Source organism: Rhipicephalus sanguineus, chromosome 4 (assembly GCF_013339695.2).
Source record: "Rhipicephalus sanguineus isolate Rsan-2018 chromosome 4, BIME_Rsan_1.4, whole genome shotgun sequence".
Lineage (NCBI taxonomy): Eukaryota > Metazoa > Arthropoda > Arachnida > Ixodida > Ixodidae > Rhipicephalus > Rhipicephalus sanguineus.
This window is the reverse complement of record NC_051179.1, coordinates 147,782,062-147,854,150: the sequence shown is the minus strand read 5'-3', so window position 1 is coordinate 147,854,150 and position 72,089 is coordinate 147,782,062. Positions and strand designations below refer to the sequence as shown.

At 47.0% G+C, this 72,089-nt stretch overlaps 1 protein-coding gene across 1 annotated transcript; it reads right to left on the bottom strand.

Annotated features, from left to right (window-relative positions):
* Positions 1–29,572: 29,572 nt before the first annotated feature.
* On the bottom strand, positions 29,573–58,775 carry LOC119391712 (glucose 1-dehydrogenase 2). The gene is made up of 8 exons (XM_037659369.2): positions 58,722–58,775; positions 52,987–53,079; positions 49,193–49,331; positions 45,611–45,651; positions 38,290–38,359; positions 36,439–36,475; positions 35,246–35,309; positions 29,573–30,042 (listed from the first exon to the last, which is right to left on the bottom strand). Exons 1-8 carry the CDS (start codon positions 58,773–58,775, stop codon positions 29,842–29,844), a joined length of 699 nt encoding a protein of 232 aa, XP_037515297.1. The 3' UTR covers positions 29,573–29,841.
* Between the last annotated feature and the right edge of the window lie 13,314 nt (positions 58,776–72,089).

Genomic DNA, 72,089 nt, shown 5'->3' with positions numbered 1-72,089 from the left:
TTGGATGGTCAGGAGAGGCAATGGACAGCTTCCTTCACTGGACTCTACCAATGTTGGTGACTTCCTTGAGGAACGACGGTCTGCTTGAGTGGATGTACCGTTGCTTGTGTTCTCCTGGACAGTCAGGAGGGGCACTTAACAGTGTCCTTCGCTGCACCTATTCTGCCTTTCGGATGTGTGGCATGTCATCATTGAAGCACCGCTGCTCTGTCTTTCTGTGAAAAATAAAATGTCACAAAAAGCAATGTAGAGCACAGTATCCATTAATTTCATCCTGTATAAACACATGACATGAAGCTGATCACACAATTAAGAAAAGTGTAATTCCTTGTGTTTCTTCATCATAATTATATATCATCGTGCTGAATAACATGAGAAGAGAACACAATGACGCTAACAGTGCAGCTTTGAAGTGTGGCATGACAGATAAAATGAATAAATCTAAAACGTGAAATAGGCACTGGTCGTTTTCAAGCTTGACTTACCGGCGCAAGCCTTTGAGTTTTTAATGTAAGACGCATTACAACAACTAACTGATTGTAGCGCACTCCATTCACTTTGGTACATGTACATACTGTTTTGGCTGTGGCAAAGTGAGGGTGACGTGTATGGCAGCTGGTACGATGCGATGTCGACTTCTCCGCCCTTGACCACAACCTCGACCTCATGGGGATAATGGCTTATTCCAGCTGTTTGCAGCACAAGGGCTTCGAGAGTGACTTTGTCTCGTTGTTGTTCTTTTACGCTGCATATTCGGACGTGGTCCGCCTCATAGACTGCCTCTCCTTTCGTTAGCAGCCGCCATGTGCTGAACTGCTAGTCAACGAACTCGTTGATGCCAGAGACCGGCAGAGTCACTGAAGACGAGACAAGGTAATTGTTTTCGTAGTCGAACAAGCGATTGGCGTGCTGGCACGATATCACATCAGTCAATGTACCACTCGCAGAGAAGCACACGAAGCCGAAGCGTGGATAAGGGAGACAAAAGTATATGCGGTCGAACTTCTATCTATTAAAATATATCTGTTATAAATCATCGTCCGGCAGCAGCTCAACGAGCGTTGTGGACATTACTGTAATTGCGGCAAAATAACTCATGGCTACCTTTACGAAAGATCTCGCGAACGTCATAACCAATGTCGAACCATCGCTTGCGCTCGGCCATTTGATTACGCGCTGAAAACTAGGGCGAGGCGTTGCCGTGAATTGTGCGCGGCAGTCCGCGCCGTTCGAAACGGTACCTCTCGGCCTCGCACCATCCGCGCAAAAGCAAGAGATAGGTGCGCGATGTCGCGCTTGCCTCAGTTAAGATAAATGTAGACGAGATGCAAGGATGCTTCGAGTTACATATTATTAGGTAAATTACATAACTCACCTTTTACGAGAGTGGCCTCTTTCGCGTGCGGTGTACATGGCTCCGCGCGCACTCGCTCCGTCGAAAGTGCACGACGCGACGATGACAGCGCGTTACCTCACGAAACACCTTTGCCGGCAAACACACTGATTGCCTCACAGCTAATACATGTGCAATAAACGCTTGCAAAACGAGAAAAACCGCGGCTGAAAACCGGCGACTTCGAACACTCCGCGCATTCAGTACCGCGTGATGCCGTTTTCTACGTGACAGAAAGATTCCGGCCGGTGGCGCCACGGTATGTTCTCGCCGCCAATACTGCATATAATCAACATCCTCATCTGCCGTGAAGGGCACTGAGTGTTCGCGAATTGTGTATCGTATAATCGGTCTGCGTCCTGTCTTTCATACAGCTTCGAACGGCCGATGCTTCTATTTTGTCTTCCAAGTCTAAACACGGTGACTAGTGTAGTAGTAATAACCGCAGCCTTATGCCAGTCAAATGAGTGCCACGTTTGAAGCTGTCCGAATGGTACTGATCAGTGAGAGCGTCGAGATATATTACGCACAGTCTGAAATATATTGCACAAGTGTATATGGAGAACGATCGGTTTGAGCATGTTATGCAGGTTGTTCCGAGGTGATAGAGCATCACAAGGAGAACTGGGCGGGTCCAGTTCTGACGTTGGCGACAGAGCGTGAACTGTCCTTGTTTCCTTACAGCGCCGCGTCACCTTCGGGCTAACGAGCATACGACGGATGTCTTGTTCAAATAGAGCTGCTTGCTTCCCGCAATTAATTCTCGTACTGGTTACACAGCAACTCTTTACAGTGGATAATTTCAGCTTGTTTTGTATGGGAAACGTTTCTCAGCAAATCAAAGGCACTTTGAACGTATCTATCTATTGCGATGACGAAGAGCGGCGTCGGTACTCTGGCGCGCGGGTAGCTAGAGCGAAGTAGAGGAAGAAGGAGTTCAGATAAGAATAGCTTACCCGAGAAACGGATGCTGTCTCTGTTTTGCTCATTACAATAGCGCAGTCTGTGAAAATCGAGCCTTAAGTCTGAAGCCACCTGTCATCACGGTTCGTCGGTAGCACGGGTCTTTCCATCCTAGGAACGTCGTTCACGCTTCCTGGCTGATGAACACCACTACCGTCTAGACGTACGGCGTCCATGCCTCTTCGGTGGGTCCAGGGTACGACCTGACAGGCGCCACGCTACTACCTCTCTATGTGAGGGAGCACACCACCTCCTGTTGCCCGGGAACACCGTTCGTGCTTCCCGATGCGATACCCTCGCGCCCAGACCTTTTCTAACATCGGAGCTCCCAAGGGACGCCGTCGACGCTTCCTTGTCCGTGGATGTCGCCGCCGTGAGTAGTGCTACCAATGCATGCTCCGCGGGCGTGAATCTAGGCTCTTTGGGCCCCTCACGCGACATTGTTGCGGAGCTCATTCGTGACATCACACAAATGATGCGACAGCTCTACCGCTTAGCGTCATTGAGCTCCTGCTTCCGACATGCTGCCCCACCACCCAGGACCTACCGGAAATTCTGGAATTCTGCGGTTTTCTGCAGGACGAAGCTATCCCATGGATTGAAGCTGTCAACAATCTGGGCACACGCTATTCCTGGCCGGACAGTCAAAAATGGCATGTGGCCATCAACCACCTTCGTAGTGGTGCCGAGGCATGGCACAACTACGATGGCATAAAGCAACGGTCCTGGTCGGAATGCAGCACCAGATTCATAGCTGCGTTTGGCCATCATCCGCAGGCCTGCAACATTCTGCCAACCGCAGAAAGGAATTGGGAGCGACACCACCTTGACAATAAAGCCGTGCCCTTGCGGCCCCATACCAGATACCTTCTCGAACAGTCCTACACCAGACGTCGGCCGCAGGCGCTGCACTTCGCCGCAGGGCGCAGATTCTGCGCCGGTAGCTGATGCCACAACATCGCTGAGAGAAGCTGTGACAACTCCGCATCCAGCGCAGTTCGAGCACGTGGCCCAAAGTTCGCCTTCGCTCAGTTTCTGCTGCTTTCTTTTGGTGCTGCTGGCATTTCCTTAAGAACAATGATGTACCAACTTACCCACCCTAATCGCTGGGACACTTGCAGATGCGAGCTGCTGTCCTGCCTGACGCACCTCCTGTGAAGAAGCCGCACGAGCCCATAGGACCCATCACCATCGTCGTCGACCCATCGAAGAAGCTTGTGCTGCTTCAAGAACAGTCGTTTACCGAATGCGCGGCGGATCACATTGCGCCAAGAGAGTTGCGTAAGATAGCAGGGGCCGCATTGACACCTGACAGCCATCGAGAAGATTGCAATACACACCTTTGTCTTCTCGCAAAAGATGGTAAAGCAGCCGGAGAAGGGGAACCTGAAAAGAACGAGAAGGAGCCTCAGATGGCCAGGCCGGACGTGAGGACCCGCATCACAACGTGGGAGACTTGCAAAGGATCGATGAAATGAACCTCAGATGTCCAACACGCTGAAGTTGGGCGAGAAGGTGCTCCGGAACAAGCGCAAGAGTGCTGCCCAGTCGCTAATCCCATCGCGTGTTTACGTACGATCATGTATCATCGAACGTCCAATGCTGTACCCCTCAAAAAAAGTACCCGCTGTGCCACCCAGACCGCCTCCAGAGCCATAGGACGTTGATGGAATAGACTGCACGCGCTCGATTACTAATGTACAGAATGTCGCGAACGGAAGGGACTTATCAGTTTCGCCAAAGCCATGAAGGATTTGTTTTGAGGAGAAATTTCCTGACCTTCCTTCCGGTGTTCGTAATGATGCGGACGTAAGCGAAAAGAAGCCCCGAGAAACCACGCCACCCACGGTGCCATATCGAGTGCTGTTCCGGCAATTTCCTGGTATGCCGAATTCACAGCGCCCTTCGCAACAGAGGCAGAGCCGGCCGCCAGACGCATGTTTTACAGCTCGCATGATGTCTCTGCGCGGCGCAGACCGACCAAAGCAGATCCCCCTACAACGTTGCAGTGTGGCCATCCGGGCCGACCACCACGATTCGGCCAGCCGTGCCCACCAGAAAGATTGTCGGCAGCGCCGCGCGCTCGCAGTCACAGCCCAATGTGATGACAAAGAGCGGCATCGGTGCTGGGGCGCGCGGGCAGCTAGAGCGAAGTGGAGGAATACGGAATTATGATTAAAACAGCTTGCCCAAGAAAGGGCTGTTGACTCTGTCTCGCTCATTACACCATCTATCTATCTATCTATCTATCTATCTATCTATCTATCTATCTATCTATCTATCTATCTATCTATCTATCTATCTATCTATCTATCTATCTATCTATCTATCTATCTATCTATCTATCTATCTACGTCTGGGCGCTCTTATCGTCGTCTCCTGAAAACGTTACGCGCGAAAATTGGTATACGAGGACATGACCATATGAGGAACACGATTCACAAGTCCTCACATGAATATTACTTGTCGCATACGTCGTGAAACCCTTTTCAATAGTCACGCGCGACATATATGCGCATAACACAGCTCGTGGCATACGTGTATGCGTCACAGATGATCCACGAGAAGACAAATTCTATCTCAGCGGCTTCAGCGGGGGACATCCTCCACTACACCAGAACGTCATGTCAGCATAGAAGCTGTCCTCTATATCGTGCGCCGAACATTTGACCGATGGTTGATTTTCACTGACTTTAAGGCAGCGCTACAAACATAGTTCAACCTCTTTAAGAAAACGAGTCCTCTGCCCGTTTCATTCGACATAGCGTATCCACACCACTTGGCTGCTACCATAGGTCACTACATCACGTTATAGTGGATACCGGCTCATTCCGGTATTCTGGCCAACGAAAAAGTATATGAAACGGAACGCAAACAATTTCAATACTGAAATTACAGGGGAATTTATTTTAAGAAATCTGATGCTTCTCAGCTGGCTAAAAGACTTAATTCTGAAGAAAACAAGAGGCTTGGAACCTTCCAACGCCTCATAATGCTTTTCTTTGCTCAATCAACCGACATATCAGATCAAGACACCTATTCGCAACAAATCCTCGACATCTGGAAGCTCTGTACTATTGGTTTCGTCTGAACACCGCCTATGGAAACAGCTTACGGTACCGTTTCGGTCAAGCGGCAAGTCGATCCTGTAATAATTGCGGTCAATCGAAGCTGTAGAACACATTTTATTTTAGTGCCGAGCGTATGACGATGAGCATCAGCTTTATGATCGTAATCATCATCATCATCAGTCCTGGCTACGCCCACTGCAGGGCAAAGGCCTCTCCCGTCTTCCGCCAATCAATCCTGTCCTGTGCTTGCTGCTGCCACGTTATGCCCGCCGACTTCTTAATCTCATCTGCCCACCCAACTTTCCATCTCCCGCTCGCGCGTTTGCCTTCTTTTGGAATCCAGTCAGTTGCTCTTAATCACTAGCGGTCATCTTGCCTATGCGCTAGATGCCCTGCCCAAGTACATTTCATCGTGATTTCGACTAACACGACTAACGATTAGCATCCGTTTGTTCCCCGATCCATTCCGTTCTCTTCTTGTCCCTTAAGGTTACACCTATCATTTTTCTTTCCATTGCTTGGCTCGTCCTCCTCCGTTTCAGTTGAACTCTCTTTGTAAGCCTCTATGTTTCTGCTCCATTTGGTAAGTACGGGTAAGATGCAGCTGTTACGTACCGTCCGCTTGAGTGATACTGGTAAACTACCATTCATGATTTGAGAATGCTTGCCCATTGTGCTCCAACCCATCGCTATTTTCTCTCATGGTCCGGCTCTACGGTTACTACGACTTCGGCGGTTGCTACTCGTTAGAAGTAGACGTATTCCTTTACAAATTTGAGTGCCTCGCTACCTATCGCAAAGCGCTGTTTTCTTCCGAGATTGTTGCGCATTACTTTAGTTATCTGGATATTATTTTCAGACCTACCGTTCTGCTTTCCTTGTCCAATTCAGTAATCAAGAGTTGCACTTCGTCCCCTGAGTTACTCATCTACGCAATGTCATCAGCGAATCGCAGGTTCCTAAGGTAATGTCCATTAACTCGTATCCCTAACTTTTCCCAATTTAGGGCCCTGAAAGCCTCCTGAAGGCATGCGGTGAGTAGCATTGGGGAGATTGTGTCTTCCTTCCTTACACCCTTCTTTATTGGGATTTTGTCATTTCATTAAGGAGGACTATGGTAGCTGTGTAGCCACTGTTGATTTCTTCCAGTGCGTTTGTATATGGTTTGTTGACGCCCTGATTCCGCAGTGCATGCAATACTGCTGATATCTCGACTGACCCAAATGCCTTCTTGTAATCTATGAAGGCTGTATATATGAAGGCCGGTTACACAACTCGTATTTTTCTAACGCCTGAGTGACAGTGTGAATGCGGTATATTGTCTAGTAGCCTGAGCGAAATCCTGCTTAGTCCTTTGGTTGATTGAACTATAATGTTGTGTTACTGATATTAGCTACTATCTTTGTAATTAGCTTGTAGACGAAGGACCGTAAGCTGATGGGCCTGTAATTTTTGAAGTCCTTGGTGTTCCCTTTCTTATGGATCAAGATGATATTAGCATTCTTCCAAAATTGTGGTACCCTCCCCGTTAAGAGACATTTCGTATACAGGGTCAGTTTTGGGTCAATCTGTCCACCGTCTTTCAACAGATCTGATGTTACCTTATGACACCTGATTTAGTTGAACCCTTCTATGGAGACGTGGAATCAGCAATGAACAAGGCAAAAACAGTACACTGTACTAACGGGCGACTTTAATGCCAAAATATGCAAGACGCAGGCTGGAGAGCAGGCAGTGGGGAAATATGGCATCGGTTCTAGAAAGGCGAGACGGGAGTTATTAGTGGAGTTCGTTGAACGCAATAATTTACGAAACTTGAATGCGTTCTACCGAAACCGAGCGAACCGTAATTGGACGTAGAGGCACCGTAATGGCAAAACTGACAATGAAATAGATTTTGCATACAACCTGGCCTCGTGCAGGATCTTAAAGTGGGTGGGAAGATACGATGCAGTGACTATGGAGTGGTAAGGTCTGAAATTCACCTAGACTTGAGGAAGGAATGGCAGAAACTGATACGCAAGAAGCCAGTTAAAGAGCTAGCGTTGAGAGATAAAGTACAGTAATTCGGGGTGTCGCTTCAGAACAGATACTCGATTCTAACCGAGGAAGCCGACCTTAGCGTTGTCGCAATGAATGATAATCTGGGGAGCATCATTAAAGACTGTGCAGTGGAAGTCGGAGGTAAAGTCATTAGAAAGAACGCTGCAAGCGCTCTCAGGACTGAGACAAAAACACGTCATTAAGAAACATCAAGGCATGAAAGGCTCAAGCAAAACACACAAAATAGAACTGGCAGAGCTTTTGAAGTTAATCAGTAGGAGTAAAGTAGCTGACATAAGAAGATATAACATGGAGAGAGAGAGAGATAACGTTTATTTACACCCGTCGAGAATCACGGGGGAGGAAGGAGGCTTTGGTATCTGCCCCCGTTCATCCCCCTAGCCGTCAGCCGGAATCCCTTGGGACTCGGCGGCGGTCAGGGCGAGACCGATGACTTTACGTTGTTCTTTGGCATCTTGGCTGCGTAATAAGGCATCCCAAGATTCTACGTTTCTGCTTGGATCGTTGTAGCAAGGGCTGGTCCAGACCATGCGCACTAGACACGCAGTACTATTACAGTGCGCACATCGGGAATCAAACACTTCTGGGTGCCATTTACTGTACAGGTGAGGGTTTGGAAACACCCTGGTTTGCAATTTTCGCCACATGATTTCCTCATTTTTGTTCAGCTGTTTAGCTGTCTCTGGATAGGTCTTACGGTGGGATTTATAATGTGAGGTGATTTCATGGAACGTTCTTAGTTCGTCTCCTGTGGAGACGGGTTGCTCGAGTGGAGGCGGCATGGAGAAAATTGAACATGCTCTAAAGAACGGGCGCAGCCTCAAAGCGGTGAAGAGAAAACTGGGCACGGGCGACAACAATATGTGTGCACTAAGGGAGAAGGTAGGCGAAGACACTAACCATGTGGAGAGGATAGTTGAAGTAGCTGAGGAGTTTTACAGAGATCTGTACAGTAACCGGGACAATCAGGACGATAATGTAAGTAGTAGTGGTAGCCCAGATTATGTGGACATCCTGCCAGTAACGACATAGGAATCAAAGACGGCCTTAGAGGGAATGTAAAATGGCAAAGCTCTATGAACATTGCATGCCTTCTATCACGCAGAGAACGTTACCATTTGACTGTGTCTTAAACCTCATACATTAGATGCCTGCGGTGAAATTCCTGTTTACATATTCAGCTAGCATCAGTCAGGTAGAGAAACTTTACTTGTACCTCGCATGCACACAATAAAATACTCAACCAGCGCACGCCCGCGCCCAAATACCAGAAAAAACAGCGTGATTTTTATTTAGTTTTTATCCGATTTTAACTTTACCTATTTTATTTTTTACTCTTTCTTCCTGTATGTCCATTCCCCATCCCCTTCCCCACGCTGAGTAGCAAGTCATTGAGTTGTATACGCCGGCTGCATTCTCTTTCTTTCAATAAACAGCCCCCTCCCCCCTCTCTCTCACAGAGAATATATCTCAACACAGGACAAGTGAGAATACTTTTTGTAAATCTCAATGCGAACGTGCTGCGGAGCTGGTGTCGCAGAAAATCTGATGCCGGCGTTGACGGCGTATTTGATGAGCGAAAAATGCCGATGGAAACAACGAATAAATGTCAGAGGTCGAGCCGGAGTCGAACTCAGGCATTCGTCATCGCACTCAGGTAGTCTACCACAGAGCTACACCAGTGCTTCAAACGTCTTCGGAAAACAACCCCACGCAAGCGTCATGTCGGGGCAACGCCAATTGTGGTTGCAGTGTTGGCTATCCGCTTTGTTAGCAGTATAAAAAAACATTGACTACGCCAAGCGTTGCTCGACTACGCTGACCAACGCTACTTATCATATGCACATCACCAGACCGTACTCAATTTACACAAAGACGTCGATCAGGGTTGCCGTTGGATGGATTTGAACAGGAGCCAGAATTGAAGTTAAAAGTAGCCAAAGTAGCCACGCCATTGTATTTTATAGCCAAATTTGTAGCCAAATAGAGTAGAAAGGATACTGCGAGAGCAGTTTTTATTATTGTGCCATAAACACTAAAATTTTGAATAAGCAAGTCCAAATAAATTAGAGCAAGCTCAGTGTTTTCCCTCTCGTTTCGTCTTCAAGCCACAGATAAATTGCTAATTAATAATTTCTAATAAATCCAGTGCCCTTGTATATAGGTTATTTAAAGTATACATAGTTCTTACCAAATACAGAGTGATACTGGAAAAATCAAGTCAACAAGAAGGTAAGAACATTCAACGCTGAATCAGTTTTTCTTTGAAGCCGCAGACAGAATTTGATCAGTAGAGTTTACATATTGCCATTGCAGCTTCATATACTAAAATCTGGCTGAATATGAACAGACCAGCTTCATTTTTTTGTGGAACTGAGAATATGCGATGCGCGTCCAATTGAACTTGCGCTTACCACCAGCATACAAGCGGGCACCCTGAACATGGTGCCGACCATGCGTTTGCAACATGCACGCAAAATGGCCACTCGGTATCTACAGGCAAGCTGCATGTTGCTTTGGGCTGCCTCCATGCGCACCAGCCTGCTAGTGTGGGGTAGGAAGCCGCGTGCATCGGATAACATGACAGAAATGCTTAGAAGCAGTGTATTTTATCTGCAAATAATAAGAAAAATGGCTACTTAATGCGCCAAAACTAATTTGAACTAGCCAAAAAGTAGCCATGACGCCAACCTGAAATGTTCGTCGCAAGACGGGGTCGTGAAGTAGCCAATTTGGCGCAAAGTAGCGACCAACGGCAACCCTGACGACGATACATCTCGTAACGCTTGCCTCAAAGCGGAAATGCGGCATGGGTTGACTGCTTCGCATGAAATCGGTTCCGAGAATGCCTGGGATCTGCCGGATTCTTAAAAAAATAAGCGTTGGCACGTTTCCTCTCAATGTGCGGCTGCCGTTGGATATTTTGCAATTTGTACACTGCCGACCTGTTGCTATCACACAAAATACGCATGACTCATGTAGAACGCTGCAAAAGTTTATTTGTAATCACGCTGATATTTCCATTTGGTAATCAGGAAGACTGCTGTTACTAAACACCGTTGTAGAGTATGCTCACGCGTACAATGTCGATGCCGCTGCTTATGGACTTTTCGTAGACTACCTCAAGCTTCTCGCCATTATTTCTCAGCATGGTTGGCGACTTCTTATCGATGGCGAAGGAAGTAGAACCGTAGAGCACGATAGAATTGTAGTCAATTTCCGTTATCATGTGACTCTGGGGGATGTTCAGCTTATTGAATTGGTTCTCGAATCCTGCAGAAAAGCAGAAATCACAGCGATACTGGTGAAAACACCGGTATCGACAATAGCGACAGTAGCGACAATAAGCGCTCAAGCGTTACTCAGAAAACACTACACGGCTAACATAAAGTGTAGCAGAACAGCGAGAGTTCTTCATGTGGTGTCATACAGCAAACGTGGTGAGGCCGAGCACCTCATCAAAATGGGGATGCCCGATGTAACGCCTAGTTCGATATAAATGTCCTTTAGGTGGACAGCCATTCGAACAAAGTGTGTGCTTGAAGAAGTGGTGGGTTCTGCGTTGCGATCTTGCATACGTGTCTTCCATAAGCTGTGCATACCCATGACGAAAAACATATCATAGCGCACTCCATCAAGCGATGTTGGCAAAAGCGCTGCAGAAAAGCTTTGTCATAAATTCTCACACCGCACTCGGAAGACGACAGTCAGCGTCGTTATCTTCATCCTAAACTTAATCTGGTAGCCAGTATCTTCATTTTCTCGTTTAGAAACGCCGATTTCACTCTCTTCGTGCTCGCGAGAACCTAACAGAAGATAGTTAATTTTGGTATGTGCAGCCTAGGATCAGAACGTCTATTTGAAACGTTTTGGCCACGGTGCACGAAATACTTGCATGCTATGAGCAACGCTATGGGCGACGCTATGAGCGACGAAACGGGCCGTTCGCGCGACGTGTCCGGGGGCCGATATGGCGCGATAACTCGATTTTTCAGATTTGCAAACCGTCGCCACGTGCCGGAGGTGCTTTGCAGAATTTGCCAGCAGCCCGCCACGATGGATGGATGGATGGATGGATGCTATGAGCGTCCCCTTTATAACGCGGCGGTGACAAGCGTGCCACCAGGCTCGACAAAAAAAAAAAACAACCTTTACTCTTCTTTTTCTTAGTGTTGACCTAGTGTCTTTACTTCAATTAAAACTTACTCCAGAAAAAGAAAACAAATTTTCAGCCCCGTTCTCTACCCTTTACCTCTAAATGTCATTATTTTTTCCAATATTTATTTTTGTCTTTTCTCTCTAATTTTCTGCCACCAATACTATAACCGCCTCTTACTTATTTCAATCGCGGGTGTGTTGATTCTTCCATTGTCTCTAAAACACAAGGCTTCATGTAGGCTCGTGTCCAAACGTACACCTGGGTGGATGTCTCCACATTCAATCAGAACATGCTCCGCCGTTTCCTTATCTTCCCCGCAGCACGTGCATTGTTCTTCTTCTTTACTGAATCTCGCTTTAAAACTACCCGTTCTAAGGCAACCCGATCTCGCTTGAAACAGTAAAGCGCATCCCCTTGAATTATCGTAAAATACCTCTCTCCTTATTTAATTTTGGCCGTTCGGTAGTTATCCAAAGTCGTTTTTTCTCCATAGCTGCCGTCCAGTAAATCCCCTCCGCCTCTTACTTTTCGCTTAACGATCTTTGTTGACATATTGCTTACACTACCAGCCGTATATTTACTAGTGAGCCTCCTGGTTCTTTTTCTCCACTGTGCGTCCACGTTCTTCCTATACAAATAACGGAGCATCTTCTCTGCCCATATACCCTCCTTCATATTCCTTAGCCTTTCTTTGAACCTGATTTTGCTCTGAGCCTCCCTCGCCTCAAAACCTGCCCATCCCATATCGCCGTTTACAGCCTCATTTGTCGTCTTCACGTGAGCACCCAACGCGAGGCGTCCCACAGTCCTTTGATTTATATCCATTCCCTCTTGCACCTCTGCCCCCATGACCACCACTGAGTTCCCAAAAGTAAGCCCCGGAATCATTACAAATTCCCACAGACCTCGAAGCGCCTCGTACGTATTGTATCCCTACAACGCTCTGTGCTTCATTATTGCAGCATTCCTCTTTCCTTTTGCTGCCGAGGCATTTTCCTGTATCTCCATGTACCTGTCACCCTCATTTATCCATACTCCGAGCTACTTGTACTCGCTCACCGTCGCTATTTCTTGGCCCTGTATTGACACCGCCTGATCAGAAGGATCATTAAATACCATCAACCCACATTTTGTTACACTAAATCCTAGTCCTAGGCTTTCCCCATCCCTTCCGCATATATCCGCCAGCTGCTGTTTGGCCTCTCGACTGTCAGCAAATAAGACAATATCGTCAGCACAAAATAATCCTGGAAGCTTCTGCTCAATTATCACGTCGCCCTGTTTGTGTGACAGATGAAAACCAAAGTTGCTACCTTCTAGCGCTTTTTCCATATTCACCATGTACAGCATGAATAACAGCGGGGACAAAGGACATCCCTGTCTCAGCCTCCTGCTAATCTCAACGTTCTGTTTGCTACGCATTCCATCCCATTCTATGCAAACTGTACTTTCTCGGCATATCTCCCTCAAAAGCTGTATACAGTCGTCGCCTATGCTTATTCCTTTCAATATATCCCACAAAATTTCTGACTAACGTTGTAGTACGCCCCAGTGATGTATAGAAAAGCCACGTACAAAGGCCTATTTTCTATTTTAGATATTTTTATACACTGGGTCAGAACAAACAGGTTATCGTCTAACCGCCTGTCGCCTCGAAATCCATTCTGGAATTCTTCCAAAATATCGTTGTGTTCTGCCCACTTTTCTATTTTCATTTTTACTGCTTGCATCGCCAACCTGTATAGTACCGATGTAATGGTTAGTGGTCTATACGAGCGAATGTTATCCTTTTCACCCTTGCCTTTATAGATTAGGTTCATTCTACTTTTTCACCAACTATCCGGTATTTGCCTGTCCTTTAAGCATTTTTCTACAGCTTCAGCAGTGCTTCTTTAGTGCTATTTCCTAGTTCGTCAATGAGGCTAAAGGGAATCCCATCTAAACCCGCGGCAGTGCGCTTTGGAATTTTTCCGTCAGCCTTTTTCCAGTTGAAATTCTCCAGTACTAGCTCTTCCTGGGTTGCTCTCTCCGCCACCCTTTTACTCACCGGGGAAATCCCCTGGACGCTCTTTTTAAACCAATCGGATGTTACCATTCGGATGTAACCTTGCGCTTCGTACCCTTCCAATTGATTTCCTCCTTCATCTACAATATGTTGTTTCGTTGTGACAGACTTCTTACCTAGCCCCTTTATGTGGCACCAAAATATCCAAGGTGCGGCCTCCTTTTACAGCGAAAGCTGTTATGAGATCATTTCACCGGCCGTTTTTGGTGCCGTAGTTGTCCGCCGCCGCCGCCGCCGCCGCCGGTGTCCGTAACCAGTATCGCTCGAAATAAAAAAAAAACTAAATAAGAAAAAAAATTCCAGGATGGAACGAGGTTCGAACCTGGGCCCTCTGCGTGGGAGCCCAGTATTCAACCTCTGAGCCATGCCGGTGCTTGAAACTGCTTCACAAAAAGGTCCTATACAGGCTTCATGTCGGGAAGGAATTACATTAGCATATGCAATATAGCGTGGTAGAAGAGTAAAATAAGCACCAAGCGTCGCACAACGCGAATTCTGTAACCAGGCGTCACACAATGCGAATTGCGCAACGAGTAGGTTGTTGAATGCTTCCAACCCATTACAAAGAGCTCTGCCATAATTCTTCATCGTCATCACGCACAGCATCAACAAAGTGCGCATAATGCCTTACATGCGTTTAGCAGGTACCACGGCTGTCTGTAGAATGACGAAAAATGGCACAGTGCCTACTGCCCTACTTCTCAAAAATTACAATGATTTATAGCGTAGTGGGTTCCTCGCAAGTGCACTTCTGTTGGTTGCCAAGGAAGCCCATAAGGCTCCCATGATCCATTTCCTCAGAGTCTCAATAAAGTCAATTCTCTTTCTCTCTCGCTCTACGTTTCTCCGGTTAAAGTGTGTTATAAAGCGTGGTGGGACAGTTAAATAACGACCGGGCGTCACACAATATGCATTATGTAATTAGTGGGTCGTTTAAAGCTTCCAACCCATTACAAATGGCGCAACCATAATTATTCATCGTCATCAACCGCCGCATCAACAAACTGCACATAATCGCTTACGTATGGTACCTCGCTTCTCCGCAGAACAACGAATAATGTCGTGCTGGGTGCTTCCCAACTTCCCAAAAATTACGCTTTGTGGCGTAGTGGGTACGTTGCTAATGTACCTGTATTAGTAGCCACAGGAGAGTTTATAACGGGCTCTAGAAAGCCGCTCTTCCAGCTTTCGCTGTGACTGTGCTGCGCTTTCCGCGCAGGCCTGGCGTTTTTTTTCGTGAATCTCTGTCACCCAGCGTTCACTTTCAACTTTAATTTTCGCCTCGACAAATTTTTCTACAATGGATTTTTCTCTAGATATATTTCCCATATTTTCATTAACTTCGCCTGCGGTAGCTTGTCCTTTTTTGCACTTCTATGATTCCGTGATGCTTCACGCCGCTTCTCGATCGCTTCCCGGATTTCCTTGTTCCATCAACACTTTGGTTTCCTCTTTCCTTTCCAGCAAATAGTTTTCTTCTCTCTCCCTTTCTCTTTCGTCATTACATCTAACAGCCCACTGTACTCCCAATCCTCGCCTGGTATTTTGCCTACTTCTTTCTCGACTCTTGTGGCTGTATTTATTATTTGTTTGTCATTTAAATACGAGGTGCCAGGCTTTGATTCTATGCTCCCATTTCCAGTTTCATATCCCATTTGTAATGTTATTCGTTTATGATCACTACCCATCCCTTCGTCGTCTATTCTCATTTCTCTCACGGTCCTCAGTCCGGCGCGCCATCTCTCGGCACGCGGAAAACGAGAACATTAACCGTCTCTCCCCAACAAGCGCTCCCTTCGCGTCGTTCGCTCACACAGGTATTTCCTGCACCGTGCTTTTGGCGCAAAACATATTAGCGTAGCCGCAGATGTGTTGCGGCAATCGCACGGACTCGCTAAGCGATTAGTCATACCTATTAAGAAAACAACGTGCATCTGAGCTACACACTGAACATTTTGTTTTCGTCACTCGCGTGGACATATTTTCTATCATTCTTGCTTTATGCTCCGCGTACTACACAGCCGCAGTAGTTCACTCTAGCCGAACAACCATTAGGCTGTACTGCGTGCTCTGTGATCGCTGAGAAGATCGTGGATGTTCAATTACGAAGATTCTAATGCCTGTTCAAATGCAGTTTCGATCATACTTGACTCAAGCGAGGTCATATCTGCACTTTCGACTACACAAACCAAAAGATAAAAACGCCGAGATTGAGCGTTACAACGGCAAACTGCTGCCGGTGACGTGCGGTTTTCAGTGGTACGAGCCCATATGAAAGGACTGACTGCTAGAGTAGGTTGGTGATGATTGTCTGGCTAATACTAATGCCAAATGTGTTGCGAATGATAAGTTTTTTCGATACAGTTATATGAACTACGTTCACGACACTCGATCACACACTTCAGAGTAAGCGCGCGCGCTCAACAGATGATTGCTTTAGCGTATACGTACGTCCGTCGCTTAAGTAAAACTGAAGCTAGATATGTGTAGGACACAGAGTATAATATTTTTGAAAATATTCGATACATTTTTCTTTCGATATCTCACTGATCCAATACCAAATCTTATACGAAATCCACCCAGCGCGCCTAGTTTTCTTTTTTTTTTTTTAATGGGCCGCCAGTGTTACCTGTGCGATGGCAGACGCTCTACAGCGTTGCCAGTGCCTCCCAGTGCGCTGTAAGGAACTGGACTACACTGTGCCATATTTCCAGTGTCTTCAGCACACTGGGCGGCACTGGCCACGCTGTACAGTCTGTCCCAGAGCCTCCCAGCGCGCCGTAGAACACTGGGACACATTGTACAGCGTTTCCAGTGCCACCCAGTGCGCTGAAAGGCATTGCACTCTGAACGCTGTTATTTTTTTCGATAGGGCTGTACAGAACATTTTTGCGAAAGAGTTTCAAGCACCACCTTGTCTCTGTGGTAGAATAATTGGCTGCCACGCAGAGGGCACTGGTTCAAATCCCATCCTATCCTAGAAAGTTGTTTCTCATTTCATTTTTGCTTATTTCACGCGACAGCGCTTACGGACTCCAGCGGCGGCGGCGGACAACTATGGTGCCAAAATCGGATGTTGTGATCTCATAACAGCTTTTGCTGTAACAATCTTCAGCGCCGAGAATACCCTGTCCTCTGTGGCCCGCGTGACAGGCACGCGAAAGTCCACTTGCGTTAATATAAACATCTGTGGTTACCACTGTTTTAACTTTTCGCACAATTTCAGCATATCCTTATGTTGGAACTCGTGCCTGGGGCACGCGCTAATACTGTACACTGAGATATGCATAATTGGTCACGTCGCATGACCTCAGTTGTTACGGATATGCAAGTTTTCTTGTCAGCCGACAAACGACTAAAAAATTCTGTTTCACTCCAGAACGAAACAAGAGATAAAGTTTCGGTTGCGTTTTCGTTCGGGTCAAAAATATCGCTTTTTTTTCGTTTTTCTTTTTTGGTTTTCGTTCCATTCCGACACACTGGTCGTGGCTATAGCGCCATACTAGAAAAAAAATACTAGAGCGCAGTCTGGTACTAGAGTCTATGCGGGCTCCTTGAGCTGCGTTGCCACCACCGAGGTATGGTGAAATATTTAACTGGTACGATGTGAACGATGGGAATTAAGCAATAGCAATGAAAACGGTGAGCGCAACGGCGCGAGCGCACTGTAAAAATATTTGTGATGCTAAAAGGCATTAAAAGACACAGACTTCGGCGTAGGTCAGGTATAGCTGAGGTCTCACGTCAGTGCGGCTAATTCCGGATATAGAAGCACGGCCCGCTATGGACCCCTTTCCTAATGCAAGCATAGAATGCCCATGTGGAGGCGGGGGCGGACTGTTTCAAAACACAGTCTGCTAATGTGAAAATAAGGAGTACTATGTTCATAGTATTTGCAACAAGCCTTACTTTCATGGATCACCTCTGCGATTTCTTCAGCGATTTCTTCTGTGTTTTCTTCAGGGATAGGAGCGCCCAGCACATTACAAGAGTGCGTAATCAAGCACAACGCAGTAGCGAAGTGCGTCACTTTGAAAAAACCCGCGATGCTTGTCATTGCGGAGTATTAAAATTGTGCAAGTGTTGTCTCCCTGCATCGGCGTAGCAGCTTTTAAGTGTAGCCTGAAGCAGTTCAAGGTTTAGCACAACATGTTGACACGTAGCCTTCTCAATAGCACTGACACCAATTAAAGGCAAAATCCTACTCTGTACGCTCACGCCAAGAGCCAATTAGGCTTGTGCCTTCTGCGACGGAAATGCGCTCAACGGATTTCCTGTATTGCTTGGCGTGCTTTAGTACAACACACTTAGCTGCACTTTTTTGTTTTTAACAATGCGTAGGGCTCTATTTTGTGCGTAACGTGCCGTGTTTCGCCGGCCTGTGTTAACCCTGAAACTTTCTTTTTAGCCGTACGTGTGCACATACGTATGTGCGGGCAATGATATTATGCAGCAAACAAAGCCAGCTGCCTCAAAATTTAAAAAAAAAAAGGAACGTTTCGGCAGGATCTCAGCGGTGGGCCAAAATTTATATGCTTATTGTTTGAGCTTCTTCGAAATCACCACAACACGCTGATGCTATACTGTACGCTAGAAATAGCCTATATGTACAGCCGATTCATATCTGCAGAATTGCGACTACACCGCCGGAAATGGTTGGGACAGGAGTAATCAAACAATTCGATGACGACGAAACGGCATTGCAATTAGACGTGCCACATAGGTCATTACGGCGTTTTTTCAAGCTAAACTCGTGTTTCCCCTAATTAGCTAGAAGTTAGTTTTCACAGTCAAGCTGTGTGTGGCTAGGTTATAGTGGATCGCGTGCGTGGACAAAACGGAGCTTTGAAAACAAAGAAACAATTTCGTGGTCATGATTTTCAAGTAATGAAGGGCAGGAGGTCAGTGAAATGGGCAGGTCGGTGCATAAGAAACGTCATATAATGTATTTTATAACGCCATAATCACTGCGTTTGCTACCACTCTATCAACTAAATCACTCTAAATAACTCCAAGACAGTGTATATGCGATAAAGTAGCTGATTAGGCTAGTAGGTTGCACATACTTCAGATAAACTGCGCAAAAAAGCAAGGCGACGAAAAAAAACACGGTTACGTGGACCAGACGGGCAGGTGCCTAAACGAGCGCTCACGTGAGCATGCCACTAACGTTCGTAATGGCAAAGATGGCTTCCTAGCACTACATGTGAGCACGTGTGGGTGCACTACGCAGTTTAGGGGACCACAGTTGTGGATAAGATGAAGGATGAGTGTGCGCGCATAATCAGTTATACTGCTGAGATGGTGCCAGAAAGGAGCGGATGCGTAAGCGAACAACCATCGGTTGCCCTATCTGACAGAGAGCTCTGTTTCTTAGAATGCGGGGGTTTACGCAGGGGGCAACTATGACTGTTAATGTTTTTGGTGGTTTTTATCACTGCATTTTTTCCTGCTGTTTTTCTCCTGTTCTTATTTTTTTCTATTGGTACCGCAAGTACTTATACTATGATGTGATGTCAATCAAAATTCAGTTGGAAGTCAGCACTTGTCCTGTACGTTTCTCTTCCGTCGCCGTGCTCTCTTGCGCTCATTATGTTAACCAATTGCGATGCTTTTACTGAATCTTCGCATCGGTTTTTACCTCCTCTGCTAAGCATTGCCCGCGATGTAGCCGCGATTCTACAAATATAAATCGGCTGGAAATAGGTTATTTACGGAGTATTTCCTATTTGAATTGGATGATTTCGAAAGGGCTCTGACATTGCACATATGAATTTTTACTCAGAAAGGAGACATTCGGACATGGCTTTTGATGGAGCTGATTTGCTTTGCGGCATAACGTCATTTCCTCCGCATGCACATGTGAAAACGCAATGTCTAAACCTAGCTTGCAGGTAAATATAGCCTCGTGATACCTGTCAAGTAATACAGGCAATATAGGCCTACGCGTTGTTTAAAACGAAAATTCCAGCTACATGAAAAGTCGTCTACTTACCGCATGACTTTTACAACCAGGTCTCCGATGCTCTGTTTCTTTTCTGTCCGCATAAGCTAAAATAGGCTTTATAGTTATTGCTTTTTAAGCGATAATAAGCATAAGCTTTTTGGTTAATAGCATAAGCGTTTTAGTTGTAAGAAGTTTTCACGTACAACGAAGACTAATTGATGTATTAAAAGTAATCAGGGAATGCGGTAGGGGCCTCAATATTACGTGTAAATCGCCACTCGAAGAGCAGTTTGAAATTCTAGATATAAGGTTATTCTTTTCTTCGGGTGATAACGTTTGTTGGGAGTATTCCTCTAGAGCAGATAGGCCTTTACTAACGTTTTCATCTGACCGCTCGAAAGTGGTAAAAAGTGGTATTAGTGTTGCATGCGTTCAGTTTTCTTTGTTTAAATCGTGTCACCACAAGATGCAGCATAGTTTTACAAGGCAGGTTTCAAGAATACAAGAAGCAGGATACACCAGTTGGGCTATCACGAGAGCCTGTCAAAAAGTGGCAGAAGCAGTAAAAGCTAGGTTGAAGGGAACAGCCGATGGTAATCACACTACCACAAGAATGAATGTAGGTGATTCCTTATGTGCATGCGCTATCACACGAAAAAAAAAGTGTGGCAAATAGGTACAATATTCATGTTGTTTCTAGTGTTGGCCACAAGTTGCGGCAGGTATGTCCAGCTGCGCGCAGGAAGTTAAATAGAGGTGAAAATGACAAACGGCTAAGGTGCGCGGTCAAGCACAAAAAGTTCGTGGATTGTCTAACTAATATTGTATATAAAATTCCATGTTCATGCGATAACATTTACATAGGCCAAACTCGTCGGTGCGTAAGCATTAGGATCCAAGAGCATTCGAAAAATGTTCAAAATGGCACTGGTTCTTATTTGGCTCTTCATTGTCGCAGAACTGCTTGTAATGCAAGTTTTGATAAAACGAATACTTTGCGTCGACACAAGGATCAGCGCACACGTGCAATCATGGAGGGATCTTACATATCACTGGAAGCTCACTGTCATGGCTTCGTAACTTTCTTTCAGCCAGCAATTTCCAACAGCTAACAATTTTAGCTCTTCCCCCCATGACGTGACAGCAGGTGCGCCTCAAGGCAGTGTCGTTCGTCTTTTACTGTTTCTATATATATATATATATATATATATATATATATTGTAGCGAAGCCTTTGAGATGAGTAATGGGTTGCGCTCTCTGTAGCCTTCTAGTGGGTCGTCCTCCTTGGCTCTTCCCGCTCGCCCTCTGAGCTCGTGTTCTTGCTTGACTGTCGCCATTGAGCATCGTCGCCGACTGCCGTCTAATAAACACCTCAACAAATTGGTGGAGAGTGCTGTGCTCCCATTCGATGCCCCTGGAGCTAAGATCCCGTACCCTACCAACTACCATGCCTCAAGACGCTGCTCAGCAAATGCCTCCTCCAACAACGACCTCCTGCCCCGGTGTCCCCCGCATCCGCGACCCCCCTATCTTCACCGGCGCGGATGGGACCGACGTTGAGGACTGGCTTGCGATGTACGAGCGTGTGAGCGTACCCAATAAATGGGACGAGGCAGGCAAACTCAGCAACTTGGTTTTCTACCTCGCGGGTGTGGCGGGCCTGTGGTACAACAACCACGCCACCGATTTCCCCACGTGGTCTGCTTTCAAGACCGCCATCATCGACGTGTTTGGTCGCCCTGCCCTTCATAAACTGCAAGCCGAACAACGTTTACGTGAACGAGCTCAGCGGACTGGTGAGTCCTTTACGAGCTACATAGAAGACGTCCTGGACTTGTGCAAGAAAGCCGACGCAGCTATGCCTGAGTCTGACAAGATCCGCAACGTTATGAAAGGCATCGACGACGATGCCTTCACTGTACTGCTCGCCAAGAACCCTCGTACTGTGGCCGAGGTGATCACGCTCTGCCAAAGCTACGAGGAGCTGCGCCGGCAGCGGTTGCTGACCCGTCGACCTGCATCACACGACGCCGATCTCGCTGGCTTGTCGGCCATTTCTGATCAGACCGCCTTGCTCGCCGAGATAAAGTCATTTGTGCGCGAGGAAATTGCCCGCCAGTTCTCCCTACTGGCCTTCCCTCACCCGCAGCACGTTGAACAGCCATAGACCACGCTGCTGCCTCCCTTACGCCGCGCTATTCAGCAGGAAATCGCGGAGGTCATGCCGGAATACCACCAGCCCCCCCCGGCGCCTGCGCCGCTCAGTTACGCGCAAGTTGTAGCCAGGTCACCCCAAGCGATCCCTGTGGCTGCCCCACTTACTTACGCCGAAGCCGTCACCAGACCTCAGGCCTTTGAAGCGAGTGTGCCGGCTTCGTTTGCCGACGTCATACCTAGGCCACCGATGCAGCCCATCATGCAGTCGTATCAGCAGACGCCTCGTCCACCGCGTCCTGCGTCATGGATGGGACCTACCCCGACGAATCGATGGCGCACTTCTGACAACCGCCTGATCTGCTTCGCGTGCGGTTGCGCCGGTCATGTTGCCCGCTATTGCAATCGCGTGCAGCCGCCTCGCGTCGGCTCAACCATCACCAGCCAGTCAAGCCGCCCGTATTATGATTCACCGCCGCCTATGTCACCGTCGTCTCGCCCACCTCCATCTACTCGTCGTTCGCCGTCCGACGTCGCTCGCTGTCGCCGATGCGGCCACGCCCGGTCTCACGTGACCACGAAAACTAGTCGTGGCAGTCCACGAGGCAAGGGCTGCGACGCTATCGAACTGCGAAAACCCCCAGAAAAGCCCATCGAACGTGTTAGACGTGTTTGTGGACGGTGTTCGCGCATCTGCCCTTATCAACACGGGAGCAGCCGTATCCGTTATTGACGCCAAACTTAGCCGATTACTACGAAAAGTGACGACGCCACTTCCCGGGCTCTCCCTCTGTACAGCTAGCGCCCAAAGTATTCACCCTACAGCGGTGTGCACAGCCCGCGTCATTAATAACGATGCTCTGTACGCCGTCGAATTGATCATAATTCCAGCATGCTCTCACGACGTCATCCTAGGATGGGATTTTCTCTCCCACCACGACGCCGTGATTCATTGCGCACCAGCCGAAATAGAGCTTTCACCATTCTGTGATCTGACGCCGGCTGACAGTCCATCGTCTGTGAGCAAGGTACTCGTCAAAGACGACACCACAGTGCCTGCAAACTCGTTAACGGCGGTGTCCGTCTACTGCGCCAGTCTCTCCGACACCGTTGCACTCCTCTCGCCATCTGACCGTGTTTGCACGAGTAAAGGCTTGCTGGTGCCTTTCGCGACCGTGCAAATCACTCAGGGCAGCGCGTCAATTTTCGTTATCAACTCATCTCCGTACAGTGTTACGTTGGTGCGAGGAGAATGTCTCGGCAGCGTGGAACCCCTCGAAGACGCACAAGTTATGGACTAACCAGATGACACGTACTGCCCCAACTCCAGTACGCTCAGTGCTGTTACCATGTCTGGTTCATCGCCCGATGACGTATTCGCTTCTTCCATTGCTGACAACCTTACACCGGTCCAGCGTTCCCAGCTTCTGGGTCTCTTGGAAGAATTTCGCGCTTCTTTCGATATCGCTCAAACTTCTCTCGGCGGCACGTCCACCGTTACGCATCGCATCGACACTGGCGCCCAACCGCCACTGCGGCAACGTCCATATCGCGTATCTCCCACAGAACGCCGCGTAATCAACGAGCAAGTCGACGACATGCTTCGACGCAATGTTATTCGACCATCTAACAGCCCCTCGGCGTCTCCTGTCGTCCTTGTTGCGAAGAAGGACGGTTCTGTGCGGTTCTGTGTGGACTAACGACGACTCAACAAGATCACTAGTAAGGACGTGTATCCACTACCGCGAATAGACGACGCGATTGACAGCCTACAAGGAGCAGAATTCTTTTCATCCATCGATTAGCGCTCAGGGTACTGGCAGGTACCTATGTCTGATGACGCTCGACCGAAGACCGCCTTTGTCACGCCCGACGGCTTGTACGAATTCAACGTCATGCCGTTTGGGCTGTGTAATGCACCCACCACCTTCGAGCGCATGATGGATACTATTCTGCGCAACCTGAAATGGCACGCGTGCTTGTGCTACCTCGACGACGTCGTCGTTTTCGCTCCAGACTTCTCCACGCATCTTCACGCCTCTGGCACGTGTCTTATGCGTGTGAGCAACGCTGGTCTGCAACTGCATCTAAAGAAGTGCCGATTTGCAGCACGGCAGCTGACAATACTCGGCTACGTCATGTCCAAGGACGGAATCCTCCCCGATCCAGCCAAGCTTCGGGCCGTGACCGAATTCCCGAAACCTACGTCCGTCAAAGAACTGCGCAGTTTCGTAGGACTGTGCTCCTACTTTCGGCGCTTCATTCGAAACTTCGCGACTATCATATCGCCGCTGACGAAGCTCCTCGGAAGTAACGGGCCCCTCCATTCGTGGTCATCAGAGTGTGACGACGCTTTCGCAACGCTCCGTCGTTTGTTGACGCCGCCTCCCATACTACGCCACTACGACCCTACGGCCCCTACAGAGGTACACACAGACGCCAGCGGTGTTGGCCTTGGCGCTGTCCTTGCGCAGCGCAAACCAGGGTTCCCTGAATATGTCGTGACATATGCAAGTCGTACGCTTACTAAAGCCGAGACCAATTACACCGTCACCGAAAAGGAATGCCTGGCGATCATCTGGGCCCTTACGAAATTTCGACCTTATTGTATGGTCGCCCATTAGATGTCATCACCGACCATCATGCACTATGCTGGCTGTCGTCATTGAAGGATCCCTCAGGCCGCCTCGCACGCTGGGAACTTCGTCTACAGGACTACGATATCCGCGTGCTGTACCGCAACGGACGCCAGCATGCTGACGCCGACGCCCTCTCGCGCTCTCCCTTGCCTGGCGACAATACCACCTGCGCGTCACGTAACTATGTTGTTTCTTCCATCGACGTTCACACCATCGCTACCGAACAGCGCAAAGATAAATGGATCGCCTCGATGATAGACTTGCTCACTGATCCGTCGGCAACACCAACCACTCGCGCATTGCGTCGTCAAGCCCACCATTTCGCCATTCGTGACGACCTACTGCACCGACGCAATTACAACGCCGATGGCCGCCAGTGGCTACTTGTGATACCCCGCAGTCTGCGTTCTCAAATATGCGAGTCCTTCCACTCTGATCCACAATGCGCGCACTCTGGGGTATCCAAAACTTACCACCGCATTCGACAACGATACCTCTGGCGAGGGATGTACCGCTATGTGCAGAAGTTCGTTCGCTCTTGCCTCGATTGCCAACGCCGAAAACCTTCAACGCACGTGTCACCCGCTGGTCTACAACCATTACCTTGCCGGAACCGTCCGTTCGGGCGCGTGGGCATCGACTTGTACGGACCACTTCCTCTGACATCGGCTGGTAACCGCTGGGCCATCGTCGCTGTTGACCATCTAACGCGATACGCCGAAACCGCCGCCCTCCCAGCGGCTACAGCACGCGACATTGCCTCCTTCCTGCTACACCGATTCATGCTGCGTCACGGTCCACCCCAGCAGCTTCTCAGCGATCGAGGCGTGTCTCTTGTCGGAAGTCGTCGAAGCCATTCTCAAAGAGTGCCATGCTGTTCACCGCAAAACTACTGCTTACCACCCGCAGACGAATGGCCTAACCGAACGCTTTAACCGTACGCTCGGCGACATGCTCTCAATGTACATCGCCGCCGATCACACAAATTGGGATGCCATACTGCCCTTCGTCACCTACGCCTATAATACCGCCCCTCAAAGCACCACTGGGTTTTCACCCTTCTCTTATTGTACGGAAGGCACCCGTCGCACACTATCGACACGATACTCCTATACAACCCTATTGAAAATCCTGGGTTGGTGGATGCTGAAATTCTTGGTGGACAAGGTGGAAACAATAGTGGATGTGGTGGAAACTGTGGTGGTCATAATAGCTGATGATGGCGAGAGTGGAAAAATGGTGGCAGATGGTGGTGGTGGTGGCGAGCTTCTTTTGGTGTAAGTTGGAAAATGCTGGCTGATGGTGCGAGAGTGGAAAAATGGTGGCAGATGGTGGTGGTGGTGGCGAGCTTTTTTGGTGTTAAGTGGAAAATGCTGGCTGATGGTGGCGAGAGTGGAAAAATGGTGGCAGATGGTGGTGGTGGTGGCGGGCTTTTTTTGGTGTTAAGTGGAAAATGCTGGCTGATGGTGGCGAGAGTGGAAAAATGGTGGCATATGGTGGTGGTGGTGGCGAGCTTTTTTTTGGTGATAAGTGGAAAATGCTGGCTGATGGTGGCGAGCAAAACGTGTTTCGGTGGATGGCTTGGTGAACAAGCTGGATGACGGTGGCATGATGGAAGTGCACGTGACATTATGTGAAATCACTGTCACTTCTAATGTTTTGCTGTTCAGTGTGTAGAAAAATATGTTTACAGTTCAAAGAAGCCAACGCCGATCATTAAGCTTTTGAGCACGCTTTTTTTTATTCATGCGGCGTAACCGCGTCAAGATTTGTGGAGCACAGCAGCCGTGAATGTTTACATTTTACGCACGTACTGATCAGGTTACATCCGCGATGTGCTGCTCCATTGTGGTGTTTACAAGTCTAGAAGTGTCGGTGTGAACAGCGACAGTATCTGTGTTACATTGGCGCGCAGTTGCCGAGAAGTAAATGAGCCCTTCCAGCGGGTAGACCAGAACACAGCCGCGGCTTGATACCGTCACGCTAGAAACGCAACTCTGGCAATTCTTGCACACTCACTTACCTCAGATGCACTTTAAGGTAACAGTGGAAATGCGTGCGAAGCTAAAATGCACAAACTTTTACCTTCGGCCTGCGTCGAGATAAGCCCGACCAAGTATCACTTCCTCCGTCATATTCTACCACCATGATTGCCACCAAAGGTTAGGCATAGCTTACCGACCGAGTCCGTCTACGTGTTATCGGCACTTCTGGGTTTCAGGATACACAATTCCGATGAGTACGAATGACTTTACAGCACAGCTGTGGCATCGGCTAACCTAAATGAAGCGTTTTTTCTTGTGTACGGTGTCCGCACAAGAAGCGATGAGCATAGATGCGACGCGCTTCCAGCAAACGCCTCCGCTCACCAACCGCCGCCGGTCGCACTCGCCGGCGCTTCTCTGACACGTATGCGAGAACATAGACTTGTCAATTCGAACGCCTTACTGAACCAATATGATGGCATATTTTTCCCGCGCACTGCACTAGCGTTTGGCCGAGCTGTTCTGCAGTTGTAGCTAATGATACAGCGTCAGATCAGTGCGCTGGCACGGCTGCGCTGTAGGTTGCGTGAAAACAGCATCACAATACTCAATCAACTGCACGCGCGTATATTTATCGAATATCGAATGAGATTTGAGTCGACATAAAGCCTCTGCACATGTCGCCCTTTGGAAAAAGCGAGAAACGGCAATTAAACTTAGCTGTAACATTCGGTTCACTATACCCGCTCCTCGGTCCACTTGACACTTTTTTTTCGAGTTACGTTGTGAATTCTACAAGAAAGTTAGCGCTGTATGTTACCGCCATTCGTGCCATTCGTTACCGGCAGCAGTTTGTTCGCTTTTAATAACTATGCAAGTTTTAGTACGATGTGATGATCGCGTCTGTGTCGAGTATGAGACATACAAAGCTGAAGCCAAACGGTGTATTCGTATGTTGACTAGTCATTTTGCAGAACTCAAAGCAACTGTTAGCGTGGCGTAGTGGTAAAGTACTCGGCTCGAGATCCCAAGGTCGCACGTTCGACTCCCGGTGGCGGCAGTTTTTTTTTCCATACGGCTTTTTTTTCTTTTTTTGTATTAATGCTTTCTACATCGCCTTCTATACAATTATTTATGTGTAACAGCTAATCACGATGGTCCCGACGCTGTAGAGCCGTTTTACGCTCCGCTATTCCCAGCATCCATCATACGCCAGCATCCAGCGTACACCATGTGCCACCATCTTCCAGCACCATAATCCACCATAATGGTGGATGGTGGAATCCACCATCCCACATGGAGGATAAATTTTCAATAGGGAAGCCCGATTCAACTGAGTGTGCGCCGATTTCTGACACAGCCAGGCTTGCGGAAGAGTGTCGAGAGCTTGCCAAGACTCTTACAATGCAGGAACAAGAGCGGCAGAAGAGCATTCGCGGTGTCACCACCACTTCTGAGTCCACGTTCCTCCCTGGAGCGCTCGTATGGCTCTCGGTTCCTACCACTGCAACTGGCCTCTCTTCAAAACTACTGCCGAAATACGAAGGCCCCTATCGGGTCGTCGAGCGCACATCCCCGGTCAACTACGTGATCGAACCCATCGAACCATCTTCGGACATGCGCCGTCGAGGGCGCGACATAGTCAACGTGGAGCGCCTCAAGGCCTACTATGACCCACTCATAGTGACGAGCTGTTAGGTAGCCGGACGGCTCCCTTTTCGTACCCGGGGTGATTGTAGCGAAGACTTTGAGATGAGTAATGGGTTGCGCTCTCTGTAGCCTTCTAGTGGGTCGTCATTCTTGGCTCTTCCTGGTCGCGCTCTGAGCTCGTGTTCTTGCTTGACTGTCGCCATTGAGCATCGTTGCCGACTGCCGTCTAATAAACACCTCAACAATATATATATATATATATATATATATATATATATATATATATATATATATATATATATATATATATATGGTATATGTTCTGACCTACGACTTTCCGTTGATTACTGCATCACTTACCACTTAGTTCCATTGGAGACCACTTCGCCCTCCGAAATGACCTCACAATATTTACAAAATGGTGTATCAAATGGCACATGACATTTACCTGAACTAATGCAAAGTTATCTCTTTCACCCGTAAGCGTATCAATTACCATTTCTCATACGTAATAGAGAGCTCAGTATTATCCCAAGAATCATCGTATAAATATTGAGGTGTTTGTCTCACACGTAATCTTTTATTGGAGACACATATCAGCACTAGAACTGCCAAGGCTTCCAGGTCCCATGTATAGCTGCGCGCCAATTTGCGGAACTCGCCAAGCAACACATAACTCGCTTATGAAACCATTCTACATGAGCAAGTAGAATCTGCATAATCATTGTGGCCCCCCTCATCAAGTCTACCTGACTAACAAGCTAGAATATGTGCAAAACAGCCGCTCGTTTCATTGGTCGTCACTGCAGCCACATTCCAGCATAATGCAGATGCTGCTCAAACATGACATATTACTTGTGGCAATAAATATATTCGTTTCATCGCTCTTTTAACCTTATTTCGTAAATATCGCTTGAGCATCGGGAAATCTTCCTTACCATTGGAAGCGCCTTCACGCATTTCACGTCGCTTAAATGAAGAATGCAGAAATAAACGCATGTATGGAGAAACTAATGCTTTCAATTCATGAGCACTTCCCCGAGCCACTGTACCATGATATCGTATTCCCCAAAATATTACATTCGGCAGCAACCATCAATCATTTCTTGATCTACTTCGGAAACGTTCTTTGAAATGGTATCATGTCGTCATCCTTCTTTGCGAAACCGTGAAGTCTTCGTGCATTCTTTCTTTTGTAAGTGAGTGATTAGCTTTGCCATTGAAGAAGAACTGCTGTTTCTCTGTTCGAAAACGTTTTGCACTGTATTTTTTTTTATCTTTCGCCCTGCATAATAACTTCTCATTAACTGTACTGGAAATGTTTTGTTTCATTTATTTATCTCAGTGTATTGATGCATTTTTTATTCATATTTCCTTTGTACATATTCCGGTTACTCAATGCCTTATTAGACTTTGTAAGGTGTCATGAATGCATGAATGAATGAATCAATGAATGAATGAAAGAATTAGTAAATGGTCTCTATGGATAGCTTTATTGGAGAAGACGAAAGGAGTGCTACTTTGAAGTTGAATGTCCGCTCTGTTATCTTACCAGCGCTATGAAATATTGCCGCTTTAGTTCCCCTTCTACTGGGCCCAAGTAGGGCTAGCGTAGATTTCTTAAGAAACAAAATCTCGACGGCTTTTGTTCAACTTCAGATAGGCAGCACCTATTGCCTAAGGGTCTGCTGGTGGCCATATATTGCCTCAAACGGCCGGCATCGTCGACGAAGTCTCAGTGCGAAGGCCATCAAGCAACGCTCCCGGGTGTCAACAACTGCGGGACACTTGGAAAGCCGGAGAGAAGGAGCAAGCCGCCGTCGACAGGCATGTTGATGCCCGTGACGAAGGAGGCATCGTCGGATGCCAGAAAGGCAATGCAGCGTGCCACCTCTTCTGGCTTACCGACACGTCCGAGGGCGTGTGCCGCGCCGGTAATTTTCTGCATCATCTGCATGGATCAGAAAGTACAGTAACGATGTAACTCGACTGCGAGAAAAAGCCAGTTTCTCGACAGGGTAAATAATCCGGAACATTATTTCTGCTTCGTAAAGAGGTGTAGCTGCGCTTCCCACCGAAGTACAGCAGCAAGGTGGGCGACTAGATAGTAATATCTGGGCTTTGACGTCCCCAAACCACGATATGATTATGAGCGACGCCGTAATGGAGGGCTCCAGAAATTTAGACCACCTGGGGTTCTCTAACATGCACCTAAATCTAAGTACACGGGCCTCAAAACGTTTTCGCCTCCACCGAAAACGCAGCCGCCGCGGCCGGGATTCGATCCCGCAATCTTCGGGTCAGCAGTCGAGCGCAATAACCACTAGACCAGCGTGGCGGCGCGTTGGGCGACTCGGTACATCTGCATGTTTACGTACTGCAGTATATACAACTCACAACTGGACTCATGCATGCCTAATACCAAACCTTGAGTTTGTTAACCAAGGGACCTACCTCAGGCCTGTCCCTAGCGGGATCAGCTGTTCAGTGAAGGCTGTTTATTGGTATAATTTTGTCTCTGGCATATAGAAATTGCAATAACTGTCATTTTGTGCACATTTGTCCGTTCGCGGATGGCAGCGATGTTTGTTGCAAAATAAATACCACTTCTCATGCCATTGTATCGGACAGCCATATCTATTATTTGGCGAAAGGCTATCTTCATAGTAGCGATAGCCATTCCTTTTTATTTATTGCAGCCTGGTGTCCAAAGGCCACTTGTTAATTTTCTAGTTTCTTGAGAAAAAAAAAACTAAGGCACCTTCGCACTAGCGAAGCCAGTCCTTAAGGAAATACGGCACTGGGCGGCCGTTCTTTGCTTCTCTTCATTTTGCTGTTTCTTTCCTCCTGCCTTTTCTTTGTTGTGATCTCTCTGCAAGTATTTTTTGTCTCCGTTCATTTGAAGTTCTTTCTTTCTCTGTCAATGTAATTCTCCCTCGATCTTCCTTACTCGTTGTTCCATTTTTCCTCTCTCTATTTATCGCTTCCTCTTTCTCTTTGTACCTCTTTCGGTCTCTTTATTTTTTTCTCTATCTGTAATGTTCTGAACCTTGTTCAAGGCCCTCAACAGCTTGATCTTCGATACTGCCACGCCCACTTGTTTTATTTTGATGTATTCGGGTTTGACCAGCGAGGACGGTTATCAACGCTCGGCGCTGTCCGCGAAGCACTGTTCGAGAAGCTTGGCGATTGTAGTAGATCGTTTTGTTAAGATTGGGCGCCACACGCGAATGTTCAAGCTTTGTCGAGAGATAACGCCGCCACCAGCGATATCGCTGGAAAGTTCGACAGCGCCTGTATAAAAGCCGACGCGCTTGACCGTTTGTCAGTTGATCGACGGTTGACGCTCTGTTTGCCGCTATCAGTGCATGCCGTGTGTATTCCTGTAAATTAACTTTACGTTTCCCGGCCACAAGTTCGGCCAAATAAACAGTTTCATCTTGCAAACGCCGACTGCTGTCTTCGTCGACGTCACGACAACATGACAATATATTGAACAAAGTTGGGGAGGTCACCAGGTCACCAGCCCTGAGGTGTCCCTTTTGGCCAAAGGATAATTACCATTATTCACACGATCTACGCGGACGACATCACCATGTGGTGCTCCAGCGGATGTGAGATCATCATTGCGCCGGAGTGATATCTCATGCTCACTGCGCTAAGGTGGTGTTCCGCTATGTACGAGCTCTTACTCAAGAATAAGTGGTCCAGAGGCACTTCTCACCGGTTCTGGAAGCCAGCAACGGAGAGCCACATTAGGTTATTCACGGGAACCGGTGGCCCGTTCCGCGGCTGGACACAATAAGAGTCCGCGAAATGTTATCAAGTCTAACAGGGCCAATGGACCGAAAGCGCGCTCGGATTGATTCGAAGAATCGCAAACAGGCACCGCGGAATCAGGGAGGGCAGTCTGATCCTGATTATCCACGCATTCGCGCTATGCCACCTCGCTTAATGGGCGGCTATGCCCAACTGGCTGGTCTCGGAGCGCAACAAGATCAATTCCCTCATCAGAAGTCTTCAAGCTGGTCATTGGCCTTCCCGTCCAAACGCACACGAATGACCTCCTCAGGTTGGGAATCCACGACACGTTCGAGGAAATTGACGAAGCCCAAGAGCTTTCACAATTGTTTAGCCTCTCCGGCATCCCAGCGGGCGGACTCATACATGGCGTGCTAGGATGTAACCCAACGCTCGTTGGTCCCGATACTGTGAATCTGCCCAACGACGTAAGGTCCAAGATTTCCATACACCGGATGCCGCGTAATATGCATCCAACCTACAACGAAGAACGAATACAAGGCAGGGGTAAAGCTGTACTGGCCAGTTCCCGCAGAGACAAGGATCGAGCATGGTTCGTTGACGCTGTTTCGTTCGCTCAAGAAGCCTTCTCCTCAGTGGTCGTCGACGGTGATGCCAAAGTCATTAGCTGTGCTACCACCGGCAATTCTACTTCGAGCGTTGCAGACCAGCTTCTCATTGGTCTTCCGATGACAGTCGGTGTGCATGAAACCATTTATTCAGGCTCCAAGGCCGCTATCAGGGCCTTTAAGATGGGCATGGTGGCTCCCCAGGCTTTACAGATCATCCAAAAAGCGAGTACTCGGCTGCACGAGGTTTGACTAACCGTGCGCCGGGTAACGCGTCCTCTCCTGGGGAACCGTGCCTCTCAGCTCGTACAACGAGATATGCAAGCATCATTATCTCTCAAGAAGACCCCTGCCTCTGCCGCACTCCCTGCTGCTGTGCAGGGTCCAGATTATCACTCTCATACTTCTGCAAACAAGCACTTATCCGAGCTCTGCGGCACTGCAGCCCAAATGGTTACCAATCTCGGACTGCTGCCTATGTGGCGCTGATGCGGACTTTGAGCATGTCGTTGAAGCTGCGCATCTGCATATCCCCCGTTCAAATAACAAGAAATCAAGAAGCTTAGTAAGGTCCCGGACCAGACCTCTCAAATCCTGGCCGTTCAGAGGGCCCGCGCGAGGGCCGTCATGTTTAACCTGATGGTCCCCGAGTGGGCCTAGCCCGGTGACGTCGAGTTTACTCGCCTCTATTGTGGACTGAATGAAGTTGTTTCACTCACTCACACTGTTTCTTTGATTCTCTGTATTTATGTTTTCGTTTCACTTTCTCTCTTCCTTCCTTTTCTTTCTCTCTCTTTTTCTTTTTCTTATGCTCCGTTCTTTCTTCGATTCTCTTCCTTTCTCTTCATTTCTGTCTCTTTCTTTCTATGCTGTGCTTTACTCTCTCCCCTCTTCATTTTCCTCCCCTTCACCCTCACTTCCCTTTCCCGCCCGCTTGCTACACTATACTATGGAAGTCTATGCTATGCTCTGATAGCGTGCCTGCATAGCCGAGCTCTTACGACAATCGCCTTGGGATCGTGGGTATGCGGGTTCGAATCCCGCCTCGCCATATTTTTTTCGACAAGAATTTGTCTCTTTGTCTTTCTTTGTATCTATTTCATTCTCTCTCTCTCTTTCTTTCACTCTGTCTGTAGGCGTGCTCTCGCCCATCGGAGTTATTGCATCATACGCCGGAGAAATCGGCGCGAAGCAGAAGATACTTCGCAAAGATAGGAGCGAAACAGAGAAATAAGATAGCGCCTGCCGGTTGCTGATGATGATAGTTTCGTGTTCGCTCCGCACATAATAACGGCCCGCTCAAACAGCTCCGCTCTTTAAAAACGTGGGAGCGGTCTGATGTAATAAAAAATTTGCAGTGACTAAGCTAGGCTATGCCAGGATATACGTAGCGTTAGCAAAGGTTCAGCTGATTATTCTTAGCTTTCCAGATTGTCTAGGATTACTAGCCTTCTTCTGTTCATGCTTCGTACGCTGAACCGCTAATTGCCAGGCAACTACTTCGAGATCTGATGAGACAAGCTTCTCGGCTCTTCTGCGTCGTTGGTCAGCATTTCCGCTCTCCTTCTTCATGGCCTTACCCACCTGCGAACGCCAGTCAGAGGCGCTATCAAGCGGCTCCAGCACAGTGTCAGACGGCGGCTGCACAGCGAAGGCGAATAGCTGTCAGGGCCACGACGTCACTCTGGGCCACGTCTGTCAGGGCCACGACGTCACTCTGGAAAGCGCAGACCGGCGGCGGCGAGTCGCGCGTGGTGGTGGCGGGAGTCTGCGCGCGCGCCGACGCCAGTTTGTCTGCCGCGGCTATGACGCCACTCCTCCCGAACGCGCACACAAGCAGCGGCGAGCCGCGCGCGGCGGTGTCGGAGAGGCGCGTGAGATTACAGCTCCGGTGACCCAGCTGTGTGACATCACTCGCGCATGCGCAGCACGGCTTATGACGCTCCACGCCAAATCGGCTCCGGCTATTCATGTATAGCCAACGCTACAAAAAAAATTGGCGCAGCTACGTACTAGTGCCGCGAAGAGTGAGGAAAGAGAGGATGTGGTGGTGATCCCCTGCTCCTCATCCTGACTTCCTTTTCCCGCCCCGTGTTATACTCTGCTATATATGGCTATGATATCTTTCACGCTTACCCCTCCCATTCAGCCTCCTCCTCACCCCCCATGTCTCTTTCCCAATCCTTGATATGCTATACCCTACGTGGCTATGCTATGCTTCCTTTCTCTCTCTCCCACTGTCTTTCGATCTCTTTCTCTCTTTATTTCTTTCTGTTTCTGTCATGGCGTCCGTTTTTTAAATCTCTTTCTTGTGTTTTCCCTTTCTTTCCATATTTTATTTCTTTCCCTCTCTTTCTTCCCCTCTCTCTCTCTGTACTCGTTCTCTAGCCCATCCGAGTTATTGCATCCCACGCCAGACGAATCGGCGCCTCCTTGCCCTCATTTCCCATTTCACAAGGCTATGCTATGCCCTGGTAGCGTGCTTGCGTAGCCAGTGGTTAAGACGCTTGCCTTGAGACCGTGATTTTTGCCAAGAATTTTTCTCCTTGTCTCTCTCTCTCTTTCTTTCCTCTGTCTCTCTGTACCCGTTCTCTCGCCCATAACAGTTATTGCATCCCGCGCTGAAGAAATCGGCCCAACAGAAGAGGACGAAGAAAGCGCGTGACGACTCATGATTTCTATTCGCGACTGCTACAAAAGCGGAGAAGTATTCCTACACATTACACGACTAACACCATGCTGTCGACGAACATTCAGAAAAAATCTGCTTCGTAGGGTACGTACCTGTGCGTGCTTCTCCATGCTCACTGCTGGGTCTTTTATTATAGGCGTCAGAATGACAGCAGGGCTGCATTTAAAAGAAACAACACGTGTAAGTTCATTACAACAAGAGGCATGTGACTTCGATCATCCGCGATCACGCACATACATCGAAGTCGCATGTAATGCCACAAATAAAGGAAACAAAAACCGCCACATCCCATGCACTGCGGGAATCGATTTCATGCGAAACACCCAGCGCCACCTACACCACTTTTTCTTGGTGGGTGCCAAGCGTTACGACATGCATCGACGTATCTGTATAAACTTAGTACTCGGGGGTTTACCAGGCGCATCAACTACACTGCCGTTTAAAGGGCAGCGTATGGTTCGACGTAACATCAGCACTCGCTTTACAGCACAGTCGTCAGTCACCGAAACGAAGGGCACGCTACGGTGCGATGATGAGAATATCACAAGTAGCGGTCGTTGGCCTACTCCCAAGTAATGGAGCTACGCTTTACTGTAGCTTTCTGAGTCATATTAGTGCAAATGTAATATTTATTACATATGACTAAAAAAAGAAAACCTTCAGCAAAAACTACACTAATGCGAATATAACTTATGAATAAAATGGGGAAATTAGAAAAACAAGACACAAATGTATGATGAATATTGGTACAACAAACAATCGCATCTAGTTTGTGAAGTATTGAATAATCTTTGTTCAATAAAGGGGAAAAACATCTGATGTCTGAGTGTCGCAGCTCGTGTGTTTAGGTTGCGATTTCATTTTGCCTAGCACTAGAAGTACTCTCTTTCGGGTAGTGTTACCTAAGTGTTAGCGCTTTCATTAGTTTTCGTCGAAAGCTACCAGTATTTTCGAAAATGCAACAAATTTTGAATGATATATTTGTTCAATGTCGTCATACATCTCTATTTCTACAGAATGTGGTAAGATATATCACGGTAAGAGCACGCTTCGAATTTTGCATTTTCGTCCAGCTCTTCATCTACATCTAGGTTCTTTCGCGCCAACAAAGTGAGGGATCTGACCAGCTGTACCCTCACTCACGCTTCTCGGGAATGACTGAACGAACTGTTCGGACGTACAAACATCTTATACAACTTTTGCAGTTCCTTATAGCATGCCGACGTCTCACAGGTGAGACGAATCGAGGAGGTAAACGAATTCACAAGTTGCAGAGCGCTCTTACTTGACAGCGTTCACACGTACTCCATAAGGCGCATTCTCTGAAAAGGAAAGGAAAAAGCAGTCAGTAGTGATCAACCTTGCGCAACTTCAACGAGTGTTTAGTTGTACAGTGTGGTTCATTCATTGCTGGGTCTTCGCTTCGGCTGACTCTTTTATGTGCCTGTAAAGTATGCGTCATTTCAAGTCAGTTGACCCTCTGCCACTTCACAAGTAATTTGATTTCGTTTTGCAGCCGGTCTCTTTTACTACATAGGCGGTCGTTTATGTGATGTATACTACTCTCGGATTCCAACGTGAAAATTCCGGGCTAAGTAATGCACGTACTTTCGCTTCCAGCGTCTGTATTACGTGTCAAAACGGCGTAGTTTCGACTCGAACACGTGCATAAGGGTCAACATAACCTTTAGCGCCCAGGTTTGCAGCGACATGACGTGGTTATCACGAGTAATGCGTCTCACAGCAGTCGTTATGCTAAAAGAACGATGTCGCCAACAGGGCTTGTTGCTGGGCTAGTTGGTTCATTACTTGAGGAAAAACTGCAATGACGCAAAGAAGACAGGGACGAAGCGAAGCGTGTCTGTCGGGTCGTGCTTTCGCTTCGTCGCCTTCATATTTGCGTCATTGCAGTTTTTCCTCAAACGATGTCGCGTTTTGAATCCGTGAGTACTGTACGCAATTCCTGACCAGCCAAGAACAACTTCCCAGGAAGCTTCGCTAAAATATCAGCTAACCTTGCTGACCTCCCGAAGTGATATATTTGTGTTGTATTACTGTGACGTTAGGATTGCGTGGGCAGTAAATAAGCTGAACGACTGTTATACGTTTTAATGAATACTTGCACTCTTAAGGCCTACAGCTTGCACAAGCGGAGTGTCTACTGTTATTCACGTTGAGTTTGGCTTGCGTTGCGACAGTGCGAACAATGTGGCCTGCACTCAGGTGCCTGTACGGCACGCAGTAAGCTATGTTTAATGGCATCCTGGAGCGAGCACTCGGAATACGCCGTGCCGGATCTGCCAGTGCATTACGGGAATACTCAGCGTGAGGCCACGCCGGAAGCTCTTCACGTACACCTCACGTATGCCGGTTCCGGAAACTATTCTTGCTTGCTCTTCCATGGCAAACCTGACCGCCACTGCAAAGCGTGAGCTAGGTTGCTCGCACCATGACGGAAGTTAAGTATGGTTACCGTTCCATTTTCACCCTTGCTTGGCTTGGCGGCGGAGCAAGTGAGAACAATGTGGCCCGGAGCAAGTGGCCCTGAAACGACCTGTGGCAAGTGTGAATGCAGAGAATCCCAGTCGGCTCAGCTGCTCTGCACACAGGCCCACTGCAGATGCACCAGCTACGCGCTTTATCTAACCGAAATATTTAAGAACAATTACAGTTTTCTATCAGAGAATAACCGTTAATCTGAGGATAGATTTGTCATCTATTACTCCTTTTTTTGACAGGTTGCACTGCCACAAAAGGTCATGGCCAAACTTTGACACTTTATGATATTTAATAATGGCTTGCAACGTACTGTATCTTACAACGACGCTTAGGCATTATTAATGAGCATAAAAATACCTGTCGCAACATTTATCACCACTGATGTCAAGGGTTCTCCTAGAACTTTGACATGCGTTCGTTTTGTCATCAATTTTATATGATTTATTTATTTATTGAAACGATTCTTATGCCACGGCATTCAACATTCCTTTGGCCATATTGCGGTTGGAAGATTTGAAAAGAAAAAACAAGTATTTCATTGTACGTATTCTATGCGTCAATTCATGTATTTGCGAGTGATCACCCACACTGCCAAAATTTCAGATAGGGGTTGTGATATTCGTAAACTTATAAATACCCAGTGCAGCACAACGTGTCAGGTGGTCCAGGGCTGCCTTGGTGACAGCGTACGGCGTTGTGTTGGGCATCTGTCGGAGGAGTTCATACAGACAGTGTCAGCTAATGTTACGTTAACTTACAATGTCAAGTCATAAGGTCATGAAGCTTTGAACGAAATTATTACCCGAATAAAAAGAAAGGAACTCTGAGTGAGATCCGTAAGAGATGTCACGGGAGCTGTGATTTTCCTGTGACGAAAAAGTTTCTTTTCAAATAAAGAACATGACAAGCTTTCAATTTTGAAATGACCGAGGTATTCCCAGTAAGTTTTATACAATTTTCAATTTAGTTTACAAACTTAAATCACTAGGATTTATTTTCAAAGTCGTCTCATGGATTGAAACCTACCTCTGTTACCGTTCCCAGTTCGTTTATGTAAATGGAAAATGAAAGCATCTTGCCGTTTTTTCATGGGTTCCTCAAGGATCAGTTTTGGGAGCGAATCTACTTTTAGTGTATATAAATTACATCAAGTCATGTATGTAACCCGGGGTAAAAATAAGGCTCTTCGCAGATGACTGCATCATTTACACACCTGCTAAAACAGTCGATGATCAGATAAAACTTAATAAGTGTTTAGAAAATATCAGCACTTGGTGCGAAAATGGGGCATGCAAATTAACACAAAGAAAACCATGTGCATGGCCGTCACTCGTAATAAAGGATCTTTAAACTTCACATACACAATAATGCATGATTGCGTAGAACGAGTCGACTCGGTTAAGTACGTTGGTATTACGATAACAAAATCACTCAAGTGGGACCTACATATAAGTAATATTTGCACTAAAGCGTTTAAACAACTTGCATTTTTAAGAAAAAAACTACCTACGGCTTCCCACTCGGCGCTTATAAAACCCTTGTCAGGCCTATATTTATGCCTCGCGTTAGAAAAATATCAGAACCGGGCCCCATCAGGTTTACATACACGAAATATTCCAGATAAGACAGCCTAACCGCGCTTCGCGTTGAATCGGGTATACCTACGCTCGCTTGTCGGAGGCAGATAGCTTGTTTCAATTTCCTTTATCTAATTTGTCACGACTTGACAAAGTTAACCAAGTCCGACTACTTGGGACCGCCCGGACGTTGTTCTAGTAGAACCAACCGTGGTAAATGTACTAGGCCAATTATTTTCCGTTGTAACACACTAAAATGATTTTTTTCAACGACAGTAGAACTATAAAATTCGCTTCCAACTGATAGTGTTTGTTCGCAATCTCTGGCTGCATTTATAGCGGCACTCGAGTTTCACCTTGAGTCATTATCGCAACCATGAATATTGTCACGTGGTCGTGATGATGACGAAGGCAGCAGTCAGCACGTCAGAGATGAAACTCTTTATTTGGCCGAACTTGTGGCCGCGAAACTGAAAAGCAATACACTGATAGCGGCGAACAGAGCGTCGAACGTCGATCCACTGACAAGCGGTGAAGCGCGTCCGCTTTTATACAGGCGCTATCGAGCTTTCCAGCGATGTCGCTGGTTGTTGCGCAATCTCTAGAATAAGATCGAGTGTTCGCGTCTCGCGCGAAATCTTAACAAAATGATCCACAATCCGCGCGACGCTTCTCATACGATGAGGCGCGGTTTGCGCTGAGCGTTGCTGACAGTCTTTGTGGGCAAAAACTGGATAGAGCAAAATGATAATAAGAAACGCCCGTGGGAATGCACCCCTCTGAAAAAGCATCGTCCCGATGTTTAAAACAGAAGAGGTCAATGCATGCAACAATAAATAACAATAACAAAGCAACAAAGTACAAAAAACAATAAGCAGAAGCAAGAAAGTACAAGAATAAAGCAAAATGACAGTCCTCAGATTCGCTAACGGGCGTAATATGGTTTGAGGCGCACGACATGGACGACTTCAGGTCGTGCACGGCGCCTTTGACAGTTCGTAATGCCGTCAGGGACAACCTAGTAGTCGAGTGCGCCGAGGCGTCGAAGTACTCTGTACGGTCCGAAGTATCGTCGAAGAAGCTTCTCACTAAGTCCCCGTCGGCGTATTAGCGTCCATACCCAACACGGTCACCGGGTGGGTATTCCATGTGGCGTCGTGGAAGGTTGTAGCGGCGGCTGTCAGTCGTCTGCTGGTTCTTGATCCGTAGACGGGCTAGCTGTCGTGCTTCTTCGGCGCGCTGTAGGTAGGTGGTCACGTCGACGTTTTCCTGGTCGGTAACGTTTGGCAACATGGCGTCGAGGTCACATACGGAAGGATAGCGTTCCACGTCTTGTGTTCGACGTCGACGTACATGGCCAGCATATCGGCGATGGTCTTATTGAGACGCTCGGTCAGGCCGTTGGTCTGTGGGTGGTACGCGGTGGTGCGGCGGTGGCTTGTGTGGCGGTATTCCAAGATCGCCTGAGTTAGGTCAGCCGTAAACGCCGTAACTCTGTGCACCTCTAGGGCGCCGTGTCGAAGGACGATGCTCTCAACGAAGAACTTGGCTACCTCAGCGGCACTGCCTTTGGGCAAGGCCTTTGTCTCGGCGTAGCGGGTGAGGTAGTCAATTGCTACGACGATCCACTTGTTGCCGGAAGTCGACCTCGGGAACGGCCCCAGTAGGTCCTTCCCGATTTGCTGGAACGGCCGGTGAGGTGGTTCGATTGGCTGCAGAGGTCCCGCTGGTCTAGTCGGCGGTGTCTTCCGTCGCTGACAGTCTCGGCACGTCTCGGCAGCGCTCGCTGACAGTCTCGCTGACAGTCTCGGCAGCGAGTGACGTCGGCAGCAAGGCGCGACCAGTAGTACTTTTCCTGTACTCGTGCGAGCGTGCGGGAAAGTCCGAGGTGTCCAGCCGTCGGGTCGTCGTGCAGGGCATGCAGAATTTCTGGTCGCAGTCCTGAAGGTACAACGATAGGGTAGCTGGCTCGGGCCGGAGAGAAGTTCTTCTTTACGAGGACGTTGTTTTTCAAGGAAAATGATTCACAAGTATTCAATCCTCGCCTGAATACTTCTGGGACAACGATGGTCCTGCCCTCAAGGTATTCCACTAGACTCTTCTGTTCCGGGTCGGCTCGCTGTCGTTCGGCGAAGTCGTCGGTACTTATGGCACCCAAGAAGCTGTCATCATCCTGGTCGTCGGGCGGTGGTGGGTCGACGGGGCCACGAGACAAGCAGCCGGCGTCGGAGTGCTTCTTTCCGTACTTATACACGACGGTAATTTCAAATTTTTGAAGTCTTAGGCTCCACCGTGCAAGGCGACCTGAAGGGTCCTTGACGTTAGCTAGCCAACACAAGGCGTGATGGTCGCTCACAACTTTGAAAGGCCTGCAGTAGAGGTAGGGGCGAAACTTTGACGTAGCCTAGATGATGGCGAGGCACTCCTTTTCTGTTGTGGAACAGTTGACCTCTGCCTTAGAGAGCGACCGGCTAGCATAACTGATAACTCTTTCCAGTCGTTCCGTCCGCTGCACAAGGTCGCCGCCGAGTCCTACGCTGCTTGCATCGGTGTGAACCTCCGCATCGGCGTATTAGTCGAAATGTGCAAGTATCGGAGGCGTCTGCAGGCGTCGTTTCAGTTCATGAAATGCTTCGACTTGCGCTGTTTGCCGCCTGAATTCGACGTCGGTCTTCGTGAGTTGAGTTAGTCTTTGACAAAGCGTCTGTAATAGGCGCACAAGCCGAGAAATCGGCGCACGGCCTTCTTGTCGGTGGGTGGCGGGAAAGAGGCGAGGGCAGCTGTTTTCTGCGGGTCTGGGACCACTCCAGTCTTGCTGATCACGTGACCCAAAAACAAGAGCTCCTCGTACGCGAAGCGGCACTTTTCTGGCTTCAGGGTTTGCCCGGAGTTCTTGATTGCTTGAAAGTACGGATGGAAGTCGCTGGAGGTGTTCGTCGAAGTTCGAGGAATACTCAACGACGTCGTCCAAGTAAACAAGGCAAGTCTGCCACTTCACAAGCCAGCTAATACAGTATCCATGACTCGTTGGAAAGTCGCAGGTGCCGAGCAAAGACCGCAAGGCATGACCTTGAACTCGAACAGGCCGTCCGGTGTTATGAAGGCAGTCTTTTCTTGGTCTCTCTCGTCGACTTCGATTTGCCAGTAGCCGGTCTTGAGGTCCATCGAAGAAAAGTACTTCGCGTTGTGAAGTCGCTCTAGGGCGTCGTCTATACGTGGGAGAGGGTACACATCCTTTTTCGTGATTTTGTTCAGGCGATGATAATCGATGCAGAAACGTAGGGTCCCATCCTTCTTCCTCACTAACACCACGGGTGACGCCCACGGACTCATTGAAGGCTGGATGATGTCGTCGCGTAGAATTTCGTCGACTCGTTTTTTTATGGCCTCACGTTCTCGCGACGAAAACTCTGTGCGGGCTCTGACGAAGTGGCCTGGTACTTTCTTCTGTTATGATGCGATGTCTTGCGACCGGTGTCTGCCGAAGTCTGGACGACGATGAAAAGCAGTCCTTGTAATGCAGGAGCAGGGCTTTGAGCTGGTCTTGCTTGACCTTCGGAATGATCGGGTTGACGTCGAAATCTGGTTCGGGAGTTCGATTCGTCGAAGCAGGTTCGGCAGCATCGAAGAGAGCGAAAACATTGCTGGCGGCCACACATTCGTCGATGTAGGCAACCGTCGTACCAATGTTGAGGTGCCTATATTCGTGGCTGAAATTTGTCAGCAATACCTTTGGTTTGCCGTCACGCAGATGGGCTATACATCTTGCGACGCAAATTTGACGGTTCAGGAGTAGGTACTGATCGCCCTCAATGACGCGTTCAAGGTTCGCAGCTTTTTCGGTGCCGACGGAAAGAATGACACTGGAGCGCGGCGGAACGGTCACCTGCTATTCTATCACATTCAGTACATGGTTCCCTGGCGTCGCCTGGGGCGGGAGCGCTTTGTCTGAGGTTAGTGTTATCGACTCAGAGCTCAGGTCGATGACGGCGCCATGGTCACTTAGGAAGTACATTCCAAGTATCACATCCCTGGATCAGTTTTGTAGGATTACAAAGCTCGCAGGATAAGTCCGGTTATTGATGGTGACTCTCGCCGTGCAGACTCCAATCGGCGTTATCAGGTGGCCTCCAGCTGTCCGGATTTCGGGTCCACTCCGAGCGGTCTTTACTTTCTTCAGCTTGGTGGCGAATGGCCCACTGACGACGGAATAGTCGGCCCCAGTGTCGACGAGAGCGGTGATATTGAGGCCGTCGATGAGAACGTCGAGGTCGTTAGATCGTCGTCTTGCGTTGCGGTTGGGTCGCGTCGGGTCTTCTTTGGTCCGCGTGGTTTCGCCGGGACGTCTTCGTCTGCTTCGCGTCGTGTTCTGCAGGTCTCGTCGCATTGTCGTCGGCGGTGGCCGCGGAGGATCTTCGGATTTTGTCGTACAGCAACCGCAGCTCCATCGGTTGCTGCCCTTACTTTCCCGGATATGGCCTAGGCGATCGGTATCGGTTTGGGCCAGTGTACTACCGGCGGTGCGGTGACATGTAGCGGCCGGGCGACGGCGAGCGGGAAGGTCGTCGTTCTTTCCACTGTGCTCTGGTAGCCGCATCTCTCGGTATTGGCAGCGGCGGTACGTGTGGCCGGCCTCCCCGCAGTGGTAGCAGAGCGGGCGGTTGTCATGGGCGCGCCAAACGTTTGGCCGAACTTGTGGCCGGGAAACTGAAAAGGAATACACTGACAGCGGCGAACAGAGCGTCGACCGTCGATCCACTGACAAGCGGTGAAGCGCGTCGGCTTTTATACAGGCGCTATCGAGCTTTCCAACGATATCGCTAGTTGTTGCGCAATCTCTAGAATAAGCTCGACTGTTCTCGTCTCGCGCGCAATCTTAACAAAATGATCTACAATACTCGCGAAGCTTTTCGAACAATGAGGCGCTGTTTGCGCTGAGCGTTGCTGACAGTCTTTGTGGGCAAAAACTGAATAGAGCAAAATGATAATAAGAAACGCCCGTGGCAATATGATGTGTAGTATGCTATCAAACCATCCGCACACTCAGTATCTACGCGTTTTCTGTCCTTTTAATGTAGCTGCTGCTTTTTCTTTTTTTATTGTATGCTCGTTTCCACGCACATGCTGTTGAGCATTTACAATGGCATGTTATTGAGTGTATACGCGTGCGCGAGTGTCGCTCACTGCGTCGCTCATTTGTCATTTCTGTATTAAGTGGCTTGTCATTAGGTGCCCATTGTGGATGCTGACATTGTTTCTATCTTTCTTTTTTTTTCTGACAGAGCGTGTCTACTGTATTTAGTTGTTTCATGTGTGGTTCTTGATCTCGTGCGTCTTCTTTGAAATGTATGTTTTGGCAGTACTATTTTTATGCCCACTCCCGTATGAGCATATGGCTTACAGTATAAATAAATAAATAAATAAATAAATAAATAAATAAATAAATAAATAAATAAATAAATAAATAAATAAAAGGTGCGCGCAAAGAACTGATGGCTGCCTTTCATTCTATAATTAATAAAATGGGCATATTTACCAGTGCCCCCTGCAGAAAATCCTCGACCACATGATCCCAACAAAATTGCAATTGGAGCATGGACTCCACAAAAACACCACAACTCCTCGCGCCTCCCGCCTGGCCGAGTACCTCCAACGCCAAAAAATTCTGATTAAGTGCTCGCGTAACGCGCTCTTTTGGCAAATCTTTGCAGAGGCTCTTCTTTTTGTCTATCTTGTTTTGTCGCCAAAGCTAATATGCATCATGTATTCTCTCTACCTCATACTGTAAGCCCTTTGAACTCTTAAAGCGATTCCAAACAAAAAAAGACCTTGTATAACGAGAAATAACAAAAATGGGAGTGCACGGTTGCTTTTTTTCCCCAGATAGCCTTTTGGTTCGCGGAAGGGTTGATGTCTTACTTTAAATACCCTATCGGAGCTAAGGATGTTATGAGTTATCGAAACACCGGTGCCCATATGACAGGAATTCCAGCTCCTAAGTCGAACTCGCTAATTAAAAAAAAGACGTTGAATATCAGCAGATATATTAACAGATACGGTAATGGCTGCCTACAAGCAGACTACAGTAAAAGCTCGTTAATTCGGACCTCGTTAATTCGAACACATTTTATGCAAATGCATTGTTTATTGGTATACGCATACGCATTGTTTAATGGTATCAAACACTGGTTCATTTGGTCATATTTGGGCAAAAACAAGTTCATTCAGATGATCCTTGCAGCTTTCAGTCTTTTGGGTCGCATATGTTCCGTTTTTACTCACACGTGAGCTGCGTAGGCGTTATCTATGATTTCATAAGGGAAATATATTACACAAGGCAAGGACGACCACAGTGACTGTATGCTCATAAAATGTTCTTACCGTAGTCAGCGATGAAACGCTGGAAACGTTGACTATGCTGCCTGAAAAAAGAAAAAAAAAACGCTGGGGATAACTAATGAGTGGTTCAACTTCAGAAGCACTGTAAAGAGCACGTGATCGCAGGGTGTGTTTTTTTATCGATTCACGCAGTGCTCCAAAACGAATTCTGCTCAGAAAGAAATGACAGCAACAATCGCAAGCTTGTAGGTCCCCTTGAAAGCCTTTCATTTGCTATTATTGGAAAACGCAGGCCTTTTCTCGATATGTTGAAGGAAGTAATTACGTCTGCCTTAGCGAGCATAATTTCAATCACAGAAATATTGGACCACCAGAAGTTACAAAAGCTTCCTAAATTAAACAGAAAACGCTTCTTGCGAACACTTTTGCGCCAATAATGGATGTGAAGTGTCTCCCGCATTTGAACCTGTTATAAAGGGTGCAATCTACGCTTTACCATAGAGAATGAGTAAAATAACTCGCAGAGGGCATTCTAAGCCAAAAGAAGAACGATATAAAAAATTGGCCGCGTATCTGCGTGCTTCACTGCAAATGTCGTCTAAAGACGATAGAAGAGGTGCTGCGTGAGATATGGACGCCATCTTGCAATACGTCGGGAAACATGAGTGCTGTGTTGCGGGCTGGTAGTCCCGGCGCAGCGGCAGGCGAAGACCGGCGGTGACCGACGCGACCTGTGGGGACGCCGGCCAGCCCGAACATGCTGTTAGGCGCGATGCGCCGAAGGAGAAGAAACGTCCGCACTCAACGAGTACTCTCCACAAACTCTCTTATTTACACGTCGCCTGGGTAAAGCAGGAATGCCACAGCGGCACCCCCTGTCATTCGTACAATGCAATACTGACCCGAAACCGAAACACAACATGAGCTTGTGCAGAGGGCACGGAGGAAGACAAGTTTCAGCGCAGTCGCATTTTCAGCGCAGCTTAAGAAACTAGGGTCTTTAAAATTGCGTATCTATGCATTTTCTATTAAAGGAACACACCACCTAATACCTACCTAATGATGTTGCGCCTCAAATATGCGTAATATTTACTTTTTGATCGACAACATTCACAAGTATGAACAGCCGTACCAGTTCAAGATGGGTGGGCGGTAAGCAAGTGGTTCAACTTTGGCCGAGTGGCTGAATCGTGTGACGTGCCGACAAACAGAAAGAGAGACCAAAATTTCTGCGTTTAAGTTCCCCAAGAAAGACTATCCTTTTTAAAAGGATCGGTAACCTGCACTAATTAACACAGAGAGAATGTCCTTTTCGTGCGCATGTCTCTGTTACTGCAGCATTAAAAATAATTGTTGTGGTTTAACGTCCCAAAACCATGATATGATTATGAGGACGTCGCAGTGGAGGGCTCCGGAAGTTTCGACCATCTGGAGTTCTTCAACGTGCATCTAAACGTAAGTACACGGGCCTCTATTTTTAGCTTCCATCGAAAATGCGTCCGCCGCGGCCTGGATTCGATCCCGCGACCTTCGGGTGAGCAGTCAAGCACCATCACCACTATACCACCGTGGCGGGCATTACTGCAGCATTGCAAATGTACATACTCTAGAGGTTCACTGAACCCCTTGATGGAGACGCCAGCGTTAGGGAGTGAATACCAGCCTTTAAGACACCTGAGACCGAGGCGTTTTTTACCACTTCTATTCTCGTTGGTGTTTGTTGTTGCTCATTTCTGACATATATACGTATATCACAAGCACGCAAAGTGCACTGCGTTTGCACGACACGCACTGCGCTCTGTCTGCACATTGCCTCTAATGAATATTTAAATAATAACTAATGAACAGCTGCATATCAGTGATGATTACGCGCCGAATGCGTTTCTGGTTGACTCGCGTAATTTCTGATACACACACGTAATAAAATGAGCAACATAGACACGTTCTCGGGGTAATACACCATGCGGTAGCTAGATATAACAAAGTTTGGTGAGTATTTTACTCACGTGCTCAGGTCTATTGTGAACACGGAATTCGTTCTTATTTTACTTCTTCACACTGATAATATGAGCAGTCACGAGCATTCGAAGCCACGGACTCGCCGTAATGCCAAAACAAGGGACCTGCACGTTCTACCGGTGCTATACGGTGCGTTTTGTTTTAATGCACCACTTTCCGAAATCTAGAAAGCCCGGCGGACGCTATATGCCAGAGGGTTCCTGAAATAAGGGGACCTCCCACCTTCAATAATTAGCCATTTTTTTATTAAACTTGCTCTCTCTGTGTGTGTGTATATATATATATATATATATATATATATATATATATATATACACACACACACATAATAGCCAGCCAGTGAAGTTCTGTAGTTTCAATTGTATATGAGAAAACAAAAGGATATTCAAACAACAAGTTGGGCAGTGCAAAAAAGATGCCTTTTGCTTGTGTAGATCCGCAACTTTTCATGCGATAGACTATCGAGAAGTATTTTTCGAGAGGTTACCTAATATATTCCGAGAAAGTACACGTAAGCAAACTCCTGCAGCCCGTACAAAATGTTTGCGCACGAACGCGTGCAATGTCATATAGCACCTCCGGAATGAAAAATCACAGCGACAACAATGTTGCTATGAGATGAGTGAAGCCTATTTTTTTAGCTATCCGGTTTTCTTCGATTCTGTTTCAGTACTTCCAGTATACACTAGCTCATATTTCTGCTTTTTCACGTACCAATATGGCCTAATAGAAGTGTAGTAGAACACAGTCATTAAGATATGTTTACACAGAACCGCAACTCGTTGATCCAGCATGCTGAAAACCCATGCTTACGTGACTGGGCTACATTGCGGTGAACATGCGAAAGTTAGGCACAACGCGGTAAGCCGAAAAAAGAGCAGAAAACGAAACGAAAGCGATGTGCTTACTTCTGTAAAAATATTGAGCTCCGAGTTTTGTCGAATGGTACCTTCTACTGCGATAGCAATTACATGGACAGTCTCGACGGGTTTTTGCCGTCGCCGTTGCCGTCGTCATGTCACGTATAAAGTCGTAATTGATAAGGTCCCCCTTTGCATCGTATGTTCTACTGCGGGTAAATGCGCGCGAGCGGGGGCGACGAACGCGGCCGAAGCAGAGATCAAACGAGCCGGCCCATTTCCGTCGCTCGAAGGGCCCATGCGATAACATTACCCCACTCAGGAGGCCTCCTGTGGAAGAAGACAGCAGACGCCCCGCGATTTTTGAACGAGTATGAAAAGACGCGAGAGGGGGGGGGGTCACTCGAGCAGGAACATTGAACTTTGATTCGAAGGACGCGATCGCTGGCGCGCGCGCTATCTCAGGGGCCATCAGGTGGAGGCTCGTGTACCCATCCTACGCGCCGCGCTCTCCACGCGAAGCGACTATGCGGAAAGAGCATCTCTCCCTGGAGCGGCCGTATTCTCCTACACCAGCGTTTTGTAGTTACGCGAGATTGGATACAAAAGAGTTAGCTGCCAGCCTCACTTCGTATAACACTACAATTTGTTGCTATGGCATTCATTCCTTCGCCCTTGCGGTGAAACTGTTACATTTTTTCTCTACAGCAACAATGGCGCCCGCTAAAAACACTCATGACCGCACCTTTGCTTTGACGCAGGTGTGGCAAGGCCTTCTGCGTCATCATTAGTTGTCCGCGAAAGTTGGTGTCCCAAACTCGGTTAAAATCTTCCATCGGCGTATTTTGAATTCTTCCTTGCATGGCAATCCCTGCATTGTTCACCTGCCATAAAGAAACGAAATTATATTGAACCACAACTTTACGAAAATTGTTCACTTTCTGCAAGGGAGAGTGCAGTGCAAAGTAAAAGCAATCATACTAACACTGACTATTATAAAGGACTCAACACTTTGAAGCACTGGCGTAACAAAAGGGAGGGGGGAGGGGTTCAATGCAGGTGTAACCATACATAATGTATTGTTACACCTGCAACATTTCAGGCTTCAAACTCGCTATAAACGTTGTTCTCTTTAATTTGTGGCATTTCACACATAGTAGACCTTACATGCGAAATTCTAACACAGCCATGTTCCTTTCACAAAACAGGCCTACGTTCACGTTTATTTCAATTTGGATGCGATCTTCGTCTGATGGCCTTTCGCAGCACTCCACTGAAAAATGTGGTTACGAATTGTCTTTCAATGTTTATTTTGTTTTTTGACGTTAACTATCTCGTTCCAACCTCGCACGAACCAAACATTTCTTCGTGACAGCCCACATCGCAGCGGCCCTGGTGTTTCGCTTTCGTTGTAAAACGATAATAATAATAATAATATCTGGGGTTTAACGTCCCAAAACCACGATATGAACGATTACGTGTTTGTGTTTAACTAACTATAACCGAGAAATCGCTGTGTCAGTGTTCGTCATGACGGTGTTGAACTGTATTTGAATAGTGAGGCTCAGTAGGCCCACGCCACTAAGAATTTACCTACGCCGCTGAGAAGCAACCACGAGGAGATGCAAGCCGCGTGCAAACCATGAAGACTAACTGTTTGCACTCCATTTCTACAGTGTTGCTTGCCAATGGTACGAACTCTGCCGCTGTTGATACAATGGAATGGCATAAGCGCTTGACGATTAATTCAAAGACGCAATAAATGTACTACAGCACCTTGGACATAAGCTCATACATGGCTGAGGGTGTGATGCTGCTAATTAAGTTTAATCTTGCATTGTCGACGGGCCGTTCTGCGATTCTTTGTTACTGATGTTGCCGATAGCAAATGGTGGACGAGGAGACGGTGGCCCTATTGGGACTACGTGTTCCCCCTGGCAGTGCGATGAAATGAGCCCCAAATAATTTCCCAGGTGATGTCTTTTCTCAGCTGCTTGGGCATGTAGTGCACGCGTAGTGTATCGCGTTGGCCGGCGGTGGGCTCTGTGTTCTTTGCCTAGCGAACGCCATGCTCCGCGATGGACGGCGGAGACCTCCCTGGAGCTGCATCCTGTGTAGCTCTCCAGAAACGTGCCGCCAATATCGGTGGGTTCCCTTATTTGAGGTGCGCCAGTTCGCTGGGTCTCAATACGTCTTCGATGATGTTGCGCACAAAATTGGATTTTAACACGAAAGTGTTTTATGCCGGGGTCCACCAAGACTTCAGTGACGTATTTCCGTCACGGAAATGACGTCGAAAAAGTTTACACGATCAGATGGCGAAGAAAGAAAGAAAGTTCCGTTATCGGGCATCAAACCCACGACCGTGCGCTCCCCAAAAACAGATGTCGGGCACACTATCCACTGCGCCACGGTCACAGACTCTAGAAGCTTTACAAACGCGCCTTTTATATCTACCACTCTCCCGGTCGGCGGGGTGGTGTTGCACTCTAGGCGCGGTAAAGTACAGTAATTCGTCATTACTCTGGCCTCCGCGATTAGCACCTGCAACGCATTACATGTCCGTCCCATTGGGCGCATTTTCAATAGAAGTTCAATTTTTTTCAATGCCTTAACACACCGCGAGGTGGCGACCCTAGCCCAAGCGTCGTAAAAGCGTCGGCCTCGCTCATAGCATCACGCTAATACAAACCAAAAATAGCTCTGCGACGCGCGCCTGCCTCACCTGGATGTAACACCGCGTTCCCCGCTCACGCGCTCGCCCCGAGGAAAATCGCCGCCGGGTTACCGGAGCGGCACGACGCGCTTTGCGTTTCCCTCTTGTCCGGCCATGGTGTTCAATCACATTTTAAGACATGCCGCGGGATGGCGATCAAGTTCTGCGTCCAATATGCGACGCTCTTCTGGCTATCACACCTCGTTCTCTGATTACGCTTTCACCGTTAACTACTACAGCTACCACAACGGTTTGTTTAATCATTTAACATGGACGTTAGTCGTCGGGATGGAGATGTGCCACCAATCATAAAAGTGGGTGCATACACGCTAAACGGTGCCATAGCTGCCAGACACCAATATACATTGTGCAAACTCTCTTATATCAATGTACAGTAAACATTCAGTTACTTCTGTAATTGCACGCTTTACTTTCGTATTATTCCGATTCCTATGACGAAGGGATCATCCATGTTTTTTTTTCATGCAATAAACTTAAACGTACGTTTTTATTTCCTTTTGCAGCCATTTCCCGTGCTGGCACATCTTCACAGACTCTAAGAAGTATGACTGATTTACAATATTTTTTTTCTGCTTGGCAGAAAATAGCTATGGGTTCATTGGGGCGACTGTAGTGCTTGCTGTTGTGTGCAACGCCTGTCATCCTCCGTTCCTCTGGAGCATCTAAAAAACCAGAAGACGATTCCAGAAAATGTGACTAGAACGCACGTTGCCCTGCACTGTACATTTCATAGTGTCTTTAAATATATGTAGACAAGGAAACAATTTCTTTGCGTAATTTTCGTGTTTCTTTTGCACTTGTCGTAGTGCCTGTGGACTAACAGGTCACATGAACTTGGTATAAACAGATGGGACTTGACGGGGTTAACTGCGTCGACAACCCATTCGTTTGGTGAGGTACGCGGTGGGAAGTAACAGTTACCTCGGTAAGGCGGGAGAGTGAAGACTTCATTTTATTATTTTGTACTAGCACTGTGGAAACTAACTATTGGGTTGTTAAAGTGCACATGTGAACACGGGGTCTACCTGGTAAACCAAGAGTTCTTAGTCCTCAAAGAGAATAATGGTTCTGGCATCCTTTGGGTTTGCTAACCTTAAGAGGGGGTAACTACACACCATTTTTATTTTGATTCATGCCTTAAAGTGTGGCAAATATCTCGCGACGCAGGCAGTAGGATACTTGCGCTGCCATCCGATTGGCACCAGAGGGACTTAACTCATGTGGCCAGAAAGAAGCATCCAGTAGCACTTAGATCTCGCGAAGTGTGGGGATGATATATGCGTGATAACCGCAAAAGCTGATATATTTAAAGAATCAAAATTAGTTTCACTCATTGACGTCAAACACGATCGCTGCTTTCAGAGAATGTCGGGGTGGAACCGCACTACATTTCTTTCCATTCTACGATGATTCCGGGTGGGTCGTGCTGCGGAATCGACTTTCTGGTCTTTACTACCAATCCTGGCAATGAAGGAACATCATTTATATCGCATTTTCAATGTCACGATTGACTGCTTTTGTTCAAAATTGTACTACGCAGTAAAGTTTTCAGCGCATTCAATGAATACAGTTTGCAGTGAAACGCAAATTATAACAAGAACTTCCCAAAATTCCTATTTTCTCGACAACTCCTATTATATGCTGATTCGAATTATATCAGATAAGACTTAATATCAGATATGACACTGGATAAGGCTTAGTGCACTGCGCAGCAGTTCGTACGTTTTAGCCCTCTTTGCTCTGCGTGAAGTGCCCCGTGCCTCGTTGCGTATATCCACGATATTGGTAGCCACTGAACTCACCAGAATATCTAACTTTCCGAAGTGCTTCACGGTTTTCTCGACCACGTCGGCGACGTCCTTCTCCACCACTATGTCGCCAGGAACGACTAGCACCTGAAAATTAGTTCGCAAGACCAAATAAAAAATCCTTTGTGTCGATATGCATTATCAAAGAAACAACTACGATGAAATAAATTTATCGGTCCATACATCAATGAGGAAGTGTATAATTATTGGTGTTTATCACTGGCGTAGGCACAGGGGGGGGGGGTTAAACGTCCCCCTTCCCTCCAAATCAGTCTAAATTTTTAGTTTTGAATCTGTAGATATACACGCACAAATACCAACACACGCACGAGAGCATACATGAAGGTTGGTGGTGGCCCCAACCTCCACCCCGCCAACCCCCGCCCCGAAAATAATTTCTGGCTACGTCCCTGGTGTTCGTAAGTGATTGTTACTGTGATGCGTTACGCACCTGTGAATGCGCCACACTTCCTCTAGCGCTCACGTGACGATCCAACCATATAAGCTTTCACACAGGCACCTGAGCCACCTTGAACTTGTATAAAGTAATAGGAGCCTGATATGCACGTATAGCTGAAGGATTTATTACTTCATAATATAGTTGTTCGTGATTAACGTCTCAAAACCATAACATGATAGAGATGCCGCAGTGGAGGGCTCCGTGAATTTCGACCACCTGGGGTTCTTTGACGCGCACCTAAAGCTCAGCAGACTGGCCTAAAGCATTTACGCCTCCATCGAAAATAGGCAACGGCAAGTGTTTCTTCTTCACTCCAAGAACTGCAGTCCTTCGGCAAACGCCGTTTCTTTTCTGGACGGGATGTGGCGGGAGTCTTGACTGTGTTGCATCCTTTTTTAACATTCTGTCGTGCTAAGCTATGCGAATTCTTGTTCACTCGTATGCTTCCCCTACGTACATGTAAGGATTTTTGTCCCATCTAGTAGGGTAGGATACTAAGGTCACTCGAAACAATTATGCCTGACGCCGAAGCTGTTTTATCGACAGCGGACGTTAGGACATCCGTAGAGATGTTTCAAGCTCCGTTGGGGTTTGTCTTGCAGCTCAGAACTTCCTGTGATCGAAGTGATTGCTCAGGATGGCGGTCTATAAAGCCGATAAACTAGCCTTTTCCTGCTAACTTGCTGACTTCCCATGACGCGGGGTACTTCCAATGTAAGGCTGTTGCAACCTGGTCCGCCTTTGAAACCACATGAATTCTTGTAAGACGGTAATGCATCTTTCTTGCCATCCGCAAACACTTTGAAGAGTGCTTCACCATCTGCTGTGACGACCGTTCCGTGGACCCAATTACACTTGGATAAGATGCTGTCTCTGTAACCTCAATCCTTCCACTTCGTCACTGCTCGGAATATTTCATTGCAGGCGGGGGGGGGGGAGGGGAGGATTAAACCCCACTTCACCCCTACCCTTGCGCCCTACCCACATAATGCGCTTGAGCTTTTTTTCTTCTCCTCATTTATTACACTCCTTTAACCTCATTTCAGAAATCAACAGCACTCCTGCTGTAGCCTACAATTAACGCCCTTATCCCGGAGCGCCCGCAAATGTGTGCTAAAAGAGTTCTAAATAGAGACATTTTGCATTTTAATACTCCATTAGCTTATCTATCATAACTTGAATTGTAGTCTAACCAGCCTGCCTGGTATTTATTCTAATTTTCACGGCACCGGACATTTGTATGCCTTAAACGAGAAATAAACAAAAGTAACTGCTTTCTGGATCAATGTGACTTACCCATGAAGCTGATTTGCAAGTCACTGCACGAGCCTTATTGCGAGGAGGAATGGGACAGTGTCCCATTCCTCCAAAACTATGTTCCCCAAAGTAAAAAAACGTTCAGCTGCTAATGTTCAGTCGTAATGCTAGCACTTTCTCTTTGAAAAAGTACAGCGCTGATGCCTGTTTGATATTAGCGTCCACCAAGCGGTTTAAATCAGAGAGCGTTACAATTGCGATAGCAGAAAGTTACTCTGGCGCGTGAATAGTCCATTTGCAGTTACAGAAAGCTCTGTCCGCCGAACACACCCGCCATTACAGCCAGGCATTCGCTATGTCAGCACCATCTCATGAGTAATTGGCTAACGTCTTTGAGGTAACTCCAGCAGTGATAGACGAGCTGTCCCAGCCCTCCCGACTATCCCCTAAATTACGTTGCTCTCTTTTTATTAAATATACAGGATCCAGAAGACAACAGAAATTCCTCGATAAGCGAACCTCGGCAATCACTTCTGGGTGATTCCATGAGAGATGGAACATGCATGTCCAGTCGATATTCTTGTTTTGTCTGGGTTTTTTATATGTTATGTGTGCACATTCAAAGTGCACGGTACCGAAAATGTTATTTCCAGAAAACGCTCCCAGCGTGCGAAAAAAAAAATATCTGAAGGTGGTGGCGCGGGCGTCCTGTTTTGCTCACTGCAATATTTTCAGATTTCGCAGCCGAATTTAACGCGAACGATAAAAGTTGTCTGGAGAACTATTTTCTGCTGGTTTTAATACGCATTCCCGTCCTCAAAAGCAAAAAACTGTGAAAAAATGACAAACACGGGCCAAATAAAAAGTTTGGTAAGTTTGATGCGCCTTGGCGCCTTTCGTATTTCACACAGGAACTTCAAAGCAGTGTCAAATATAGAAAATCGCCTTTTGCAATATTTCTGCGGAAGGTCGTTTTCCTAGGGGCAGCGCAAAATAAGAAAAAAAATAGTTAAAGTATCGCGTTTTTTCACAAAAGCTTATTTTCAAAAACATAAGGTAAAAACTCCGGTCTCAATTTTGACAATTTTTTTAACGAAGAGCACTTATTTCAGTTAAAACACGGTTTTATTATCATATGTCCTCATTTGCTTTGTTGACGAGCTATAACGGGCCTAGATAACCCTTGCTGTGTGTGCTCACTTCAGAGCGATTGATGTTTATTATCAGCTTGTATTTTGCGTAAATCTCCAGTCTTAATTCTTTTGCCGCAGCAGAACTTTGCTCTGGTGGCTTGTCGTCAAGAAAATTTGTTCTCAGATTTTATTTATGTCTAACGTGTGCGTAGGTGGGCTGCGGCCCTCTGTCAAGGGCTAACAGATACGCAGTCGGCAGCCTACAACCCGATCTTACTCCGCCATTATTCGCTAATCAAGAGCATGCGAGACACTGCGAATAGATAGTTTAGGTGACTTTGCCAAACCTCGCCTTGCATACCAAACAGAGCATCCATACGCAGTGACAGGCCAGCTTAATCTGTAGCTAAATGCAGGCACGGTAGTATGGAGGTGCATTTTCTGGGCCTGCTTGCTTTCCATCCATTTCGTGCATTGCACACTCTAACCGTCGTCCCTATTTGACGCACACTGCGCCTGAGTAACATTTGTAAAAAATTATCTCACTCATTTCCCAGTCGTTTATTTCGCTTCCCGCTATCATGTTGTTGGCGTCGCAGATAACGTCTTCCTCATAGGCGTGCGCGGGGTTCCCCTTTAGGGGGGCGAAGGTTCTTCGCGCCCCCGTTCCTATTAAGTGAATGTATGGGGCAGATTTTGTGCACCCCCTCTTCTTAGGTGACTAGGAAGAGCGGTCGCACCCCTTCCCCCCTCCCCTTCCATGCGCGCGGCTATGGTCTTCCTGTCTCATCTTGACCTTTACCTCAGCGTTTCAGTAGCGAGAAAACGTGCGGTGCGTCATAAGTGACCGAAGCTGCCCAATTTATGTTGTTTTGGGGGCACTTTACTAAAGTGCTTTTTTACGTCGAGAACAGCAGAAGTCACTGGTGGCGCCAGACGGACATTAGCCTTAATTATGACAAGGAGTGTGGCCCACAAAGTAATTATCATAGCACAAAGCGTTTAGACACCCTTGGTCATAAAAATGTGAAACCGTGAGCATTTCTGGAAACTCATTCATGACAGCAGCGCAGAAGTGAGAGACTGTGTGCGTCGCTGTTCAATGTAGCTAAACGCTTCGACTTGGTCTAGCTGCTCACTACACGCGATGCGCGCGGCCCATGGCTACGTCCGAGTATTCTGTGCTGATTATTTACGCATTCACAACAAGATTGCCGACAAAAACATTTTCGTTGCTGTTTTTGCTGTTGCTTACCTCCAGAAGCTACTGCCATAGGCTGAGGATCTAGGCGACATCTGCGAGGTCTCCCTGCATTGATTTACGCGCCTCAAGGAAAACCTGTCTACATCTGAGAACTGCGATGAGGTAGACGAGGCATTTCTTCAGGAAGAAGAAGCGATTGATATCTTGAACAGGTGCGCCCGTCTTTCCTTAAAGCTTGTAGGCGAGGTTGTAAGCTGCAAACTGTGTACACGTTAGCCCTTTAGAGAGCGGCAGCAGCCCACCCCCGCGTACGCTAGATACAAATAAACTCTGAGAATACATTTTTCTTGGCGACAAGCCACCAGAGCAAAACACTGCTGCAGCAAAATAATTGAAGCAAGATTTACGCTCAACAACCATCAATCGTACTGAAGTCAGCGCACACAGCAAGGGTCATTCTGGCCCCTTGTATCTCGTGACCAAAGCAAATGAGGACATCTGATATTAAAGCCGTGTTTTCATTGACATGAGCGCTCTTCGTTAAAAATTGGTAAAAATTGAGACTGGGTCCTTTTTATTTTATTTTTTGAAAATGATCTTTTTTGAATGAAACTCGCTTCTTTTACTATTTTTTTATTCTTTTGCGCTGCCTGTAGGAAAATGACCTTCCGCAGTAATGTTGCAAAGGCTCGTTTCTATATTTGACACTGTTTTGAAGCTCCTTCGTGAAATAGGAAAGGCGCCACAGCGTATCAAACTTAGCACTCTTTTTTTTTATTTGGGCTGTGGTTGCTATTTTTCCACATTTTGTTCCTTTTGAGGACGGCATAAAGAAAAGCATGTATATAATTAACAGTAATACGTATTAAAACCAGCATGAAAAATTTCCGACACAACGTTTATAGTTCGCGTTACGTTCTCCCGTGCAATCGAAAATATTGCAGTGTGCAAAAACAGGACGCCAGCGCGGCCAGCTTCGTATGATTTTTTTTTCGCGCGCTGGGAGCTTTTCTTGAAAATAAAATTTTGGTTTCCATGCGCTTTGATGTGGCCACATAACATATAAAAAAAACCCAGGCAAAACAAAAATATCGACCGACAGGCGTGTTCGATCTCTCGTGGAATCACTTCTTATACATCCCCTTAAGGGTGGGTGCGCATTAAATATCCAACCAACAGGAATGAATGTGGAAGCTGGTCAATGAGTTTTTGAAATTCCTCAAGAGAGGTGGTGGTCCGGAGGAATATAGAGTGAACACGCGGTTATTATTTTCCAAAATTAGGGTTCGTATTGCCGTGCCTCTAAATGGTAACGAGAGTGAGGGCTTAGGTATGGACTCTTTTCTGCTCCACGATAGCGACACCGCCAGATGATGGGGAGTGCCTTGCTTGTCCTTTCGGTGCACAAAAGTACTTTGTCAAAAAGTTAGTGTGTGTTGGTTTTAAGTGTATTTCCATGCAAGCAAAGTTTGTTGGTTTGGTGTTGTGCAAGCATTTAGTAAATGTCATCCAGGTTCTTATGTAGTCCTCGGCATTTCCAGTGAATGATACTCTCGGCAGCAACTTTTGTGAATAAAGAAAAGAGGGTGACTATTCAGACTTCACGGCCTTTATCAGGTGGCTTTACTGGAGGATGTTTCTTGCTTTTGGGCCGGAGTGGAGAGCTCCGTCTCACTTTGGGCATTTCTGTCAGCGTCAGAGACGCTGTGGATCCTGCTGTCACCTCCATTGCTTCGGGTTTACACACAGAGGCTGATGGGGATTTGTCAACAGGAGCGGACTTCCTCTCTGTTGTGTGTGTCGTCCCCGAGATCTGTGAGAAGTTGACTTCCGGGGCTTGGAATGTTGGTGCAGCCGGCGGCTGCTTTGTGGGTTGGCCAGATGGGCACGCATCAGCAAAGCTGTATCACGCGGACACGGTGACTAGAAACCGCGAGGCCCCCGGCGCTCTGCGCGCGCGTAGGGTCTTCCAGACAGAAGCGAGAGTTTCTTCCGGCTTGCAGACAATGTGATCTTTTCTGTCACTTTGAGCTAGATTACTTGTTTCTCCTGCTTGAACATTTCGCATGTCAACAAGTACGCAGCGATGAGTTTACGTTTTCACGAGCGAAGACTATTGCGAACGCATCCTTAAGAAGTTGAGCTAATTGTGATTCGGGGTTGGGGTCAGCATTACGATCTGTCAGACCAATCAGAAGACGAGTTACCGGGTTCCGTGCTCGCCATAATCGAGGAGGATTATTTTAACAAGGATGATAAGGCAGGAGAAAAAAATTTGTTATTATAAGTGGATTTTATCAGTGATTGATATTCTTTTTCGCGCGTCATGTATTTCGCATATGTACTCAGCAGACCATTCCGTTTCGCCTGTCTGTATAGTTTATTTTTCATTTTGTATTAAGTCGCCGAATTTGGTTGGTAAACCAAGGAGAGCTATTTTTGCAGGAAATGTATAAAATTGAAATAACATGTCGATGAGATGAGTGAGGGTAGATTTAAAGAAGTTTCACTTCTGTTCAATGGAAAATTTGAGAAAATGATGCATGAACTAATCTAAAAACCTTGTTATTTGAGTGTTCGTTTCATCAAGGTTGGCTTTGTCGTAACACTTTATCGGGTTTTTCGTGTTTGTTTTTTTTTTGCTCGCGGCAAAGTTCAAACAATCTGTAATGACGTCATGGTCAGGGATGCGTAGTTGATGAGTTATGTCGGAAAAAACATCGGGATTGGTGGTTATACTTACGTCTAGAATATTGGCACAAGTTTCCGTGGATCGTGTTGGCTCATCGATTAGTTGAGCCAATGGAAAGTCAAGATAAGTGCTGAGAAACGAATATGCGGCTGCATCCGCGGCTGACGCGAAGAGCGTTAACCAATCAATATTAGGAAAAGGGAAGTCCCCAAATATGATAATAGCCGAATTTGGAAAAAGCGCCCACACTTCACTCAGCACTCTATGGTGTTCATCAGTAAATACACCAGACATGCCAGGTGGACGGTAAAAAACGCCAATAATCGCACCAAAAACAGAACTCACCAAAGAAATCCAAACACATTCCAGAAAAGAATTTATAAGAATTGGTGCAGCAATGAATTCTTCCATTATCGCGATGAGTACGCCGCCCCTTCTTCGCTGTTGTCTATAAAAGCGAAAAAAATTTTAACGAGGATGCGCTCGAGAAGATATCGCCAGCGCGAATAGTGTCGTTGAGCCACGTCTCGGGTAATTAGCACTAATGACGCCTGACGTGAATCGATGAACGATGAGAGCGCAGTACGATTAGCGGCAGCACTTCTGGCATTGGTGTACATAAAAGGGCATTCATTATCGACGTTACAATCAGTTTGTACTGGCAAGCTGGCAGATGAGCCGAAGTTTAATAATACGGAAGAAGGTCATTAATTCGTGGACAGAGAAACAAGGACTGCCCGGCTTTTATGTGCACTCCACGCGTAAACACCATTGTTTAAAAAGAGTTTGTAAAAAAAATTACACCATCTCCCGATAAAGGGAGCCATGTGTGGATGCGAAGCAGCGGGGAGATGGTTCGCTTGAGCGGGAGATGATGTAATTTTTTTTATGAGCAGCCTCGCCAGGTTCTTAAGCTGGGGTGAAGTCCCGCGCCGTAAGCTGCATCCATTCGTTCAGTGTCGTGGAACGCGAAGAGGAACGCAAAGCGCGTCGTGTCTTCCCTCTAGCCCGGCTCACAGGGCGAGCGGGGAACGCGGTCAACAGGCGCGCGAGAGGGGGGAGGTGTAGGAGAGGAGAGAATAGCAAAACCACGAATAGCATAGCCATCTGTAGCATAGTGAGTGCGCGCTCGCGCCAAGTACGAGACTTCTTCCTCTTGTTCTTTGAGCACCTTGTTGCTGATAATTGCGGAGCACTTTAGGGGCCCGGGCTGTCGTATCCTGTCGTCGCTTGACGTAACGCATAACGTAACACGCATAACAATAGCAATAAAGAGGAAGCAAGCGATAAACAGAAAGCGAGAGAAAGAAAGGGGAAAAATAGGAATAAATATGGAACGAGCAAGAAAGAGAAAGAAATAGAGAAAGAGAGATGAAGAAATCAATAGAAATCAAGAGAGAAAAAAGACAGAAACAAATGTAAAAAGAAATGGAAGAGAGAAGGAAAGGAAGAGAAAACCGGAGAGAAACAGAGAGAGCTGCCCAGCTCCGCACTTCCTTCAGGCTTGGCACCCGTAGTGCGAAGCTGCCTACATTTTTTCTTGAAATCCTACAAGGCTTTTTTTGCTGTTCGGGATGGCCTGAGTGGATTGGCCGGCTGCTGTTTTCTGCTCTAAATCAAGGACACGCCCTCCCAGTTTTTCTAAATCGGTTTTTAAGTCTGCGTGCAATGTAAGGTCCCGGCACATGTTACCCATCGACTTTCAATATTGCCACGTGCGTTTCTTATTATCACTTTTCCTGCACTCGGTTTTGCCCACAAAGACTGTCAGCAACGCTCGGCGCAAACTGCGCCTCATTGTTCGAGAAGCTTCGCGATTATTGTACATCCTTTTGTTAAGATTACGCGCAAGACGCGAACACTCAAGCTTATTTAAGAACTTGCGCGACAGCCAGAGATAACGCTGGAATATTCGACGGCACATGTATAAATGCCGACACGCTTCACCGCTTGTCAGTTTTTCGACGGTCGACGCCCTGTTCGCCGCTATCATCGTACGCTGTGTATCAGTGCATTGCTGTAGTTTGACTTTCAGTTTCCCGGCCACAAGTTCGGCCAAACACAAAGTTTCATCTCGGATACGCTGTCTGCTGCCTTCGTCCACGTCACAACCACGTGACAATATTTGGGAGAGCTGAAGCTTGCAATACTTTTCTAGCAAACAGGCTTTGCTAGGTATTGGAAATTATTTAATCGAGCAAGATTTTATGCCCAACGCTTTCATCGGTTTTTGCAACTTCCATATGGTGTTGAACTTTCGAGCCCTTGTGTCGTTACAACATATTAAGGCCGGTTAGTAGGGTGGGTTAGAATTAGTACGTCTTTATCAATGGCAGACCGTTTCACGGGTATTTTGTTCTGTAATACGTCTTTATATCTGCCTTAAGTAGGCTTAAACCTTGCTGCAGAAATTTAGGGAATAGGGATTAAGGTGGTTGGGGGGGGTACAGTCTTCATTGATGCCTGTTGGCCCCTCTGGTTCCCAGATAAATCCATGAAATACTGCCAGTATCTCTAAGCATCGGTTGGTCCAAGGTCTAGAAAAGGATCGATCTAGTCACGTAGTGTCTGAGGCCTTTGTGCACCGAGGGAACGAAGCGCCCTCTTCCGGGCGACCTCAAACGCCCGGCATGACCATAGATGTTTGGCTGTACTTTTAGACGGACAAGCTGGACGTTTGGGACTCAAATAGGTCCCTCTTCACGGTTCTTCTTTTTCGTGACCATTCCCATATCGTAATCCGTTAATTTTTGGAGATTGTATTTGTTGATGGTTTACCTGACATAGTTGTTTCTTTAAACTTCTCCGAACGCCCATGTTTGTGGGGATTCATACAAGAAGTTTGTTTCGCAGTTCAGTTCCTTAAAGCTCGTTTTTCCATAGAATCCTCTACACAGTAACGCGGAAGGCCCTCCAGAAGGATTTACTACCTATGCTCTTCTCGACTCCGTCGTACCATTCATTTTACTCCGATCTTCCAGGCCAAGTTGTGTTAAAAACGACTGGCGAAAAATGTATACCTCCCCTCCCCTAATTAAAAAAGAAACATTCTTCTACAAACTCCATTCTGAAACACTGCCGGTAAGAACATGGTTAAGAACAAAATGTATTGTTGTTTCTTCTGTTAACTGCCGTCAGTGTGACGTGCCGCAGGCAATAGAACAATGCTGTGTTAGCTGCAAAGACGCTATTCTGTTCTGGCATGTCCTTCAGCGAGCTCCGAAAAAAGTTTTGTCATTAATTCTCGCACCATATGTTATCGATTGCCAACATCACTTCATGAAGCGCCGTATCAAATGTTATTCCTCATGGGTATGCACAGCTTATGGAAGACACGTACGCGAGACCCTAACGCAGAAAGCACAATTTCTTCAAGCGCACGCTTTGTTCGAATATTGTCCACTAAAGGACATTATGACGAACTAGACATTACACCAGACTGGTACCACAGTTTGGTGAGGTGCTCAGCCTCACCACGTTTGCTGTATGACACGATATGAAGAACTCTGGCTGCTCTACTGCACTTTCTCAGCCGTCGAGTGGTCCGTTAGTAACGCTTGAGCGCTTATTGTCGCTATGTGATTGTACTTTTGTTTCATTCTGTTTGGGTCATTTCAATGCGCATTCTAATACTCATTTCAGTAATTACCGCGAAAGTAATAAAAATGTCGGGGCTCCATGGTAGAACAGCTGCTTGTCACGTAGAAGTCCCTGGGTTCATCCTTACTCGAACCTGATTTTTTATTATTTATTATTTATTATTTATTTATTTATTTATTTATTATTTATTTATCTATTTGTATCTATATCAAATTTCGCTCACGGACAACTTTGATTTTCGCTCACTACCAACGACACCGAATTACTGCGAAACGAGCTCTTGAACGCTATCGTGTTAATATCCCGAAGATAGCAGTCTATGCTGTGTACGAGCAGTATAGGACCTTGTGGTATATTGTGTCGGTTCAACGTATTCGTAATGTTCTTTTGTCAAAGCCTGTGAACGCGTGTTTAGAATATTATGCAATGGATTTTTAGGGCCGTTTTGAAAATGTTTGCCTCACTACTCGAAAGCTTTTCGAATAGTATTTTATTCGCATCCGTATTCCACTCAGTGACATCACTACTCGAATAAATTGTATTGATTTGTTCCTCAATTCAATATTGGCACAACCGCAATGCGCGCCAACAATCGTCCTCTTTTACATCTTATGCTAGTGTTTATATTCTCATCGCGAAAGTTCACTTATTCGTCAACGGTAACCTTCCAAAACGTCTTCATAAAAATATCTTTTTTTTTTTCAGCGCTGATGAGGTGTGGCGTAGGCGAGCTCGCCAAAGCACGTTGCTGGTGCATAGAATTGTCAGGCGTACGGTCTTCCGTTTTCATTATGTCTTCGAGAAATGCTATTTGTTAGCAGATAATAAATACTCAGAATATTTTATTTGGTCCTACATCTAAGGCCCGCATTCACAAACCAATCTTATCTTAACGCTATAAGGCGGCCTTTCGTAAGGAAGGGAAAAATGTAAGGATAAGAAAAGGTCGCAGTGCTTTTCATAAACTCGCCTTATTCGGTTTTAAAGGAGTACTGACACGATTTTGAAGTGCAACAAAACGGACGTTTTTGGTTTCCTTGGCATGTAGTGTTAACGCTCTCCCCACACCGCATCCGGGAAACACGTATAAATATTTAAGTTTGATATTTAAAGTTTTCATCTCCCAGCATCTGCAAGGCAGCTTCACCGCATGGAGAGCCCTATGACGTTTCAAGTCGGCTCACTTGGTTTGCGAAATCTGGGTCCTGCATGCAGCCTAAATCCCAGAAATCGCTGTCGGAGGCACTGGACGACAGTTCACTCATCATGAACCACGTTCGACTGACAGCAAAGGACAGCAGGTGCATATTTCGTGGGTGCTGTCTGCCCGTGACGTAACGGGCCGACTTGACACGTCACTATGAAGCCGCCCTCTCGAAACTGAAACCGAAACTGCTGGTTGAAAGAAGCGGTATTAAAAATACACGCAATGCATCCCCAGGCATCAAGACACTCTTTTTAGGGTTATCGACACCCGTGCTTTCATTTAGAGCAACAATCCGAAAATTTTTAAAATTCATGTCAGTACTCCTTTAAGGCAGCCTTACGGAAGACCGTTTTGTCGTCATAAGGAACGAGCATGGGAGCGAGGCTATGAACATTTACGGGCTCATGGTTTATTAGCAAGAAAAAAAAGCTGTATTCTCCTCAAAACAATAAGAAAAATGCAGGAACGCATACCCGTGCAGGTTTCGGTACGAACGCGCCTCGTCTGGCCGCACTGTTTGCTCATTTTCTTTGTTGACGTTTTTTTCCGTTGTCATAGCAACCGGCGGCTCGCGTAGACGCGCCGGCAAACGCGGAGTCAGACGCGCCGGTCCACGAAGCACTGGTTTCTACGAGAGCACCGACAGGCGCGTGGAGTTGCGAGCGGTTTTTGTCCGTCTGCTTGCGTGTGCACGTGTGTGGCTGTTTGCGTGGATCATACAAACGCTTGTTATTGAGTGCGACAGAAAGGCGAAAATTGAATTTCACTGAAGATCCGGCGCTACTCGTCGACTTGAAAGCGTCGCGTTGTGATAGCGAAAACTTGTGATAGCACGCGGTGTTAGTGAAAGACAACAGGAGAAAATGGTATCAACTAAAGCAGAAAGAGCGACGTGCGGCTGCGCACCAAGCAGCGGCTACGTGAGTGCAAAAATAGGTAAAAAATATCCGATCCTGCGGAGAAACACGTCGGCTACCGCGCCGTACCCTGACTGATTTTTTTCACACGTTTAATAATGCGGGGGAGTGTGGAAGTCACCATCCACGATTTGAAAATCACCTGCGCTGCAGAAACACAGCGCCACGAGCAGCTGAAGGAGCGCTGGCACGGGAAAACCGAGGTAGTGAGGGCCGTTTCCAGCGGCAAGCTCGGGGACATGAAGTGCTCGCTTCGATAAGTGGAATCTGCTCAGCAACTCATCGTCGCTGAACTCTTCCTTGGAATTTTGACGGTTCCCAAGCACTCGCAGCGTAAATTGCTCATATGGATGCCGGCAGCGTGCGTCATATTTTCTTTAATGACATTGTAAAGCTTCTTGCGTAGTCAGGCATAGCGCGCCGCATAAGTGGCCCCTTAAGGTACCTGCCGAGCTACCTTATCGAACGCCACCTTTTCACGGCGATAAGGTTAAGGAAAGGCTGGATAGCGGCATAAGGTTTGTTTATGAAACGCGTTAAGGAGCCGAAAATGTATTGAGGGCAAAACATAAGGACAAGGTCGGTTTGTGAATACGGGCCTAAGGTTCTCTCTTTGCCGCTTAAATGGTTCTACCCCATGCAACTCTCTGTCACGCGCAAATGTCAATCCTTCAGACTTTTGCGCTTCCTCGCCGCAAAACATATTCAGCACTCTCGTGTCGAGTGTGTTCTCATCTTTATGAGTGGACTTCGAGCTTGACAGCACGACCACTTGCCTTATCTCGAGGAATCCCCTTGTCACGGCAGGCTTGGGCCACCCTTTCTAGATTCGCTTCGTTCCGCGCAGTCAGCGACAGCCAGCAGCCGAGGGAGGCGAAATGTATAGCGGTGCTTTCGCCAATGCCCGATGAAGCGCCTGCCTCATTAAAAAAAAAAAGAAAGAAAACGTAATGGTTCGCATATCATCAGACAGTGATTCTGCGACACCCGTGAAACCTTCGGCACAATCGAACACCATGCCCTGACTCGCTGGTAATCATGGCTGCAGGGCAAGTCCTTGAGTGATGACGGCGAAGAACAACTGGCACAATACTGATCAAAAGACCGATAACTCTTCCTAACTTACACGAGCTGGGACACACACAATGAGAGTAGCGTCGTGAATATGCCAAACACGGAGTTCTTTTCTGCACGAAACATAGACATTTGCTCTTTCTTTTCTGTTTTCCTTCCTGTTATATAGCGAACTAGTTAGTACGACTGTAAGCGCTCGTAACCGTTAGATATATCATCACATTAGTTAAGGCGGGCAAACGCGGACACTGGAGCAGAGAACAAGTCAACATGAATGGCGTTTTTGTGGGGCGCATGTAGGCGCCGAAGACCTACCGGTTATCAGGGCAACTTTTCCTCTTAGCTCCGGCATTGTGCGCTGAAGTGCACGGTAGATATCGGCGTCTTGGGATGCCTCGACAAACCGATGCGAACGTGAGGGACTTGTAGCGAGGAATGAGCCAGACCAACCGGCTCCTCTTTCGCGTGTTCTGAATTGTCCCTGTGCATGTGCTTGTACTATCAAGGCAAGCGATAGAGAATGCAGTCGGCATGCAGGAAAGAAGGTCACGCCTATCAACGAATGTCGAGCATTCACGTTGCAGGTGTGTTTACCCGACCCGACCTAGATCTTTGTGGAGGAAGAAATCATTTGAAATGAAGGAGTGTCACGCCACTTCTGAGGGCCAGTCTTTGTATGCCAGCTCTCTATTACTGAGCTGGCCAACGAAGCGTAGACACAGACGAACTCCGAACTACCTAAGCCTTTTCTTTCTCGTTTTTTCTGAATATCAAAATGGAACACCACCTTACACTGTAAAAAAACAAAAGAAAACCCTCCCAGGTAGGAGTAAAGCGCTTGTCCTCTATCCAGCTCCCCCAATGGGAGTTTTTATATTCCGGACTGCCGGAGTATTTCCGTGGTGATTCCGGAGTGTTCTTTTTTTGCTGTTCTTTCACTCCGGCTGGCCGGAGTGTTTTCGCGGCACCTCCATAGTATCTTTTGCTGTTCTTTCAATCCGGCTGGCCGGACTGGAAAAAAACTTCGCAGCATCTTCTCAGTATTTTTCGCTCTTCTTTCACACCGGTTATTCGGAGTTTTTTCGTGGCACCTCCGGAGTATTTACGAATTTCCTTACTCCGTCGGGACAGAATATCAGTGAGATGCATCAGGAGATATTCTTTCTTTGCTCCGCTGGTAAAGTTTCTATATTCTATGCCATTCGTGTCACGCGTTGGTTACATGAAGGAATTCCCATGCAAACACTGCAGAGTATTGTGTATTTCTTTTTGCACAGATCTCTAGCAGATAAATTCAAGAGAACTCTTGAGTTCTTATTATTTAATTTACTCACAATAAGTTGCAGTTTTCGGTTCATGATCCAGCATTTGGGAAAGCAATACAAGAAGAAACAAAGATGCAAAAACCACCAAAAACAAAGCAGAAGGCGGATCACGTGAAATCAACGGCATTCAAGGTTTAAGCGCAGCGTGTCGAAATGAAGGCCAGAATGGTGCAGCAGAATGCACAACAAACGAAGGAAACGTAGTCGCCGGGAACCATCCACGAAGCACCACCCATCAGATCAATTGATGACGCAAGGGTTCAGCTGATTGCTTCCTGCATAATTTGCGCAAAAAAAGTAGTACACCAGAACTGCAAATCATGCCACTGACACGAAACTTGAGGACGCTGAAGCCACGGATACTCATTAAATCCCAAACAGGGTGCCAGTCCATGAGAACGCCCAGGTTCTTACAGCATAGTCAACACTAAAATTAACGACAATGTTTGACAGAACAGGGCTAATTAACGGACCACATAAAGAACACAATATCACAAAGAAGTCAACATCAAGAAGCAGATCCCATGTACTCTGGTGTCAGCCAGCCGCTCTCTCATAAAAATACACCTCCGCGCGCGAACAAAGTTCAAAACGCGCGCAACTTTTTCATATACATCTAAATCTATACCTCTGTTTCTGCTCAATCTTTAAAACCCATTTTTTTCACTAAAATTAGCAAATTTTGGTACTCTCTAAGAAAGTATTAAGAATATCACTGCCGCTTAAGTTGGTAATTTTATAAATATTATGACTGATTATTGCGATTACATCTTAATAGGTGCTTATCGTCCTACTTCCCGCACATTAGGCGCTTACAGTTTGTATGCTTACCACGGGTCCATAAGAAAAGCGTACCTCTATTCTGCTTTGCAACAGAGGCTTCGGGGCAAATTGGCGTTGCACCTTTCTTTCTTAGTCTGCTGCGCCCACTCTGTCATGAAATATTTGGTAATGGACATTTTTAAGAATAGTTACTGCGTGATCATGCATAGTTTCGAAACGTACAGCCCGAGCACAAATTGTAGGGAGAGAGAGGAGACGAGAAAGACGTCGTGACGTCGGCCGGCGTGGCCATGCGGAGATGTCGCCATTTTATTTGTGGAGGCGAACGGCCCTAGCAGAATGGCGGCGGCTGCAGTCTTCCAGACCACCAGCAGCGACAGCTCTTTCTCAACTGCTCGGCCTCGAGAGGCCAGCATGAGCTGCTTGAGGTGTGGCGCGTAAGTGGTAAAAACGATGATGATGATTGTGGGGGATGAATCCTCTACACAGATGAAAAAAAATGCTCCCACTTAACAAAACAAATTAACAATAAAAGGTACAGACATGACGCCACCTATGCCAATTGCGTCTTTAGTACATACTGAGAGAAATGAGTGAATGTAGGCCAGTCTACTCAACACAAAGGTCCGGCAGGAGGCCACGGATGTTGTGCGCTGAGGCGTCACGACGTGTGCACCAGTATTCGAGGAATTTTTTCTTATTGCGATAGCAATTATATGTACAGCCTGGGCTGATTTTTGCCGTCGCCGTCCTTCACCGTATATGTATATGTATATCTATATATATATATAAAAGCCACAAAGAAAAGTAATTCGGAAAAATTTTTCGACGCGCGGACTCGAACGTGCGACCTCTCGCTTGCCAGCGCGCGGCGTTAGACGTTAGACCACGAACAGCAACGTCTTTCAGGCTGCTAAAGGCGAGCTATTTATATACACCATTTACTTCAGCATGCTTTCTTAGTGAACACATAGATTGTGTGACGTGCGCGCATGGCGCGCTTTAAGGGACACTAAATAGCAACACGAAGTTGATACAGGACGAAAGATGGGCATTCGAGAATGCGTGCAGGTTTTTATTCGATGCAAAAAGATGACTTATTTGTGGAGAAATTCGTAATCAAAGACCAAATATCTCTTCCTCAATTTCACTTGCCTGAAATTTGGCGCTGGAGCTGTGTCATCATTGCGTTCATTGCTCTCAGCGAATCAGAGGGCGCCATGTTACGTCACCGCATGCGTAAGCGGCCGCCGCCGATGGTTCATGGCTGCTTCCGTGTTTTCCGCGATCATGGCTGCGATTACAGCTGCGATGAATAGCGGTGCAGGTTGAACCCACTGAACCTTGCAACGAAGACCTCGCAAGGAAAATGGGTTTATAGTTCAGCGATTCAGCGAAGTGGAGCGCCATATACTTCTTCGAGCTTGCGCGGCTAGTGTTTCAGAAATCCTGTGCACACCCAGCTCTAGCCAGTTTCAGCAGCCAGCTTGAGTGCCTGCTGTCCACCGGTTAGCCAGATCACCTTATCTGCAGCACTTGTCAAAGCCTACTTCAGAAATAAAATCTCCAGGAAGGAAACAGCAACCCTTGATTCAACAACCACCTTAAGTTGTGCCATGTTTGCATTGCCTACACACACACATCAAAAAGGTAGCAGACAGGTGCGAAATTCGCGTCGTGTTTTTAGTGTCATGCAAACTTAAAAAAAGTGTGCCCTCTGCTGACTAAAGGAAAAAAAACGAGCAAGGCTCGTGCACAAGGACTACAAGAATGAGTACACAAAATGCATATCAATATTATTTATTAAATTGTTGTGGTCGGTCGTGTATTGGTCAAACCGGCCGCTACTTCAATGAATGCGCGCATGAACACAAGCAATTCATGCGCACTGGCTCGGACAGTAATCTTGCCTTACAATGCAAGAACTGCGACAGCATGAGCTGTTTTCCTCAGCTGGAAAAAACTAAATTCTTCCTAAGGCAAAAAAAGAGAACAGAAAGAGAGGACATTGAGGCTTTCTTCATTGCAATAAAAAACAAAAGGCAAATAAAGGTTTTAGATGGTCACATCTAAGGTGGACCCTTCTGGAATTGTAACGCGCCCGTGGTCTTGCCACATTTTCGCAGCCTCTTAGATTATCGGTGCAATTGTCTGTCAACTGTCAACTCTTATAAATGTTCTACCTTCAAGAAATAAACTCACTTGAATGTCTGCACTTCATGTGTGTGTGTCTTATATGTTTCTAACATGTCTTCTTCGTGCAGTTTAAACGTTCTTATAAATTTATGAACTAACTATACGAACAACATGCCTTACTTCAGAAGAAGGATTGCTCAATGACTGCTCGGAGACCCATGAAACGCATCATTCATAGGCTGGAGGCAGCACTCATCCAGAAAACAGCAATGCTGTGGCCAAGTCAATGTTCCCCTTTGGTTTGTCGCCAGCAAGAGGTTGACATCACCATGTGTACGTGTATGTGTTAGGGCACTGACTCTTGCTGTGATCCAGTCTCAGAGTTCCGAAGCTTCACGGTGCAGGCAGTGGAGAGGCATGTGTGAAAGAGGTTCAAGAGCACCTCAAACATGTATGAAAGACGATGTAATAAATAGAAGGCCGAGCGTCTTCCGTATCCACACCGTCTGAAAAAAAATGTGCAAAATGTGAATTCTCATAATGAATAAATTTGCATAATAAGGCTATGCAGTCATTTATTTCTTTAAACGTGATTGCCATGCTCCTGTAGAAAATATTGCTTACCATCCAAGCATGCACTAGTGCCATACAACCAGCGGCTTCTGTTTACTTTTTTTAGTGCCACCTGAGTCTTGAATATGAATGCAAGAGCTGTGTTCAAACTTATCTATGTATGATGTCAATAGACTGTAAGCCAACTTATGTTGGGAAATTCTTAGGGTGTGCAAATATTCGAGCTTTGAATTCGAATCGAATAACTTGATTCGACTTTCGAATAGCTAGTATTCGAAGTTTAATAATTAGACAGGACAAATATCTAAAACGCAACAAAGGCCAATGGTGCCAAGTGGTTAGGGCAGGGTGGATAAACTAACAATAACGCCATTCAGCAGGCCTTTCGTTGATTCTTTCACCAATATCCTGGTTCAAAAGCGAGTGCACGTTTAGTTTAAGAAGATTGTGTTATTTCCGTATTGTCAAGCTCTTCACAACTTCGCTGCCAAGTGATGACACGGATTCTTGCGTAGTTTTGGTTGCGCATGCCTCAGGCGCAGTAAAACATCCTGACTTTGGCTCGTGAAACCCTCAGCGATTGGCTTCATGTGAAAATTTGTTCACGCTGTGCATTCGTCACTGCCGCAGCGCACCACTTGTTCAGAAACTCCCATCGTTCCATCACGCAGTTAAAAATTGCTGTGAATGGGAGCCCGGAAATTTTTTGAGCTCCGAACACTAATGAATGAATGAA

Coding starts and splice junctions, on each gene's coding strand:
- LOC119391712 (XM_037659369.2), bottom strand. CDS start 58,775: ATGGAGGTGACAGCAGGATCCACAGCGTCTCTGACGCTGACAGAAATG. Junction 49,332..52,986: donor TCGGAAAGTTAGATATTCTG/GTGAGTTCAGTG, acceptor TCTTTATGGCAG/GTGAACAATGCAGGGATTGC. Junction 35,310..36,438: donor GTACGTGTGAACGCTGTCAA/GTAAGAGCGCTC, acceptor TTTTAAATGCAG/CCCTGCTGTCATTCTGACGC.